The sequence below is a fragment of the Schistocerca serialis genome, chromosome 2, assembly GCF_023864345.2.
Source record: "Schistocerca serialis cubense isolate TAMUIC-IGC-003099 chromosome 2, iqSchSeri2.2, whole genome shotgun sequence".
NCBI classification, from domain to species: Eukaryota; Metazoa; Arthropoda; class Insecta; order Orthoptera; family Acrididae; genus Schistocerca; species Schistocerca serialis.
Window position 1 is genome coordinate 1076695571 of NC_064639.1, and position 72089 is coordinate 1076767659.

Consider the following 72089-nt stretch of genomic DNA (forward strand, 5'->3'; position numbering starts at 1 on the left):
TTAAACTAATGTTTCGGCTCTTATGCCATGTTAGTAAACCGTAAGTTTCGTTGAGTATGTATGCGGAGAACTCTGTCAGTCATGAAAACGACATTATGTGCATTTCTTTTCAGAATAATGCTGTCTTAAGTTAGACGTTGAACTAATGAAGTCAGTGGACTTGTAAACGGCAAGAATGTGGCAGAAGTCGCCGTACAGGTATCCTGATTTAGTTAGCTGCACTTTCCCACATGGATCTTCAGACATCTCGCTTCCTTCCCCAACTTTGATAATAGACTGCAGCGACCTTGCAGTCGACGAAATGTTTGCTAATGAGCATCCTTCAAGTGACACCGATGTTCACAGCTAATAAAAAAAAACCACAACATGTTTTCCTCCACTCCTCTTATTGTCTTCATGTAACTCCTTTTGCTTATAGTACTCATCAGTAACGATCGCCTTTACGTTACCTCACCTGAAGAATCCAGGTCTTTTTTGTTTTTGTTTTTTTGTACAGTCTAGTTTCGAACTTATCCGCATCTTCCATCTTCTATCTCTGAAACTGTCACCTGATCTGTTGGCCTACATCAGAGTACAGTGACCCTCAGTTACTTGCTGGAGAAAGCGTTTGAATATAGACCATTTTATAATGAAATTGGACTCTTATATACTATATAACACAATACTAGAGGCAATATACAACAGAGGTTACGCTCTCCCTCCAACGCAATTACCTATTAAAATAAAATTCCCTCTCCTTCTTCCTTAAGTGACCAATGAAACGAACTGTCTTTTAAAGTTATGACGTAATGGCATGCGCAGTAAATACTAACAACAAAATATAAGTGACACTGCATAGCTAGAACGCGCAAGTAGACCCTGAAGAAGGCCGCTGCAACCGTGGGCGAAACGTTTGTTTTTCTCCAGCAGCAGTAGTTTTATACATAATATGCGGTACCGCCGGCCGGAGTGGCCGAGCGGTTCTAGGCGCTACAGTCTGGAACCGCGTGACCGCTACGGTCGCAGATTCGAATCCTGCCTCGGGCATGGATGTGTGTGATGTTCTTAGGTTAGTTAGGTTTGAGTTGTTCTAAGTTCTAGGGGACTGATGACCTCAGAAGTTAAGTCCCATAGTGCTCAGAGCCATTTGAACCATTTGACGCGATACCATACCCAGGAAGATTTTATGTCGACTGACTCTGGCCGCAGAAGCCTATGCAATTATAAACAAATTTTATTTCGCGTCAGCCAAGTACTTTTTCAATCTATTTTAGTGCTGATGCATCCTACATTAGAGACTAAATACAAACTGTCACGGAAGCTTTTCGTTGACGACGTTGACAGTGATCCGTGTGTAAAGACCTTATTTGCAATTCAATTAGATGAAGATACCATCCATGTAATGAAATGCATAAGTTACACATATGTTTTCAAATATTCTCAATTATTCATAAATCCATTCATTCACCATATTCACACTCATGGAATATGGAGTAGAATGTTATCGGCAACTGGCCGGCCTGTTGTATCAGGGACAGCTGTGTTCCAACAGTGACTATTCTTAGTGTGCACGACTGTATTTCCTCTTCGCTGTCTGACGATTCTGCAGACTGATTAGTTTCGATACCGTCTATCAATGGTGTAGAAGCATCAGCTTAAGAATCACATTCATCAGGAAAGCCGTTTAGCAGGACATCACTTTCACGATTGAGTTCTTCTGGCAATGTTTCCCGTATAGGATCTTCCGTTGGTCAAGCGTCATTTCTAAGTGCCAATTTCACAAAGATGCACTTCACCCTCAGCGACAAAGCAGTTGCACAAAATGTATGCCAGGCCCACAGTGACCCGTCAAAATTATCTGTCACGCTAATTAAACAACTGTCTCACAACTTCGAACGTCTGTCTCCTCCAGGTCTCTCTAAGAGCTGAATTTACTCTTATGGCAGCGGGCTGTGTATGGGCGGTGGCGCATGTACAGAAACAAACAGAAACCCACAATGTCAGACTGATCCTGGTTCATAGTGGAGAGGTACCTTAAGATAATGGCGAAATATTCTTAAAATACAGAAGCATATACAATGAAGTGCCAAAGAAACTGGTACTCTTGCCTAATTTCGTGTAGGGCCCCCGCGAGTACGCAGAAGTAACGCAAAACGACGTAACATGGACTCGACTAATGTCTGAAGTAGTGCTGAAGCGAACTGACACTATGAGTCCTGCAGGGCTGTCCATAAATCCGTAAGAGTACGAGGGGTGGAGATCTCTTCTAAGCAGCACGTTGCAAGGCATCCCAGATATGCTCAATAATGTTCCTGTCGGGGGAGTTTGGTGGCCAGCGGAAGCGTTTAAACTCAGATGAGTGCTTCTGGAGCCATCTGTAACAATTATGGACGTGTAGGGTGTCGCATTGTCCTGCTGGAATTGCCCGAGTCCGTCGGAATGCACAATGGACATGAATGGATGCAGGTGCTGAAGCAGGGCGCTTATGTATGTGTCACCTGTCAGAGTCATATCTAGACGCATCAAGGGTCCCTTATCACTCCACCTGCACACACCCCACCCCACTCCAGGGCCTCCACCAGCTTGAACAGTCCTCTTCTGACCTGCAGGATCCATGGATTCACGAGGTTGTTTCCACACCCGTACACGTAAACCCACTCGATACAATTTGAAACGACACTCGTCCGACCATTCAACTTGTTTCCAGTCATCAACAGTCCAAAGTCGGTGTTGACGGGCCCAGGCGAGGCGTAAGGTTTCGTGTCGTGCAGTCATCATGGGTACACGAGTGCGCCTTCGGCTCCGAAACCCTATATCAATGATGTTTCGTTGAATGGTTCGCACGCTGACATTAGATGATGGCCCAGCACTGAAATCTTCAGCCATTTGCGGAAGGGTTTCACTTTCGTCACGTTGAACGATTCCCTACAGTCGTTGGCCCCGTTCTCGGAGGCTCTTTTTTAGGTCTCCGGGATGTGGGAGATTTGATGTTTTACCGGATTCCTGATATTCGCGGTCCACACGTAAAATGGTGGTACGGGAAATTCCTCAATTCATCGTTACCTCGGAGATGCCGCGTCGCATCGCTCGTGCGCCCACTATAACACCACGTTCAAATGCGCTTAGATCTTGACAACCTGCCATTGTGGCAGCGGTAACTGATCTAACAACTGCGCGAGACACTTGTTGTCTTATATGGACGTTGCCGACCGCAGCGCCGTTTTCTGCCTCTTTACATATCTCTGCATTTGAATACGCATTCCTATATAAGCTACAGTTTACTTAGCTGCAGACGCTCAGAGCAGCGTAGTGGCAAAGCGAGCACTTGACACAGTAAAGAAATAGTAAATATAAGACGAGCAGAGACGAATACAGAAACATTCTAGCTACAATACGGGACCAAAATCAGATATCCAATGACATGCAAGTATGGGAGATGGCAGATGATTGTGGCCCGTCATCTAGAAAATAATGTTCGGAAGCGGGGAAACTAATCAGTATTTCGTGTGCTATTGTCGTAAGCATCTACGGTAAGTCGAAAAATGGTGAATACACGAGTAGGGGACATGATGTTCGACCTCCACGCCTCATCACAAAACCTGCGCTCTTTAAAGCAGGACAGGAGGCGGTGTGCTGCTTACACGCCTTTGACGGCACTTGTATTTCGCAGCTAACAGCATAGCGCACACCGTTGCACATAAGGCTCCGCAGCAGACGACCCGCACGTCTTCTCAATTTGGTCCAACCACAACGTCAGATATGATTGCAGTGGGCACTGGATCATCTAGACTAGACCATAGATCAATAGAAACGTGCCGCATGGAGTGGAAAATCACGTTTATGATTACCCCAGGTCGTTGGTCGTGTCCAGGGGCGCGTTCATCCAGGCGAACAGGTGTTAGAAGTGCACTTGAAGTTAAACAAAAGACGCACCTAGAAGGACTTAACCGAATGGGACGAAAATCGGTAGACGTATTGTAGATGTACAGAGAAATATATGATTACAATTTCAGAAAATAAGCTATTCAAGAAAAAGAGCTTCACAAACCGTGTAAGAAGATAATGCGTTGGTCCCAACTCTGCCCTGGTGCTAGCAGTTATTCGGTTTTGCACTGACTGATAGAGTTGTTGGATGTCCACCAGACGGATATCGTACCAGATTCAGTCAGACTGGTGCCTCAGATCGTCAAAATCTCAAGTTGGTTGGTAAGTCCTGCCCATCATGGTCCAAATGTTCTATAATTGCACACAGATACGGCGGCTGTGGTGGCAAAGGGAGGAAGTGGCAAACACGAAGACAAGCAGTAGAAACTCTGGATTGGCAAGCACGAAGACAAGCAGTAGGAACTCAGGGTTGGCAAGCACGAAGACACGCAGTAGAAAGTCTGGGTTGGCAAGCACGGAGACAGGCAGTAGAAACTCTGAGTTTGCAAGCACGAAGACAAGCAGTAGAAAGTCTGGATTGGGAAGCAAGAAGACATGCAGTAGAAAATCTGGGTTGTGAAACAAGAAGACAAGCAATAGAAACTCTGGATTGGCAAGCACGAAGACGAGCAGTAGGAACTCTGGGTTGGCAAGCACGAAGACAAGCAGTAGGAACACTGGGTTGGCAAGCACGAAGACAAGCAGTAGAAAGTCTGGATTGGGAAGCAAGAAGACAAGCAGTAGAAAGTCTGGATGGGGAAGTAAGAAGACAAGCAGTAGAAAGTCTGGATTGGGAAGCAAGAAGACAAGCAGTAGAAACTCTGGACTGGCAAGCACGAAGACAAGCAGTAGAAAGTCTGGATTGGGAAGCAAGAAGACAAGCAGTAGAAACTCTGGATTGGCAAGCACGAAGACAAGCAGTAGGATCTCTGGGTTGGCAAGCACGAAGACAAGCAGTAGGAACTCTGGGTCGGCAAGCACAAAGACAAGCAGTAGAAAATCTGGATTTGGAAGCAAGAAGACAAGCAATAGAAACTCTGGATTGGCAAGCACGAAGACAAGCAGTAGGAACTCTGGGTTGGCAAGCACGAAGACAAGCAGTAGGAACTCTGGGTTGGCAAGCACGAAGACAAGCAGTAGGAACTCTGGGTTGGCAAGCACGAAGACAAGCAGTAGAAAGTCCAGATTGGGAAGCTCGAAGACAAGCAGTAGGAACTCTGGGTTGGCAAGCACGAAGACAAGCAGTAGAAAGTCTGGATAGGGAAACAAGAAGACAAGCAGTAGAAAGTCTGGATTGGGAAGCAAGAAGACAAGCAGTAGAAACTCTGGATTGGCAAGCACGAAGACAATCAGTAGAAAGTCTGGATTGGGAAGCAGGAAGACAAGCAGTAGAAACTCTGGATTGGCAAGCACGAAGACAAGCAGTAGTAACTCTGGGTTGGCAAGCACGAAGACAAGCAGTAGGAACTCTGGGTTGGCAAGCACGAAGATAAGCAGTAGGAACTCTGGGTTGGCAAGCACGAAGATAAGCAGTAGAAAGTCTGGATTGGAAAGCAAGAAGACAAGCAGGGGAAACTCTGGGTTGGTAAGCATGAAGACAAGCAGTAGAAACTGTCATCCTGTGCTCGCAGGCGTAATCTTGCTGAAATGTAAGCTCACGATGGCTTGCTATAAAGGGCAACTAAACAGCGTAAAATGTCACCGACGCGAATGACAACCAAAGAGGTTCTATTATCAAAATAATAGGCACCCCAGCCACCAGTTCTGGTTGTCGTGCTGTGTGGCAGTCTGCAGTCAGTTTAGTATACCTACCACTGACTGGGACGTCTCCATACATGTCTCCACTGGTCGTCAGGACTTAGTTCAAAGCATAACGCATCACTGAAGAGTTTCGCCCCCACTCAATAAATCACTGATAAGATCCGCTACAGCTGTAAAAATTATTAATTTCTAAAAAGGTTTCACGACATATGTCTCATCTTCAAGTGCATCTTCAGAACTTTAAAGGAAAAATAATATGCAGATATTTAAGATACACAAAGCTGAACAGAACAAACTGAAATTCCTAGAAAACAGATTTCATCAATAACATTAACAGCTGTGGATGCTCGTGAAGAGTAACCCCTCAATGAGGTTCCAAGCTGAAGAATTCCAAGCTGAGGACGTTTTTGGAGACGCACTGGAGAGCGGTGGGATAGCAACCTCACCAGCGCCCGGTAACCAGGAGTTATCGTCTGTGGTGCCACGACGCTTTTGGTTGTAACCTGCGGCATCCTCACAGCACAGTCGTACACAGATGATATTCAGCGCCTCATTTTGTTGCCCTCATGGCAAGCCATCCTGGGCTTACATTCCAGCAAGACAATGCCCGCCTGCACACGGCGAGAGTTTCTGCTGCTTGTCTTCATGCTAGCCAAACACCACCTTGGCCTCCGAGGTCAGACAATCTGCCCCAATTGACAAAGTGTGGGGCGTTATGGACAGGCGTCTCCAAACTCCTCTCGCACTTGGACGAAATTTGTCACGATACACCTTAGATAGGCAGCCAACAGCTCTACCAATCAATGCCAAGCCGAGTGACTGCTTGCGTAATGGCCAGAAGTGAACCAACGCATTATTGGCTTGCTCAATTTGTATTATCGCGGACCGTCTTCAACCCTCCATGCTTCATATCTTCCCTGTGGGATCCTTCCCACTCGTCTCTTTTAGGGGGCCTAGGAAGCTCTTTTCTTGGACAGCTAGGCAACATAGAAGCAAATCGTACTAATGGAGTTTATTGCAGTAATTGAATTGACAATACTTAACTTTCATGTATATAAGGTAGTATCGCAAGCAATTGGCGACATGCAAATAATAAGTGTCCTTTGAAATACACAATTTCCATGCAAGTAAATAATACTGTCCACAAGTCACGGCTCGTCTTCTAGTACGTCTTATCTAGTGCCCAACTTCCAGTGGCTCTCTCCTACTGCGTCTTCAAAAAATGGTTCAAATGGCCCTGAGCACTATGGGACTTAACATCTGAGGTCATCAGTCCCCTAAAACTTAGAACTACTTAAAACTAGCTAACCTAAGGACGTCACACACATCCATGCCCGAGGTAGGATTCGAACCTGCGACCGTAGCAGTCGCGCGGTTCCAGACTGAAGCGCCTAGAACCGCTCGGACACACCGGCCGGCTAGTGGGTCTTCACGTGCCCGACTTCTAGTCTGCGTGTTCTATTGTGGCCGCGGCAACGCAGCGCGTCGCTTTTATTTTCTTCGTGTAGATGCCGCTCCTGTCATGGTGTCCTTCTAATCAGGGTACTACTGGTTGACGTCGTCTCACAAGCCTCTCTGTTCTTGTTTCCTTGATCTTCGTGCCGGCGCTTCTCGTTACGCCGGAACATTTCCCGTCAGTTTGGCGTCTTCCAGGGTAACAGTTCGAGTCACAGGACCAGAATCCTACTACAACGGTCTCAGGAGCATGAGGATGAATTCACTGGGATGACTTGGCCGCTAAATTCGCCTGACATGAAATCCTTCGAGACTTCTGGGGCGCTGTCGAGTCTCATCTGTCCCACAAATCACCGATACATAATTTACAGGAGTCGCGTTATGTGCGTAGACATATGATATCACATACCTTCGGAAAAACCATTACTCGCAGAATCGTAACTGCATTACGTTCCAAAGGTAGACAACATGCTTTTGAGCACGTGGCACTAATGTTTTGATGCATTACCGAGTACACCTTCGGTTGACAATAACTTTTGGTAATGTGACAGTTGAGGCATCAATGGCAATTCTTCGAACATGTCCACCCGATCTGCATACAAGGGGAAAACCGGCGATGTATTGCCTGAAAAACAGAACAACTTCACTAGGTGCTGAATTTAATAGGCATACGGAGCACAAGCAAGTAGCAGTTACAAACATGGGATGAGGCCCAAACGGCGAGGCGCAACTATCGTTTTCTCTCAAATATAAAACAGAGACGAGGAATGACACACCTGAATCCCTCAAGACGCCTGTCATGCTCCTTGACGGTTCACTGGCATTACCCCAAGTGTTGACACCGAATATTTCGGGATTTCCAGAAGGCTTTTGACACTGTACCACACAATCGGCTCGTACTGAAATTGCGTGCTTATGGAATATCATCTCAGTTATGTGACTGGATTTGCGATTTCCTGTCAGAGAGGTCACAGTTCGTAGTCATTGACGGGAAGTCACCGAGTAAAACAGAAGTGATTTCTGGCGTTCCCCAAGGTAGTGTTATAGGCCCTTTGCTGCTCCTTATCTATATAAATGATTTGGGAGACAATCTGAGCACCCGTCTTCGGTTGTTTGTAGATGACGCTGTCGTTTATCGACTAATAAAGTCATCAGAAGATCAAAACAAACTATTTAGAAAGAAATATCTGAATGTTGCGAAAAGTGGAAGTTGACCCTGAATAACGAAAAGTGTGAGGTCGTCCACATTAATGCCAAGAGGAACTCGTTACTTCGGTTACACGATAAATCAGTCTAATCTAAAAGCCGTAAATTCAATAAAATACCTAGGTATTACGATTATGAACAACTTAAATTGGAAGGAACACATAGAAAACGTTGTGGGGAAGGCTAACCAAAAACTGCGTTTTGTTGGCAGGACACTTAGAAACTGTAACAGACCTCTGCTAGAATACTGCTGCGAGGTGTGGGATCTTTACCAGATAGGACTGACGGAGTACATCGAAAAAGTTAAAAGAAAATATAGTGTAACGACGTAAGTTTTGTATAAACGATTTTCTTTTGACATATGACCATGTGCAGAATTCGTCACCAACGTCAGTTACAAAACACTTCAAAATTATTTAAAATCTTTTTAAAGTTGTCGCTGAATGGTTCTTGAACGAAACTGTAATTGAAACATCATCATTTGAGTCGTATACGCAGAATTACGTCACTCAGTCCAATTGGTATGCGCAAACTTTCTTCAATTTAGATGTCGTTTGTTTCTTCTCAGAAATTATATTAATGCAAGTAATCTGCTTTAATAAATATTAAAACCACATTGAATAAACTATCAAGACTCAAACTCGCGGTGAACGTTTTCAAAAATTAATAATCTTGTCAAATAAATTAGTAATACTTCTTCCTTAACATAATTCTTTATAAATAAATTCTCGGAACACGTATTGAAACTTTTGTAGTGTACACTAGTTTATTATTTTCCTATATACTACATATAGACGTGAACCTGAGCCTTGACAAGATAGGACTGAACATTTACAACATTATTAAACTTTCTATGAGGTCATTGTTGTAGAAACATTACAAATTCTTATTTCTTCAGTTTTTAGAAGCACGACGCAACAACTCGGTTTCAGGATCGTCTGTTGCTCTTTGGCTGTCGACCCGCGACGTATAGTGGCCAGCAATTTTCTCTCTGGTCTCGGCAGTGAAGAAGCTGTCTCCGCTCGTTGCGCCGCCCTCTCCGTACATGAAACATAAAAATAAATACAAAACTTTAGATAATTCACAACCATTACAAGTATTACAAAATAGATAAACAAAACACTAAATTAAACTTATATTCACCTGCAAACTGGGCTGACACTGGTGGATGGGTGACGCTTCAATTTCGCGTCTCACTACACACCCCACCCACAAGCTCAGTTTGTCAAGTTTTAACCGAAAATAAAACTTCTTCTATATACAATATTTAACTGTTAATATTATACATTTTTCTCACATTTTCCGTAATCTAAAGTCCTTGCTCTTAGATAGATTCAATCCTTTTATGACGATATTGCTGTGACTATTTGTCATTTACATTTAATTGTGCTATTATGGTAATTCATAACCGAATATATGGAGATTACTCCTTCTCATTTAATAGTTGCTAGTAAATAATAATTTAGTACGTTCTTTAACGTTGTTACATTAGGACAGAGCGTTCGAATTGTGATAGGTTAGTTTCAGTTTTATTCATTTACTAGAGTTATTCTTTCCAAAATATATATTACTAATAAGTTTCTCACAATAACTAATAGTACCATTTACTTTACGTCGTTCTTTTCCCTAATGCTTTATTTATGCCTGAGGTCAAGAAGACATCAAGCAAAACTTTCTTTAGAATATTGGCACGGCTCTCTTTACCTTCGGGCACTTTATTGGGTTATGGCACTTTATTTAGGAGAAACAAGCGAGAGAGCCCCGTTTGGTGTGTTCTATATAAACACTATTACAAATCCCTATTAAAGGCACTCTGCTATGTTCTCGTGAGCCATATAGCTCTGGACGCCCATGGTCCCTAAAATTATTAACCATCCCCTTTGGTTCCTACTATCCGAGTAAATATAAAATATACAAATTCTTTCTGACCCAATAACAAAAATTTCTTCCATATAAATCCCCTTTTAGTTATCTTTCCCTTTTTGAAGTACCCGTAGATTATTGTAGAACACTTGTTTAAACTTCCTGTAATATCTTTAAAATAACACGTAACTATCACGAAAAACTTCACATGAATAAACTATGAACGCTCGTCCATATGTAACATATACTAAATATTAACTTATTTAGGAATGAGGGGTTTAATTTGATCGACACTATATAATCCTTTAATTACACCTGATGAAGGTTCCATAAGAAGTAACGCTTTGGGATGTACAATCTTATGAACAACATATGGACCTTCAAAGATAAAGAAGAATTTTCTACATTCCTTACTGATCTTCGAACTTTTAGGATGTGATAGTACTAATACAACGTCTCCTACCTGAAATGAGGGTTCTATGGCATGTTGATGATAACTTTTAATTCTCTGTTCAGCATTTTTAACAATCTGTTCGCGAATTTTTTCGTTTGGAATGCATTGTCGGATCTCATTTACTGGTGGCCAAGGTAGAGCAGCTAGTAAAGGCTCACCTATAATTCGTTTGCCTAAAATTTCTATAGGTGACAATCCCGTCGTTAGATGAGGCAATTCATTTAATATCTTTTCGAATTCAGGCATTAGTTTGGCCCACTGAGTATGTTTATATGCACAATAAGTTCAACATAATCGTCCTAATTCTTTCATGACTCTTTCTACTAAATTACTTTGAGGGTGATATTTCGAAATGAAGATATGTTTGATTCCATATTGTTTTATCATATCTTGAAACTTTTGACTGATAAAAGCACTACCGTTGTCAGACATAAGTCGTTTAGGAATGCCCCAGTCAACAAAGTAATTTCGAGTAAGACAGCGTATAACGCTTGCTGTATTCGCTCGTTTCAAAGTATATAGTTTCACATGTTTGGACCAACATTCCATTACAACAAACACATAAGTAAATCCTCCTGAACTACGAGGCAGAGGGCCGAAAAAATCTAATGACAGTAGATCCTACAGACCTCGGGGAATTACAGCATATTATTTATAGCGCTTAGATTTGTTATTAAGTTTAACCTTTTGACAGGTTTCACAAGTCCTAATAATATTTCTCGCAATACGGGACATATTTTTGAAATAATAATACTTCATTAGATGTTTAATACATTTATGAATTCCAGAATGCCCGTAATCTCCATGAACATAAGTAATTAATTCGTACACAACAGTTTTCGGAATGCAGATTTTCCATCTCTGATGTTCCCTCTGTGCTTTCCAATACAACAAGTCGTTGAAATATAACCACGTATCCCGGGTGTTAACTGTTTCAAATGGCTCTGAGCACTATGGGACTTAACATCTGTGGTCATCAGTCCCCTAGAACTTAGAACTACTTAAACCTATCTAACCTAAGGGCATCACACACATCCATGCCCGAGGCAGGATTCGAACCTGCGACCGCAGCAGTCGCGCGGTTCCGGACTGAGCGCCTAGAACCGCTCGGCCACCGTGGCCGGCTGTTAACGGTTTCGTCCCCATTATTAAGGTTTTGTGTAAGTTCCCTATATTGATCGTCATTTCTTTGATTGCATCTGATAGCAGTTACTATCCGTTTAACCTTACGTTCGTTCTCCTGAGTTAAAAGGAAATAAACATGGTAATTTGTTCCTGGTTCTTCCGCAACGTTAATATTCTCCATTCCTACTGGAAGTCTCGACAAAGCATCCGAAACTTCATTTTGAGATCCTTTTATATACCTAATGTCGTACTAACATTTTTGCAAGCATAACACCCAACGTAATAATCTACGGTGAAGTAACCGACAATTGTTCAAAAAGGTTAAAGCCTGATGATCGGTATATACAATTGTTTTTCTTACAATTAATAATCCTCTAAATCTTTGAAAACCCCATACCACTGCGAGAGCTTCCTTCTCGGTTACAAAACAATTACTTTCATGTTTATTTAAAGTTCTACTAGCGAATTCAATAGGCTGATATAATCCCTTTTCATTGGTCAGATCACCTTGGAATATTACGCAAGACACACCGTAATAAGAGGCATCCGTACACATACAAAAGTCCTGATTGAAATCTGGATGGTATAACATTTTAGCTTCTGTTAACGCTCCTTTTTATCTTATTAAAAACTTCCTCTTCCTCTTTTCTCCAGAGCCATACTGATTTCTCTTTTAATAAATCCAGTAATTTAGGATTAACAATATCCTGCCCTGCAAGAAATCTTCTCAGATATCCTACCATTTCTAAGAATGATTTCAGTTGTTTCCGATTTCTAGGACTCGGGCATCGAGCAATAGCTTCAATACGTGCTGGGTCTGGCCTAATACCTTTACTGTCGACTATATGCCCCAAAAACCTCACTTCCTCCTTTCCGAAGTAAGACTTCGATAATTATGCAGTCAAACAATTATCGTAATATCGTTACGTGTTCTTCCCACGTTTTAGTGGTTACCAAATATCATCTACATATAAAATAATCTTTTGTAATAATTGCTGACCCAAAGCAGAATCTAATGCCCTAATGAAAGTTGACACTGATATATTAAGTCCAAAACGTAAAACTTGGAACTGATATGATCTGCCTTCAAAAAGAAAAGTCGTATATTGCCGTGAATCTGGGTGTAATATTACTTGATGGTAACCAGCAGTTAAATCCACTGTACTCACATAACGAGAACCAGGAATCTTAAGAAGTACCTCCTCCATAGGAATAGGTCTGTCTCTTTCCATCTCTATAATTTTGTTTAATTCACGAGCATCCAGAACCAGTCGTACCATACCAGTAGCTTTCTTAACTACTCACAAAAGACTGTTAAAAGCACTACATGATCGTTCGATAATGTTTTGTTCTAGCATCTTACTTACTTCTCTACTAACCGGTTCTTTGAATTGTTCTGGAATAGGATAAGGTTTCTTAAAGAATGGTTTTTGATCTTTAATCTTAAGTTTACAAACGTAATCTTTGATTCTCCCGGTTCATCTGAGAAGACGGCTCTAAATTCTAACAATAAAGATTCCAACTCTTCCTTTTCTTGTTCGGATAGACAATTCGTAGAATAACATTTTTCTTTCACTTCGGTTTCGATACTATTACTAGCCTCACATTGGTATACTCCATATTCAAGATCACTAGAATCTATTAATAGGTTCATGGTCTGTGTGAACTTAATCTGTAAGGATTCGTAGAAATTTTCAGGTACTTGATTATTAGAAAACCTCACTTTAAAAGCACATGCCTCCTTATGGATGGTTAAGGAAGAGTCTTTAAAATCTAATATAGCTTTATATTTACACAACCAATCTATACCTGAAATTATGGCTACATTTAAGTTGGCTACGACAAGTACAGAGTGAGATATTTATCGTTTAGAAATTGCAAAAGTTAAATAAACTTCATCAGTAATATTTTGACTTCTTTTACCAGTAACTCCTATAATTTTCACCCCAGTTACAGGTAAGGTTGGGAAATTCCAATACTTCTTTTAAGTTGAAATAATTCTTTAGATAAAATACTTACTTCGCTACCCGAATCGATTATAATATTTACTTCGGTATCTTTAATATAACCTTTAATAACGGGTTTATAAGTTATATTCTCCCTTATCTGATTGTCTTCCTGAAGTAAATCTTGTTGCCAATCACCTTCCTTTTGGCAGCTTAATGATAAATTGCAATTGGGTCTTGTACAATTTTGAGTAACAGTTCCCTTTAGTCGACCCGTACTAAAGGACTTTACTAGTTTTCCGAACTTTCTATGATAACGTCACCTACAACTTGACCTTCATTAATTACTTGAGGATGATTTATCTCATTATCGTTATTGTGTAATTTCCGCATTTTAGAGTTATTACCTAGATTTTGTTGGCTCTCTTTATCTTTAGATTGACGTTTTATATAACAAAACTGGCTATGATTGTTGTTGTTAAATTTTCGTGGTTCTGAATTATTATTATTTCGAGAATTGTCATTTCTACCTAATCTAAATTTCTCGTTGTCCCGTTCTCTATTAAGTATATCTAACTGTTCTAAATTTCCTAATAATTCGCAAGGTTGTGACCATTCCCTTTCTATCATTCTTTCCTTTACATAATACGGTAACCTACTAATTAGGACTCGTATTAGATGACTTTCAATAATTGCTACTTCAATTAATGTAGCACGGTTTAAATGCCATTCGAAATAATTCCTATAATCTCCCCACCGTTTAGAATAAGGAGGAGGGTCTAACAACTCTAAAGTTAAGTGTTGTTGTTTTCTTTTTGACCAATAATTTTGTTTAAACTGCTTAACAAAATCATCCCAGTCCCTAAATTCAGTTCTGTGCAGTACTGCCCATTCCGCAGCTTCTGCTTCTAAATGTCCTATTACAAATTGAATCCGTTTTTCATTACTCCATTTAGGAGAAAATTAACAGTTCTGTTTGCATAGAAAATTCATCTCGTAACTTATCGTTATTTTTCCCTATTTCATTTACAACTAAGACATTGAAATTATCTAGTCTCTTGGTTAAGTCAGTAATATCATTTCGCATGCGAGCTTTTTCCTCACGCGATTCCTGGATATGTTCTTCTAACCTTTACAATTATCAGCAATCTTATTACTAAGTCCTACTAGTTTTTCCTGCGTTTCAACTTTAGAAGCCTCTACTTTATCACTTAATTCTCGACTGGTTTCATTAAGATGTTACTGTAATCTGTCTGTAGATTTTGTTAGCTCACTTAATTCTCGACTGGTTTCATTAAAACGTTCCTCTAACCTGTCTGTAGATTTTGTTAACTCCCCTTTAAGTTTCTCTTTTAATCTAGCCGTAGATTCTTCGTTAGATTGTTTTAATTTAGCGATCGCCCTTAAAAGGGATCTCATGCTCCAGTCGGACGCAGATTGCTCTTCGTCTGACATTTCACATCCCGACATTATTGTAAGATATTAACTAGTTACACACGCAGACTTGTAATCAACAATCCTATTAAAAGCACATTCCCTATGTACAACACTCCACTTCCAACTTAAAACAGGCTCACCGGACACCAATATTGTAGTTTGTAGTTCTCGGTGATCAGTGTGCTGCTACGGGCTGCAGAAGTAACGGCACTTATGCAGTTTAGCAGGTACGGAAAAAATTTATCAATATTTTTCAAAATTTGATCCATTATAGTCAAATTTGATACGCTGATTACGAATACGATATTTATTTTCGCCTCAGTCAATTATTTACAACAAAAAAATTGTTTTAAATTTTTTTGCGCGGCGCTGCCGATGACGCAACATTGCATTATACACTAACTAATCAGTATTTTCAAATCATAGGCGGCCGCTGCCGCAGCCGCATTCCAAATAAAAAACTCCCAAACTAACCTCAAGTGGGCTACGCTACAGATCACTTTATTTATGAAAATACAAAGTACAATCACCAACAAACTTTACATATTCACCCACAAAGCTCTCCAAGCCAGATACATTTGGAATGAAAAATTTTTTCCATACCTGCTAAACTGCATAAATTGATCTGTAGCGTAGCCCACTTGAGGTTAGGTTGGGAGTTTTTTTTTTTTTGGAATGCGGCCGCGGCAGCGGCCGCCTATGATTTGAAAATACTGATTAGTTAGTGTATTACGCAATGTTGCGTCATCGGCAGCGCCGCGCTTATCGGGCAGAAGATATCGCCGACGGTCAAGGGAAAATGAAAATGGATGTTATATTCGAAATCAGCGCATCAGAATTCACTATATCGACAAAATATTGAAAAATAAAAAAATTTTAAAAAAATTTAAAACAATTTTTTTGATGTAAATAATTGACTGGGGCGAAAATAATTATCGTATTCGTAATCAGCGTATCAAATTTGACTATAATCGATCAAATTTAGAAAAAAAATGAAAAATTTTTTCCGTACCTGCTAAACTGCATAAGTGCCGAAGTGTAACAGCCGTCATGGCAGCCGCTGAGATGCTGCGACTCCGCTTCCGCAACCGGCAGGACGCTGGGTCAAACACCGGAGACGTCACTGGCTGCAACCGCGCCCGGCCGCACCGTAGACAGGCGAAGCCCTCAGCAACACCTCTAATACCAGCCGGAGGACCGCCCCCCCCCCCCCCCCCCCCAGCTGACGTACTGGGCCTGTTAGTTTAGGGAGGAAAAGGTTGTCGGGGTTTGCAGCGTTCAGCTGCTGCCCAACAGATGCGCCTTCTCGTGGAATAACTACGTGACCGTACTGCTTGGCTGCGCTCCGTCAGATGCCCACACCCGCGAAGTAGCCGCTGGCTGATGAAGGCTCCACGAAGACTCGCGTTGACTTCCGAAGGACTCTTAATGTTTTAATTCTTTCGTACCTGTGTGAATTTGTTGCACACAAATCCTGTTTATAAGGTCGCCACGGTGAAGTGTAACGACGTAAGTTTTGTGTAAATGATTTTCTTTTGACATATGACCATGTGCAGAATTCGTCACCAACGTCAGTTACAAAACACTTCCAAATTATTTAAACTGTTTTTAAAGTTGTCGCTGAATGGTTCTTGAACGAAACTGTAATTAAAATATCATCATTTGAGTCGTATGTGCAGAATTACGTCACTCAGTCCAATTGGTTTGCGCAAACATTCTTCAATTTAGATGTCGTTTGTTTCTTCTCAGAAATTGTATTAATGCAAGTTATCTACTTTAATAAATATTAAAACACATTGAATAAACTTGCAAGACTCAAACTCGCGATGAACGTTGTCAAAAATTAATAATCTTGCCAAATAAATTAGTAATACTTCTTCCTTAACATAATTCTTTATAAATAAATTCTCGGAACACGTATTGAAACTTTTGTAGTGTACACTAGTTTATTATTTTCCTATATACTACATATAGACGTGAACCTGAGCCTTGACAAGATAGGACTGAACATTTACAACATTATTAAACTTTCTATGAGGTCATTGTTGTAGAAACATTACAAATTCTTATTTCTTCAGTTTTTAGAAGCACGACGCAACAACTCGGTTTCAGGATCGTCTGTTGCTCTTTGGCTGTCGACCCGCGACGTATAGTGGCCAGCAATTTTCTCTCTGGTCTCGGCAGTGAAGAAGCTGTCTCCGCTCGTTGCGCCGCCCTCTCCGTACATGAAACTTAAAAATAAATACAAAACTTTAGACAATTCACAACCATTACAAGTATTACAAAATACATAAACAAAACACTAAATTAAACTTATATTCACTTGCAAACTGGGCTGACACTGGTGGACGGATGACGCTTCAATTTCGCGTCCCACTACAAAAGGCTGCGAGTTTTGTATCATCGCTAAGTATGGGAGAAAGTGTCACAGAAATGATACAGGATTTGGGCTGGAAATCATGAAAAGAAAGGCTTTTTTCTTTGCCACGGAATCTTCTCACGAAATTCCTATCACCAACTTTCTCCTCCGAATGCGAAAACATTTTGTTGAGACCGACCAACATAGGGAGTAACTATCGCCACGATGAAATAGGGAAAATCAGAGCTCGTACGGAAAGAAATAGGTGTTCATTCTTTCCACGCGCTATACGAGACTGGAATAATAGAGAATTGTGAAAGTGGTTCGATGAACCCTCTGCCAGGCACTTAAATGTAATTTGCAGAGTATCCATTTCGATGTACATGTAGATGAAAAATCTCTGAATGCGGCTGTGGTGAACAAAGCACTCCAGGAGATACTATCTGAGGATGTTCGGCCTATACCGATGCTGCTGATACTGACAGGCAGCAGCTGAGTCGGCTCGGAAGACAGGATGTCGAGGAGATACTGTGCTCTGACGCAGGATGGCTGGTCGTGGACAATAATGTCCATGCTGTCTCGAGAAAGGCTTGAGTTACGCATTAGCTCGTGAATCAACAGCCCCTATCACCCTGCGGGAGATTTTGCAGCGATGACATCTGAGATTAAGTGGTGCGGCAGACCAACAGCCCATGGTTGTAGTAGTATCAGCTCGACAGAGGAAGCGATGCGCAGCCGTGTGCCGTATATCACCAGTTACGGAACTACAGTTGGGTTAGCGTAAGTCGATTCCTGACGGTTATGGATGCGGTAGTTTCGCGCAGCTACCTCAGCTAGTGACGTAACGCGATTTTGCGAACGTATTGACGGCAATGCCTTACTGTTGTCAACGACTACTGTTTTCGCCTACTGCTTAGCGGTTGAAAGGTCGTAACAGCGTTACGAGCTGTCAGGAAAATTCTTACCGCGTCTCGACCTTAGAGCCATGACGCCTCGGCGCACTCTTCACCGGCGCCACTTATCGGCCACGATCACAGTGGCCATCACCTGGATCTACATCCGTCCTTCAGCAGTAGGGAGTCACTTATACACGAGCCAATTGCTCGGCCACCATTGACCAGATGTTTTCAATTGGTGAGAGATCTGGAGAATGTGCTAGCCAGGGCAGCAGTCGAACATTTTCTGTATCCAGAAAGGCCCGTACAGGACCTGCAACACGCAGTCGTGCATTATCCTGCTGAAATGTAGGGTTTCGCAGGGATCGAATGAAGGGTAGAACCACGGGTCGTAACACATCAGAAATGTAACGTCCACTGTTCAGATTGCCGTCAATGAGAACAAGTGGTGATCGAGACGTGTAACCAATGGCACCCATACCATCAAGCCGGGTGATACGCCAGTATGGCAATGATGAATACACGCTTCCAATGTGCGTTCACCGCGATGTCGCCAGAGACGGATGCCACCATCATCAGCTGTAAACAGAACGTGGATTCATCCGAAAAAATGACGTTTTGCCATTCGTACACCCAGGTTCGTCGTTGAATACACCATCGCAGGCGCTCCTGTCTCTGATGCAGCGTCAAGGGTAACCGCAGCCATGGTCTACGAGCTGCAAGTCCACGCTGCTGCAAACGTCGTGGAACTGTTCGTGCAGACGTTTGTTGTCTCGCAAACGGCCCCATCTGTTGACTCAGGGATCGAGACGTGGCTGCACGATCCGTTACAGCCATGCGGATAAGATGCCTGTCATCTCGACTGCTAGTGATACGAGGCCGTTGGTTTCCAGGACGGCGTTCCGTAACACCCTCCTGAACCCACTGATTCCATATTCTGCTAACAGTCATTGCATCCCGACCACCGCGACCAGCAATGTCGCGATACGATAAAGCGCAATCCCGATAGGCTATAATCCGACCTGTATCAAAGTCGGAAACGTGATGGTACGCATTTCTCCTCCTTACACGAGGCACCACAACAACACTTCACCAGGAAACGCCGACCAACTGCTGTTTGTGTATGAGAAATCGGTTGGAAACTTTCCTCATGTCAGCACGTTGTAGGTGTCGCCATCGGCGCCAACCTTGTGTGAATGCTCTGAAAAGCTAATCATTTGCTTATCACAGCATCTTCTTCCTGTCGGTTAAATTTAGCGTCTGTAGCACGTCATCTTCGAGGTGTAGCAATTTTAATGGGCAGTAGTGTATTTTGAAGTTACGTCATAATTTTAAACGTTCGTTGTTAGTCTTGGTCTCTTAGGTGGAAGGAGCGGGTACTTTATAATTACAGGCTGCTACGGTGGAGTGAATATGGATCTGCCGTTAGCTATTGCTTCTTGATTGTTATGACTGGTGGTCAGCGACGAATGAGGCATGGGCTTCTGTTTTCCTCTTGCCGGACGGAGGCCGCGCGGCAGCAGTTACTCGCCGGTAGCTCTCGTGGCACGTGTTGTTGGTACGGCCGGTTGCAAAGTCTGGAAGCAAGGATGGGACAAGCTTGTACGCACCTTCTGTGTTCATGTTGTCAGGGTGTTTTATTATGTCTCTGGCTTCTCTGCTCATGTGCCTCGTCAAATCTGGCTTCTTGCTGCATGGCCAGTACACAGGTATTATTAAATTTGATTTCCTTGCAGCAGTCTTACTGGTGTTCGGTCACTGCAGATTTGTTTTGTGGTCCTGTACGAAAGCAGAACTCGTGGTTCCGCATGTGAATTGCGTTTGGCCTGCCGGTCTCACCCATGTTCACTTCTCCATACTGATATTCCGCCTTGTACACAACTGCAGAATTGAAAGCATCCTGTTGTAATATCCACGAGATAAAATTTAGCTACAGTGCGACGAGAGGAAATTATGCCGCTAACAGCTATAAAAATTATCTATCCGACATATGAAAAAACAGTGAAATAAATATTAATTATTCATATAATATTTAATGATGTAATCGGACATATCGATGTGTATCATACAAAGACAATGATAACTGTAAATTCCTTTTATGATCTGCGTTTGTCTTCCTTTGTTTTTACCTTTTGTTGGTTGGCTTTTGTAGGTTGCGGACGCAAGAAGCATATCAAACTGAGGTCTGTTAAGAAATTGTAATTATTTGTTAGTTATTACTTGTGAATAGAGTTCATTATTATTATAAACATGAGTGAATAATTATTTGTAACTTTAATTCCTCTCTCAGTAAGCATTATCTGTGTTGATTATTTCTTTCCGCTACTCCCAGGTAGATGCTATTTTTCTTGACTTTCGGAAGGCGTTCGATACTGTTCCGCACTGTCGCCTACAAAGTAAGAGCCTACGGAATATCAGACCAGCTGTGTGGCTGGATTGAAGAGTTTTTAGCAAACAGAACACAGCATGTTGTTATCAATGGAGAGACGTCTACAGACGTTAAAGTAACCTCTGGCATGCCACAGGGGAGTGTTATGGGACCACTGCTTTTCACAATATATATAAATGACCTAGTAGATAGTGTCGGAAGTCCCATGCGGCTTTTCGCGGATGATGCTGTAGTATACAGAGAAGTCGCAGCATTAGAAAATTGTAGCGAAATGCAGGAAGATCTGCAGCGGATAGGCACTTGGTGCAGGGAGTGGCAACTGACCCTTAACATAGACAAATGTAATGTATTGCGAATACATAGAAAGAAGGATCCTTTATTGTATGATTATATGATAGCGGAACAAACACTGGTAGCAGTTACTTCTGTAAAATATCTGGGAGTATGCTTGCGGAACGATTTGAAGTGGAATGATCATATAAAAATAATTGTTGGTGAGGTGGGTACCAGGTTGAGATTCATTGGGAGAGTCCTTAGAAAATGAAGTCCATCAACAAAGGAGGTGGCTTACAAAACACTCGTTCGACCTATATTTGAGTATTGCTCATCAGTGTGGGATCCGTACCAGATCGGGTTGACGGAGGAGATAGAGAAGGTACAAAGAAGAGCGGCGCGTTTCGTCACAGGGTTATTTGGTAACCGTGATAACGTTACGGAGATGTTTAACAAACTCAAGTGGCAGACTCTGCAAGAGAGGCGCTCTGCATCGCGTTGTAGCTTGCTCGCCAGGTTTCGAGAGGGTGCGTTTCTGGATGAGGTATCGAATATATTGCTTCCCCCTACTTATACCTCCCGAGGAGATCACGAATGTAAAATTAGAGAGATTGGAGCTCGCACGGAGGCTTTCAGACGGTCGTTCTTCCCGCGAACCATACGCGACTGGAACAGGAAAGTGAGGTAATGGCAGTGGCACGTAAATATGAAAGTAAAGTTTAATAAGCATTTGAAATACTTGTTCTGTAAACAAGAAAATTTCCTCAAACAATAGAAAGTCTCTATCAATTGTCTGCCGCCATCTTAACTATTATCTCAGCGGCAAATTCAAATTACGCAACTCTGCAGACATAAATGCCGAAGGTAATAAAAATGTGTGAAAATAAATGTGCACAGGTGGTCCCGAACTCATTTTAATGAAAATAGTTTGGTTCTTTAAAAGCAGTGCTGAAGCACGATCCATATAACAAACTTTTCCTTGATGAGGTATGGAGCTAAAATTAATTACGCACGAGTTGCGAAGAATATTGTTTCAGCTAACATACGTCAGTGTTGTGCGCGGCTGATATTCGGTGGTTTTAATGATCATTTGGCTGAAGATAACTGTTTCCATTATAATCAATATTTGTATAGAATCTGTTGTATGAACTGTGATTTAGTGACACACTGACACACAGCTTACAGACAACACTTTAACACAACGTTAACTTGGATTTCTTTAGCAACTTGACCTAATCTTTAGCCGGGAAAGCATTATTTAGTAACTACTCAATGTAATGAAATAAGATCATCATTTTAATTTACAAATTAGCTAAATACCAAACCACTGAATAACGCAGCGAACGCCACACCGTCTTGCCGTTGGCAGAGCCTTGCATATCCCGGATCTTGCGGCTGGACACCACCCCGAGGAAGGTGCTTAGTGCTTACCCCGCTGGTCAGTGACGTTTTTTAATAGCCAGTAGCAACGCGCAAATGGGAGTCAGTTATTACATATAGTGCATACTAGTCACAGATATGAGGAAACAGGGTGTAAAAAATATATAAATACCTATATTTATGCCGGCCGAAGTGGCCGTGCGGTTAAAGGCGCTACAGTCTGGAACCGCAAGACCGCTACGGTCGCAGGTTCGAATCCTGCCTCGGGCATGGATGTTTGTGATGTCCTTAGGTTAGTTAGGTTTAACTAGTTCTAAGTTCTACGGGACTAATGACCTCAGCAGTTGAGTCCCATAGTGCTCAGAGCCATTTTGCCACCTATATTTATGTACCGGGTGATCAAAAAGTCAGTATAAATTTGAAAACGTAATAAACCACGGAATAATGTATATAGAGATATAAAAATTGACACACATGCTTGGAATGACATGGGGTTTTACTAGATCCAAAGAAATACAAATTTCACAAAATGTCCGGCAGATGTCGCTGGACAGCAAAACGTCAGTGACTGCTACCGTGACGGGCGAGAGGTAAGCGGATATGTTACAGAATCGCATCATCCCCAGTCTGGCTGATAAACACTTGCTGGAACGTACGATGTTTATGCAGGATGGCGCTCCACCCCATACTGCTAGACGCGTGAAAGATCTCTTGCGCGCGTCGTTTGTTGATGATAGTGTGCTCAGCCGCCACTTTCGTCATGCTTGGCCTCCCAGGTCCCCAGACCTTAGTCAGTGCGATTAGTGGCTTTCGGTTTACCTGAAGTCGGAAGTGTATCGTGATCGACCGACGTCTCTAGGGATGCCGAAATACAACATCCGACGCCAATACCTCACCATAACTCCGGACATGGTTCACAGTGCTGATCACAACATTATTCCTCGACTACAGCTATTGTTGAGGAATGATGGTGGACATATTGAGCATTTCCTGTAAAGAACATCATCTTTGCTTTGTCTTACTTTGTTATACTAATTATTGCTATTCTGATCAGATGAAGCGCTATCTGTCGGACATTTTTTGAACTTTTGTATTTTTTCGGTTCTAATAAAACACCATGTCATTTCAAGCAAGTGTGTCAATTTGTACCTCTCTATCTACATTATTCCGTGATTTATTCAGTTTTCAAATTTATACCTACTTTTTGATCACCCAGTACTTGCTACACTGAAATCTGTTACCCATCATTTAAATACTGGCTGCATTCATCATTACACAGATTATCAATATCAACAGCAATTTTTTTCTTATACATTGCAAACTAATGAAGAAACCACGTTCTTATATCCTACACAATACTATTTTCCATCAATAGAACTATTCCTACTAGTAACAAAACACCTGCTTCCATCTATATACATTATGCTATTTTCCATGACCAGAGCTATTCCTAATAGTAACAAAACAACACTAACTTCCAGATCTATGATTTTCTATGACTGTTGATATGGGAGTACGGGTTGTTTTGTTACTAGTAGGAATAGTTCTGGCCATAGAAAATAGTACTGTATACGATATAATAACGCGCAATTCTTCATTGGATTCCGATGTATAAGAAAAAAATTTGCGGTTGGTGTTGATAATCTGTATAATAGTGAATATAGCCTGCATTGAAATGATAGGTAACAGACTTCAATGCAGTACGTAAATAAATATAAATATTTATATTTTTTTAAACATGCGCCATCCTTCGAAGAATTTATATGTTCACCGGTTGTGTTCTTTGGGAACCTCTGACGAAATTTATTTGGGTATCAAATCAAATATCTTTATTTTTTTCTACATAAAATACAATATTTTAAGTATACAGAAACTTAATTCCATATTCTCGATTTAATTACATTTTTGAAAAGTATTTTCTATCGATTTGCCTTCAACTGGACGTCTTACCGTCTACAACGTTCATTGATTTTCCTTCTAGTGCGGCAACCTTGAGACCATGACACACTGGGTCCCATGCATTTCGTGATAGTTAAGTGCAAGAATATTTTTATGAATCTATGAATCTTTAATTGTAAACTACGTTCCACTAACAAATCTGGGCTAAATGTAATCTTGTCTAAATACACAGGACTGTGGACACCCGACACCATCAGCCCTGCAAAACAAACTCTTCACTCAGAGGCTTCAATCCATTAACAGAATTTCTTAAGATGCAGATATTTGTCTGAGAATTGAAAAAGCAAGTGTGCAGGTAGCAGGAAAGCGAACGCTTCGGTTGCGGTTAAAGTTAAGCTCGTTCTTCTGTAGATTGTGTAGCTCTTACAGTATTGTGGCTTGGAATAATACTGAACGGAACCCGTGACCGCGCGAGAAGAAATATGGCACCAGATTCTTTTTTCTATTGAGTCAACAGTCTTCTGACTGGTTTGATGCGGCCCCGCCACGAATTTCTTTCCTGTTTCGACCTCTTCTACTCAGAGTAACACTTGCAACCTACTTCCTCAATTATTTGCTGAATGTATTCCAATTTCTGTCTTCCTCTGCAATTTTTGACATCTACTGCTCTCTCTGCTGCATGTCTTAACAGATGTCTTATCATTCTGTCACTTCTCCTTGTCACTGTTTCCCACACATTCCTTTACTCCCTGTTCTGCACATAACTTCCTCATTCCTTACCTTATTAGTCCACCTAACTTTAAAAATTCTTATATAGCACCATCTCTCAAATACTTAAATTCTCTTCTCTTTCTGGCTTCCCACAGTCCACGTTTCACTACCATACAATGCTATGCTCCCAACATCCATTCCCAGATATTTCTTCCTCCAATTAACGCCTATGTTTGATATTAGGAGACTTCTCTTGGCTAGGAATGAACTCTTTTTACAGTGCTAGTGTGCTTCTGATGTCCTCCTTGCTCCGTCCGTCATTGGTTATTTTGCTGCCTAGGTAGCAGAATTCCGTAACTTGATTTACTACGGGACTAACAAACCTGATGTTAAGTTTCTCTCTGTTTTCATTTCTGCTACTTCTCGTTACTTTCGTCTTTCTTCGGTTAACCCTCAATAAATATTCTGTACTTATTGGACTGCTAATTTCATTCAGCAGCAGCAGATCATATAATTCTTCTTCACTTTCACTCAGGATAGCAATGCCATCAGCGAGTCGTACCATTGATATCATTTCACCTTGACTTTTAATTACACTCCTGAACCTTTCTTTTATGTCCATTATTGTTTCTTCGATGTACTAATTGAATAGTAGGGCGAAAGACGACATCCCTATCTTACACTTTTTTAATCCCAGCACTTCGTTCTTGGTCGTTCACTCTTGTCACTCCATCTTGTACATACAGTACACTACCCGTCACTCCCTATAGCTTACATCTATTTTTCTCAGAATTTTGAAAATATTGCACCATTTTAAACTGTCGAACCCTTTTTGCAGATCAATAAATCCTATGGACGTCTCTTGATATTTCTTTAGTCTTATTTGCATTGTCACCCGCAACGTAAGAATGGCTGTCTGGTGCGTTTTATCTTTCATAAAGCCAAACTGATCGTCCTCTAACATATCCTCAAATTTCTTTCCCATTTCCCGTATATTATTTTTCTCAGAAACCTGGATGCATGGGCTGTTAAGGTGACTCTGCGATGATTGTCGCACTTGTCAGCTCTTGCAGTGTTCAGAATTGTGTGGATGATATTTTTCCTAGAGTCAAAGGTATGTCGCCAGATTCATACATTCTACACACCAACGTGAACAGCCGTTTTCTTGCCTTTTCCCCCCTGTGATTTTAGAAAAGGAAATGATGGAATGTTATCTATGCCTTCTTTCTTATTTGATCTTAAATTATTCAAAGCCCTTTCAATTCAGATTCTTATACTGGATTCCCTATCTCTTCTATATCGATTTCTGTTTCCTCTTCTATCACGTCAGTAGACAAGTCTCCATCCTCATAGAGGCCGTCAATGAACGTACTCCTTTCACCCATCTGCTCTCTCTCTCTCTCTCTCTCTCTCTCTCCTCTGCATTTAACATTGGGATGGATTCCCATTGTATTCTTATTGTTACCAACCTTGTTTACGATATTGACATGTACCGCGCAGTTTCAGATTTCAGCAAGGGGGGGGGGGGGGGGGGTTGCGTTGATGAGGGGAGGGGAGGGGATCGTCCGTGTGTGGCACCATCAAACTTAGCGGGCTGACGTAAAGATCACGCGAAGGTAATTGGCGAAGAAGGCACGGCAGCGTAGTTGGTGCTCGATTTCATTGTCTGTAAGTATTGCCAGAAGTCAAGGCGTGCTTTATCGTCATCATTATATAGCTAATGATCATCCACCCCTTGATCCATAAAATCGCACTACTTGCGGTGGCGGGAAAATATGTATCCTCAGGATGGATAAAAGTCCATGGGTCAATCGAATCCTGCGGAACGCGGAGGGAGGACGGAACGAACTGTCAACCGAGTTCCCAGACGTCACTGGTGACAGCACAAGTCAGGTGGTGGGCAGCGTCATCCACGAGGTGGAAAATTTAACAAAGCTGTATGTCTGACAGTCCGACTGCGTGAAGACGTTGATTTGTGGCGAATTTTCCACCTGCGACGTGGTATCATGTTGCACGACCGTTGTAGGGAAGGAAACGCTGGTGGACATGAAGCCTAGCCGTGGACCACCGCGTCAAATGGCTCTGAGCACTATTGGACTTAACATCTGAGGTCATCAGCCCCCTAGAACGTAGAACTACTTAAACCTAACCAACCTAAGAACATCACACACATCCATGCCCGAGGCAGGATTCGAACCTGCGACCGTAAGAGTCGCACACTTCCAGACTGAAGCGCCAAGAACCGCTCGGCCACAGGGCCGGCACCACCGCGTCGATGGATGTTTGAGTTCGACGTTGTAGCTGGACATCTAAGGACGCAGTGGGGTGTACAGATCTTTGGTTCGAGGAAATGTGCATCGGATGGTGTGTAGTATGGCCGACGGCCACTGGCGGCGATGTGGTCGCGGGCATTAGAATATCCAGCAAGCTGCGCATAAGGGAGGCGTTCCCATTCCACTGATTGTGCCTGGTGGACAAGTACAAACACGTCGCTCGGATCGCATATTGATAAGACTGGTAGCCTCGCTAGCAGGGGGCGGGTGAGCGTTTCATAACGTACCTTAAAGAGTGTACCGGCCGTAAGACAGTATCCCAACGCGGCCTGGAAGCTGCGGCCAGTATTTGATGGCAGTGTGAGCACCTGCGCGACGTGGAGTATTCAGGACACCGCATGTTGAAATAGGTATTTGACACGATGTAACGAATCGAGTCGGCAGAGCAGATTTTGTCGCACTGCCGTGCGAATAATTTGGAGAGTACGCCGAAAACTTATGACAGCGGAGCGGTGCACGCTGGAGATAAAAACGATACCAATGTGCCATAGTATCTGTACGCACGGGAGAGATGATAAGTCGTCGTGTGAGAGGCCGCCTGCATTGGACAACGTCGAGGATTTAGCCGCGTTCGTGTTCAAATGGCTCTGAGCACTATGGGACTTAACGACTGTGGTCATCAGTCCCCTAGAACTTAGAACTACTTAAACCTAACTAACCTAAGGACATCACACACATCCATGCCCGAGGCAGGATTCGAACCTGCGACCGTAGCAGTCGCGCGGTTCCGGACTGCGCGCCTAGAACCGCGAGACGACCGCTGCCGGCCAGCGTTCGTATTACTGTCTGCTGCAGTTCCGTACGTTGTTGTCAAACCACGAACCGTTTGTGCTTCATTCCGTGAGTGGACTAAGACGAGAACGTCGTCCGCATACGCACGACACCGAAAAGTGTGCTGTCGCAAAGTGAGAGCAGGATGGTGGGTCGTCAGTTACCTGGTAAGTGGCTGCAGGGTTATGGCATAAAGTAGTATCCAAAGTGGGTAACCCCGCGTTATGGAGCGCTGGATGATCACAGGTCCCGCCACAAGGCCACTGACCTGAATCATCATTTCGGCGCTGCCGCACAGGCGCCGGGTGACATTGATAAAGAAGGGTGGAAAACCCATTTGACTCATTAATGATAACGGGATACGACGTCGCGCATTGTCGAATGCGCTGTCAAAATCAATGGCAAACACCGCGGCGCGAAGTCTGCACGCCGCTGCCAGTGCAATTAAATCGCAACATTCTCCTGTGGTCGTTTGTATGTTAACTGAGCCACACAGAGTTCTCTCTTCTGGTGATAGAGTGAGTATCTTGCTGCAGCATGTCGTTAGGAGACGTGCAAAAATTTTATAGTCTACGTTAAGCAGAGTTAGGGGATGGTAATGTCGTGTCGTCACTCCCAGTGTCGGTTTGTGGATGGGTATAATAATTCCCGTGACAAAGAACGGCGGTACTCCGTTCCTCATCGTCATGAAACATTGTCCTCCACCGCGACTCCATTAGCGCATGGAAAGCGCGATAAAATTCTTTCGGTAATCCGTCAACGCCAGGTGACTTATTCAAAACACCTTTGTTGATTGCATCCTGGAATTCGTCGCACGTAACCGGCTCCCTCAGCTAGTTCGCCTTGTCGACGGCGGGGGAGCGAATGACGTGTGGTAAGACAAGCTCCTCCGCTCGGTTGTTGGTAGTCTTCGCTTGGTATACTGTGCGGTAGTGGTCTACAAATGCACTGCGACTTCGGCCTGGCAAGTGACGTGCTGGGCGCGTCAGATGTAGATCTCAGTGATGCGTCGTTGCCGGTGCTTCCTACAGGAAGCGTGTTCCTGTTCCTCAGAATCTTGGCGTCGAGTCCGCACTATAGCACCCTGCAGTCTGTGGCGTGTCAACATTATAATTTGTTCCGTAATCCTGCTGCTTTCCCTCTGGGTTTTAGGGGTGGGCGGCTGGGTGTCCAGGTATCAGACAACGGCGTAGAAATAGCCGGCAGCGTGCAGGCACCACGTAGCTCCTTCCTTGACATACTGAATGAAGGACACTGAATGGCAGGTCTGACACATTCGAGCCACCAAGTCAAGGTTGTGCAGTACTTAGAAAAGCGACGTTCACTGGTGGTCTATGTCTTGGCAGCGCGTCGAAGACGTTCGGGGTCGTGAAGGTGGGAGGTGTTTAGTTCCCACGGTGCACGACTGCGCCAGACCACTTGTTGCGGAAGGAGAATGTTGCAGATGCAGGCACAGTGGTCCGAAACGGCCAAGGGCCAATGTTCTGCACCGTGGTGTGAGATGTGAGTTCCCGAGAGACGTAAATCCTGTCAAGGCGGCTCGCGGAGTGATACGCCTGGTAAGTATGTCCAGGTGAGTCGCCGTGCCGAACTTCTAAAGTGTCGCGGAGCATCAGATCACAGACAACAAGGCCCAGTTCTTCACAGATGTTGTAGTGGAGCATTTGATCATTAGGATGCAGGACATTACCCACAAGCAAGAATTAATGAATAGAAGAGTGGTCTATCCCGTCTGCTGGTGAAGCCTGACGATATGCGATCCCATGGCTCTGTCGGACGGAATGTGTGTGATATCAGTCACCGGTATGCCCGCTTGGTGGTTGGTGACTGCGCCACGTCCCAGGTGGTCACCAGGAGAAGGATAAGTGTTATACCCCTCGAAGTCCGAAAGTCTGGCCAAGAGTATATCCTGTAGTAGCGCGATGCTGACATCCGATGCCCATATCATCTATCGCATCTGGTGAATTTTCACATGGACGCTAATGTTGTTAGTGTTCATCGTTGCTATTCGGTACGTTTGAGTCGTGTCCGGTCGTGAGGGATATCTCCATCAGCGGAGGATGAAGAAAGTCGAGGCTGCGGCGAGCCATGGCGTACACCATCTGATGGCGTTATTGGCGGCGTATCTAGGTCTCTGTCTGCGGTAACTCCGTCACCAGCGTTTGGTGCGAGGCATTGTCAACGTCGTCACTCCACGCCATCAGGGGAGCTGCCGTTGTAGCGTTCTTATGTTCTTCCTCGTCCGTAAGAGTGAGGGACGTCTCGACGGCAGTCCCAACGGTAGAGTCCATTGCTTCAGGTACACCTGGGCGAGTCGGGAAAGTAGGTGCCGGCACAGCCAGAGGCACCGTTGGGTTGTCATTCTTGTCGTCGTGCATATTCTCCGAGGCTTCTGGAACCTCGGTGGAGGTGAGCTGTCTCGTACCGAGACAGCTTGCGCCTTTTAGGTGAACGTTGTTTGCGTGTGTGACCCTCTGTATCGGAAGACGGGGGGAGTTGTGGCGGTCTGGGAGGAAGGCCGTCGCGTGGACAATAAGTGGAGGGACGTTAATATCATCGGCCGGGTGGGGATCAGTAGTCGTTGCCGTTCGTAGTGGCGTGGGAGCAGCTTCAGACTGTGAGCGTGATGCGTCGACCCTGTTGGTATCTGCAGCATCTGAAGACACTCAGATCTCAGTTGCCCTTCTTTGCCGTGCCCGGCGCGGGTCTTATGTTGGTCGTCGTACAAGATGACCGCGCAGCACCTACTGATTTGCAGGTAAGATGGAATGGCAACGAAAATCGATGATGATCTGTCGTAAACTGTTAAGATGGTTCAAATGGCTCTGAGCACCTTGAGACTTCAACATCTGAGGTCATCAGTCCCCTGGAACCTAGAACTACTTAAACCTAAGGACATCACACACATCCATGCGCGAAACAGAATCGAACCTGTGACCTTAGCGGTCTCGCGGTTCCAGACTGAAGCGCCTAGAACCGCTCGGCCACATAGGCCGGCACACTGTTAAGAACGCGGTACGTTTGAAACTGTGCCCAGCACTCGGTTGTGTGGCTATGTACGCTGCATAGGGGCGGAAAGCCGCGATAACGTCTTCCTCCGGGAGCTCGAATGGTAGTTCGGAAAATCGTATGGTGCGCATGCTCAAGCCGACAGCAACCGCACAGACGTTGCTGTGGGCGTGGCAAAAGCGTAGTCCTTGTTTGGTGTCACGAAGTATTCTTTCACACACTGCTTCATTGACGACATTGTCCTACGCCGTGCTGCTTAAGATGGACAAATGGATGCCCAAAATGTCGGAAGCTGGGATCTTAGCTACATCGCGTAGGAATCGATTCACTTCCAAGGCCTTTGGTCGGCTGTAGTCATTGCAGAAGGTGAATCGCAGTGTGGATTTGCGAAAACGGTTGGCCATCGGTCTACGTAGTACACGTTAGCGACACATAAGTGACGGCCATTGAAAGTAAACAACAGCGAGCGCGCGCGCTCCGCAGGCGTAAACAACAGCACGTCTGCACTGTACGGCTGTGAAAGCCGGATTTGCCTTAGTGTCTGCTGCAAGACATGACGCAGAACACCGTACCGCACACATGTACACAGCCGATGTGGACGAGCCACGCCCGGTGAATCAGCGGGTGGTGAGTAACACGCTGGGCCAAGGCTTCAACGCTACGAACACCTCTGGAAGCCGAAGGCGAACAAACAGACATATAATTAATTCGACACTGAGCATATAAATAAGCAAATTCTTAAGTCCCGACAGAAGAATACAAAACGCAAACCTCGCTCCAGACACCGAATACAATCTATGAGTTACAACGCATAGTGAAAACAACTGTCAATAAGCAGTGAATCGAGTAACAGTGTTGATCAAGCATAACAATTAATTTGATTAAGCAGCCAACTGTTGACAAGACCCCCAAAAAACAAATTTACTTAATCAGACTACCCTCCATTCAGAGGCTGTTGCAAGCAGCGACCGTTATTTTGATTTGTAAATACACTACTTACCATTAAAATCGCTACACTAAGAAGAAATGCACATGATAAACGGGTATTCATTTGACAAATATATTATACTAGAACTGACATATGATTACATTTTCACGCAATTTGGGTGCATAGATCCTGAGAAATCAGTACCCAAAACAATCACCCCTGCCTATAATAACGGCATTTATGCGCCTTGGCATTGAGTCAAACACAGCTTGGATGGCGTGTACAGGCACAGCTGCCCACGCAGCTTCAACACGGTACCCCAGTTCATCAAGAGTAGTGACTGGCGTATTGTGACGAGCCAGTTGCTCGCCCACCATTGACCAGACGTTTCCAATTGCTGAGAGATATGGAGAATGTGCTGGCCAGGGCAGCAGTCGAACATTTTCTGTATCCAGAAAGGAACGTACAGGACCTGCAAAATGCGGTCGTGCATTATCTTGCTGAAATGTAGGGTTTCGCAGGTATCGAATGAAGGGTAGAACCATGGGTCGTAACACATCTGAAATGTTCAAAGTGCCATCAATGCAAACAAGTGGTGACTGAGACGTGTAACCAATGGCACCCCATACCATCACGCCGGGTGATACGCCAATATGGCGATGACGAATACGCTTCCAATGTGCGTTTGCGAGGTGCCGGGGCTAGCAGTGTATTTAACACTAAAATCTTCTCGAATCTTCATATGGAAATGATGCTCTAAGCCCCCTCCTTTTCTATCTCCTACTTTTGCTGTTGCACGTGGATTAAGAAGAAACGTGAACTGACTGTAATCGACCCTGCAAGTGGAGTAGAAAAGAGTTTGGCACATGCAATAATTTAATTTGATAGACATTAATTAAATAAAGGAAAGTTTCAGTAACGTAGTGAGAAATGAAAGGGTTGCTCTACCGATTAACAGAATTAAAGTTCTGTCCAAAATAACAATTTGATTTATTATGACTCAACTCAAAATCATAAACAAAACACATGAAACATTTACAGTACATCAAAGTGGATCAAATTGGATACTCAAATAAATGCTGTGAAGGTGAAGTTGTCCATAAACTAGATTGTGACATTTATGACGAAGTGGTATGTGGAGCCAATCCCTTGCAACTCAGATCTTAAGAGAAACACACGACCAACCCAATATTAATTGCTGCTACAGTAGTGAGAACTCAGACAATGAACACCCAAGACAGAACAAAGTTCGAAAAAGACGAACAGGCCCGCTCTGCTGAGCTCTGATTATCACAGTGCAAATTCCCTAATCTGCCAGTGCTGCGGACATACATTACCAAGCTGTCGTCTTAACTGCAAGGACACGATCTGGCGTACCAGAAGCGATGGCTGGTTGCTTCGACGTCCCATCGTGGTGATGATAATGTCGTGAGTATAGCCTGAAACAATTTGTCCTGATCTGGTTGTTCCAGACTAAAGACTTCCTACCAATACAAATGCGCATCTGAGGGAGAAGAAGAAGGCTCGCCACACAATAACTGACAGTACAGTGATTGATTTTAACAAGCGAAGTCACACAGTAACTCTGATACAGTCAACTTTAGCCAAAACTGCCCAAGACAGACAACATAGGCCGCTTGTATGCAGAACGCTCAATTGACAACTGTGCTCGGAAAGTTACGTCGAAGTCGAAACTTCAGCAACTTCGTTAAACAGTTACAACCAAATAAAAGTATATTAGACAGCCAACAGAAGGCAGGCTGTCCAGAGCAGCGAGAGCTCAGTCTTGTAACCTACTCCGACCGAAATGCGAGAGACGACTACCACAAGAGCACCCGTACAAACCGCACACAGAACATTCTCGACCCCACGACAGTGGCCGTGGTTAAACGTTCCAATCAGCAACTCGAAAACCGGCGGAAAATTCCACTCTATTGCCGAAGCACTACCATTCCACCAATGGAGATTCTTGGCGCCAATTTCTGCACCGATTTTGCTACGTCACGGAGCTATGCCCTGAGCGAGCCAATCGCAGTTACGATTTTGTAGAAAACGCGGGAATTTGCCCGCCAAGACTGTCTGGGTACAAAAGTCATTCCCACGCCTCGCTGGTAGCCCGCCAGAAAGTGTTTTCACTAAGTTTCTTTGAAGTAACGAAACCTCTAGCCCAGCCGCTCCTTCAGGCCCCTCTGGGCGTGTCGCTGCCGCACTTATGGCAATGTCAGCGTCTGGAAAGCATTAACTCGACTCCCTCACAGCCGTCGGCTTAACGCTTTCAAGATCAGCGGGGCCCGCCTGTCACCGGACCACCCAGGTGACGAGAGACGCTGCGTAGGAAGTCCGCGTGTGAAGGAATAGCAACTTTTCACCGCATGCAATTAGAGAGGAAAATCGAATTACTCAGAGTAAGATAGAAATATGAGAGGGGGCTTCTGCCACCTCTCACATTCACCGCGATGTCGCCAAACACGGAAACATCCGAAAAAATGACCTTTTGCCATTCGTGCCCTCAGGTTCGTCGCTGAGTACACCATCTCACGCGCTCCTGTCTGTGATGCAGCCTCAAGGGTAACAGCAGCCATGGTCTCCGAGCTGCAAACGTCGTCGAACTGTTCGTGCAGATGGTTGTTGTCTTGCAATTATCCCCATCTGTTGGCTCGGGGATCGAGACATGGCTGCACGATCCGTTGCAGCCATGCGGATAAAATGCCTGTCATCTCGACTGCTAGTGATACGAGGCCGTTGGGATCCAGCAAGGCGTTCCGTATTATCCTCCGGAACCCATCGATTCCATATTGTGCTAACAATCATTGGATCTCGACCAAAGTGAGCAGCAACATCGCGATACCATAAACCGCAATCGCGATAGGCTACAATTCGACCTTTATCAAAGTCGGAAACGTGATGGTATGCATTTCACTTCCTTACAAGAGACATCACATCAACGTTTCACCAGGCAATGACGGTCAACTGCAGTTTGTGTATGAGAAAGTGGTTGGAAACTTTCCTCATGTCAGCACGTTGTAGGTGCCACCTGCGGCGCCAACCCTGTGTGAATACTCTGAAAAGCTCATCATTTGCATATCACAGCATCTTCTTCCTGTGGGTTAAATTACGCGTCTGTGGCACGTCATCTTCGTGGTGTAGCAATTTTAAAGGGCAGTAGTGTAATAGATTTCAGCTATCAGTCGTCCTTTGGAATTTTTATTGGCAGATCTAGATTCCAGCTAGAAACTAGCCATTCTCAATGCACTATCATGACTAATAGTATTAGTATTCAATGAACTGTGTACAAAGCCTGACCAACAGGGATTACATACATTGACCAAAAAAAAAGGGTAGTGCATTGAAAATGGGTAGTTTGTACCAGGAATCTAGATCTGCCAATAAAAATTCCAAAGGACGACTGATAGCTGAAATCTGTTATTTACAAATTTACTAAAGTAAACTTAAGAAGTAGCAATACTTGCTTGAGCGCTATTACCTAAGCACTACATCACTATAGTAATAAAATATACAAAGTAACCAATGAATTCCTTCATTTAGGAGAAGTGCTTGATCTCACCAAGACGTTCCAACATGACTACATAAGCGATCCACATTCATCGGGCCGCTGGCGTTACGTATCATGACCACGCCCGCTGTTACAAATCATGCACAAGTCTGGCAAGTGAAAACTTGCCACCTTAAAAGTGGCGCTCGATTTTTGATCTCGGTGGTAATTAATACATGTGATGACCTAGAACATATTACAACTACATTAATTTCACACCGAAGCAATAATAACCAAGATCATCGAAATGCCGAACAAACTGCAATATATAGGGAAACTAAATACACTTATAAATATCATCCATTAAGGGAGTTGACACAGAGAGGACGGAGAATTTCGTAGCGCGAGTACGGAGTGACGGAGAACTGCAGGCAAACCACCCTAACGGGAGCAAGTCCAGCACCGGAGCCCATGGGCCAAAATCTGTAAACAGAAGTACCTTACTGAAAAATAATGTAGGCAGTTACCAGAGAAAATCCACGTGATCACGACGCCCACATCAGCAGACGGTAACCCCAAATCTGCCGAAGTGGCCGTGCGGTTAAAGGCGCTGCAGTCTGGAACCGCAAGACCGCTACGGTCGCAGGTTCGAATCCTGCCTCGGGCATGGATGTTTGTGATGTCCTTAGGTTAGTTCGGTTTAACTAGTTCTAAGTTCTACGGGACTAATGACCTCAGCAGTTGAGTCCCATAGTACTCAGAGCCATTTGAACCATTTAACCCCAAATCTAGATAGTCAATCGGGCGCAGCACACCAATACGGCTCTGTACAAGAAGCCGGCCACTTGGACCAGCAATCGCAGACCAGACCGCCATAACATTCTCACCGTTCATCAGACGTTCCTCTCTCTCACTGGCCCACCGTCCGTCAAAACAAGCAGCCTGCGAATCTTCCTAAACAAATATCCAGCCGGCTGCTGTGGTCGAGCGGTTCTAGGGGCTTCAGTCTGGAACCGCGTGACTACTACCGTCGCAGGTTCGAATCCTGCCTCGGGCATGGATGTGTGTGATGTCCTTAGGTTGGTTAGCTTTAAGTAGTTCTATGTTCTAGGGGACTGATGACCTCAGATGTTAAGTTGCATAGTGCTCTGAGCCATTTGAACGAAAAAGCCAACTACAAGAAGACCGAAACGCCACTCGGTGGCGTGACAGGAAAACGGATCGCGCCCCTAAGCGAAGAGTAAGCAGCTCGGAAAACGAGCCGACACGGCTCACATATACACTACTGGCCATTAAAATTGCTACACCTCGAAGATGACGTGCTACGGACGCGCAATTTAACCAACAGGAAGAAGATGCTGTGATATGCAAATGATTAGCTTTTCAGAGCATTCACGCGAGGTTGGCCCCGGTGGCGACACCTACAACGCGCTGACATGAGGAAAGTTTACAACCGATTTCTCACACACAAACAGCAATTGACCGGCGTTGCCTGGTGAAACGTTGTTGTGATGCCTCGTGTAAGGAGGACAAATGCATACCATCACGTTCCCGACTTTGATAAAGGTCGGATTGTAGCCCATCGCGATTGTCGTTTATGATATCGCGACATTGCTGCTCGCGTTGGACGGGATCCAATGACTGTTAGCAGAATATGGAATCGGTGGGTTCAGGAGGGTAATACGTAACGCCGTTCTGGATCCCAATGACTTCGTATCATTAGCAGTCGAGATTACAGGCATCTTATCCGCATGGCTGTAACGGATCGTGCAGCCACGTGTCGATCCCTGAGTCAACAGATGGGGACGTTTGCAAGACAACAACAATCTGCACGAACAGTTCGACGACGTTTGCAGCAGCATGGCCTATCAGCTCGGAGACCATGGCTGCGGTTACCCTTGACGCTGCACCAGAGACAGGAGCGCCTGAGATGGTGTACTCAACGACGAACCTGGGCGTACGAATGACAAAACGTCATTTTCTCGGATGAATCCAGGTTCTGTTTACCGCATCATGATGGTCACATCCTTGTTTGGCGACATCGCGATGAACGCACATTGGAAGCGTGTATTCGTCATCGTCATACTGGCGTATCACCCGGCGTGATGGTATGAGGTTCCAATGGTTACGCGTCTCGGTCACCTCTTGTTCGCATTGACGGCACTTTGAACAGTGGACGTTACATTTGAGATGTGCTACGACCCGTGGCTCTACTCTTTATTCGATCCCTGCGGAACCCTACATTTCAGCAGGATAATGCACGACCGCATGTTGCAGGTCTTGTACAGGCCTTTCTGGATACAGAAAATGTTCGAATGCTGCCCCGGCCATGTCAGTGGGCCACTCTTGTTAGCGAATGGTTCGAAGAACATTCTGGGCAATTCGAGCGAATGATTAGACCACCAAGATCGCGAGACATGAATAACATATGAGACATAATCGAGAGGTCAGTTCGTGCCCAAAATCCTGCACCGGCAACTCTGTCACAGCTAACGACGGCTATAGAGGCAGCATGGCTGAATAGTTCTGTAGGGGCCTTCCAACGATTTGTTGAGTCCATGTCACTTCGAGTCGATGCACTACGAAGGGCAAACGGCGACCTGACACGATATTAGGAGGTACCCCATGACTTTGTCACCTCAGTTTGTATATTCACAAATAACATTCACATTGACGAGACATAAGAATATGAATGCCGCCTAGAATTCATTATTAATGAATTTCTGAACAGGTAGTGGCTGCAGAGTGGCAGACAACGTACCGTAACTCCACAAGCTGAACTTAACTTCTACACTGTAGATATCGTCGGAGGAAAGTTTCCTTTATAGATCAGAGAGGTCACTACATTCCTGTCGAGGAGACGATGGGGAGAGGGGTTAGTTGCCATATTTCTTACAACATGAGGATGCCGAAAATAGTTTTACTACATCCAGCCATCTCCTACAGCGCCTCTACTGTAAGCAGTTGCTCACTTCATTTTAGAGCGGTGGCGCTCTATCTCAGATTCCATTCCGTGTTTCTGTCCAAGTCAGTAACATCAAAACTGTAATAAGACTTGGGAGGTTACAGTATGAAGACCTGAATTTTGTTTTGAGCTGAACTGTAATTATAGTGTGGAGAACGAGGTTCGAGGAACTGCTGAGTGTGGGTTTCCATTTGTTATAGATTTCCGGTGAGGAACTCTGAATACAGAGCAATTAAGAGAACCAATTTTAAGTTGGGAACTCACAACCCAACTTATAAAACTTTGATGGCTGTTTCTTTATAAATAATGCTGGACAGGATTGCTCTGTTTGCAAAATGGACCAACGTATTTCCAGTTCGGAAAGGTGAAACGGGTGCTGTTGTACAGAACTCCCTCTGGTGTGTTACTTAGAGTGGCCGAGATACTGAACGGCTGAAGCAAGTACACGCGCAGCTTACGCGCGCAGCTTAACCGCAGTGCTCCATGAGGCTTAAGCACCAGGCACTGACCGTTATCACTGGAGTACAGATGGATCTCTCACCACATGCTACTAAAGAGGAAATTACATGAACCACAGCACGCAAAAGTAGATTACATTATTATTTCTATACTTTCACATCCGTGCCTAATATTAAAAATTTGAAGATTATACATGTTTCGGGTAAACAAAAGAATATTCACATTAACATATACTTCATAAAATTAGTTTTAAACGTATAGTGTTCGATGGTATTTCTATTCCCATTTCACTACTAAACTCTTTTTAATAATGTTGGTAAATTGTTCCAAAAGTTGTGTTAAACTGTAACGTAATGCATGTCAGCAGGCCAGAATCATATGACAGGGAAGAGACTATAGCGCTAGCCAAAACGAAAATGAGCTAAGAGGATTACTGTGGTTAACACGTGGTCAGCTAGTCTTCGGTATCAAGCTTGGGACAGCAGCTTGTATTTAGACTAGAAAGGGTGAGGATCTCTGTCTCCACGAAGTATGTCCATAAAGTTTGTGTGATTTTATTTCAGGGCCTTAGGGTCGATGCTGTGTGAGTGCCGGGATTTTGATTATTTGGCGACTCCAGATCACATCATGACTTAGCGTTTTATTGTGGGTGAGGTAATGAGCCGTAAAGGATTTTTGCAGATTTCATAGGGAAATACATTGACACACATTGCGCAATTAATAGTTTTGTCAATTATTCGCAAAATGCGAGGGGCCCTTTGAGTCTGCTGTTTGTGATCCTGGCCTGAGTTGCTTCCGCAGCCACCAGCCCACCAGTGTAAATATCGCTACATTGCCAACAACAGGGCTTTTGAGTGGTTGTTTATTTCCCTTGAGCATGAAGTTCTGTGTTATGGCAACTAAGAAGAAGTGTGTCGTGATTCCATGCGCTAGTAAATTACTTCTATGAAAGAAGTTGGAAAAGGAAGTTACTGATAGCTGTTGCGGCTAACTACGGAGTTGATGTTTCTACCCTTTGAGAGGGTTTTAAAAAAAAGCATCCGATTTTGAGGACAAGCTCTTTCTCCTTGGTGCACCCAACAAGAAAAAGGTAAGCTTTTAACCGTCCCGACATTGCCACTTCCCCCCGTGATATCAGAAATTCCGATGGAATGTTGTCTATCCCTTCTGTCTTATTTCATGTTAAGTCTTCCAAAGATTTCTTAAATTCTTATTATAATACCGTATTCATTGTCTCTTCCCTATCGACTTCCGTTTCTTCTTCTATATATTCCCTATCTCCTCCCTATCGGCTACTGTTTCTTCTATCACGTCAGCATACAAGGCCTTCCCGTTATACCGTCATTCAGTCTACTCCATCCTCCCATTCTCTCTGTCCTCGGCATTTAACGGTAGAAATCCCACTGCACTCTTAATGTTACCGCCTTTGTTTTTAATTTAACAGAACGTTGTTTTGGCTTTTCCATGCGCTGAGTCAGTCCTCCCGACAATAATTTTTTTCTATTTCTTCACATTTTTCATGCAGCCATTTCATCTTAGCTTCCCCGCACTGCCAGTTTATTTCATTTCTAAGTGACTTATATTATTTTTTATTCCTGAACTTTCCTGAATATTTTTCTACTTCCCTCTTTCTCCTATCAACACATATGTCTCCTCTTTCACTTATGATTGCGTCACAGCTACCTTCTTTGTACCTACGTTTTTCTTTCCAACTTCTGTGACTGCCAATAAAAAAAGAAAAAAAAGTGATGTCCATTCGTCTTAAGACGAACTCCCTACAGAGGTGTTCATTATCGCAGATTCTATACTTCACACAACTTCAAGCGTACCTCTTCATTCCTTGGTGCTTCCGAATCCCATTTATTTGCTCGAGGATTCTTCTTGGCTAGCCTCTTTAACTTCAGCTTACTCTTCATCACTAATAGATTGTGACCTAAGTCTGTTTCTGCTCCTTTGTATACCTTAAAATCCAATGCATGATTCTGAAATCTGTGCCTGACCATGATGTAAAAGCCTTCCCGCATATCTCCCCCTTTTCCAAATACGTCTTCTCCTCGTGTGGTTCTTGAACAGAACACTCGCTATAAGTTGCTGAAATTAATTTCAGAACTCAATTAATCTTTCTCCTCTCTCATACCTACTGCCAGCCTCAAATTCTCCCGTGACTCTTTCTTCTACTCCTTTCCCTGCTACTGCATTGCAGTCCCCCGCCACTATTGGTTTTCACCTCCGTTTACTTATTGAATGACCCGTTCTGTATCCTCACATACTTTCCCTGAAGACGGCATCCTCCTGACAAGGGAACCTCCCCATCGCATCCACTCAGATTTAGTTATAAGTTGGCACAGTGGATAGGCTTTGAAAAACTGAACACAGATCAATTGAGAAAACAGGAAGAAGTTGTGTGGAACTGTGAAAAAATAAGCAAAATATACAAACTGAGTAGTTTATGGGAATATATGCAACATCAAGGACAATAGGCTCGCAGAAGCGCCCTGGTCTCGTGGTAATGTTAGCAGCTGCGGAACGAAAGGTCCTTCGTTCAAATCTTCCATTGGGTGAAAATTTTTATTTTTTATTTTCAGTTTATGTGACAAACTCTTATGTTCTCAACACTTTTTTGGGAGTGATTATCACATCCACAAGAGAACCTAAATCGGGCAAGGTAGAAGAATCGCCAAGTGTACAAGTTAGGTGGGTCGACAACATATTCCTGTCATGTTATGTTCTCAACGCTTTTTTGGGAGTGATTATCACATCCACAAGAGAACCTAAATCGGGCAAGGTAGAAGAATCGCCAAGTGTACAAGTTAGGTGGGTCGACAACATATTCCTGTCATGTGGTGCACATGCCGTTACCAGTGTCGTGTAGAATATATCAGATGTGTTTTCCTGTGGAGGAATCGGTTGACCTATGACCTTTCGATCAAATGTTTTCGGTTCCCATTGGAGAGGCACGTCCTTTCGTCTACTAATCGCACGGTTTTGCGGTGCGGTCGCAAAACACAGACACTAAACTTATTACAGTGAACAGAGACGTCAATGAACGAACGGACAGATAATAACTATGCAAAAATAAATAAAGTAAAATTTTCACTCCAGGGAAGTCTTGAACCAAGGACATCTCGTTCCGCAGCTGCTCACTCTACCACGGGACCACAGTGCTCCTGAGCTCATATTGTGCATGATGTTACCTATGTTGCCCATGGACTACTCAGTTTGTATATTTTGCTTATTTTTTCACAGTTCCACATAACTTCTTCCTGTTTTCTCAATTGATCTGTGTTCAGCTTACCAAGGCCTATCCACTGTGCCAACTTATAACTAAATCTGAGGGGGGTGCGATGGGGAGGTTCCCTTGTGAGTAGTCTCCGTCCAGGGATACGAATGGGGTACTAGAGATTAGGGTAGTTACACAGGATTATAAGTACAAGGGGCATTCAATAAGTAATGCAACACATTTTTGTTTCCCGGCCAATTAGGATCAAGAAAATATGAAATTTGTTGTGGAACATCGCAGAATGTTCCCACCGCAGTCCCTAAAGTTTCATGACGCTCAGGTCGGTGGCGGCACTACACGTATCCTTCAAAATGGCGCTGTAACGGCAGTGCGTTCCAGGCAGAGTGTTGTCATTGAGATTCTTTTGGCGGAAAACTAGAGTATCGCAGATATCAGCAGATGTTTGAAAAATGTCTGCGGCGACCTGGTAGTAGACGAAAGCACTGTGAGTCGTTGTGCAAGGCGTCAGTCAACATCGCTACTGGATCACGCAAACCTGTCAGGTCTCCTGCAAGCCAGCCAGCCGCACTCAGCGTTGACTGCTGAAGTTTTCGAACGTGCGGACACCCTCATTCGAGGTGACCGAGCCTCACAATCGAACATCTCGTTACTGAGCTGGACGTCTCTGTTAGTAGTGCTGACACATTCGTCCATCAGTTGGGGTACTGAAAGGCGTGTACCAGCTGGGTTCATCGCTGCCTAACACAAGACCACAAAGAGTAACGAAGACCCATCTGTGCGGTATTGCTTGCGCATTACGACGGTGATCGTGACAATCTTTTGTCGATCATCGTCACAGGCGACAGGACATGGGTTCGTCACTTTCCTCCGAAGAAAAAGTTCAAAGCCCCTCGCCTCGCGGGGTAGCCACGCGGTCTGAGACGTCTTGTCACGGTCCACGTGGCTCCCCCCGTCGGAGGTACGAGTCCTCCCTCGGTCACTGGTGTGTGTGTGTGTGTGTGCGTGTGTGTGTGTGTGTGTGTGTGTGTGTGTGTGTGTGTGTGTGTGTGTGCGTGTGTGTTGTCCTTAGCGTAAGTTAGTTTAAATTAGATTAAGTAGTGTGTAAGCTTAGGGAATGACGTCCGCAGCAGTTGTTCCCATAAAGTCTTACCACAAATTTCCAAATTTCAAAGCCGCGTCCTTAGCCGGTAATGTTATAGCGACGGTCTTCTGAGTGTCTGAAGCGACCGTTCTGTTTGATATACTGCCTCATGGTGCAACGATCAACTTTGAATAGCACTGTGCTCAAATGAAATGTCGTGTGACCAGGCCCTACCGTCGGGTAGACCGTTCGCCTGGTGCAAGTCTTTCGATTTGACGCCACTTCGGTGACCTGCGCGTCGATGGGGATGAAATAATGATGATGATGATGATTAGGACAACACAACATCCAGTCCCTGAGCGGAGAAAATCTCCGATCCAGCCGGAAATCGAACCAGGGCCCTTAAGATTGACATTCTGTCAGGCTGACCACTCAGCTACCGGGAGCGGACAGCATTGTGCTACATTCGGGAAATTGAAGAAACGACTTCAGCGTGTTTGTTGTCACAAAAAGGTAAACATACTTCTTTTCCATAACAACGAAAGACTTCACACAAGTATGTGCACCTAAGAGGAACTCCAAAAACTTCACTGGAGTATTCTCCCTTGTCCACCTTACCGCCAGGATCTCGCACATTACGACTTCCATCTGTTTGGATTACATCGCGGGAAGCAGTATGTCAGTGAAGAGGAGGCTATTGATGTAGCAGGAAGTCTGCTCCGAACATACAGGCATATGGGTAATCCCAGTAATGTGACATAAGCCCATCTCATTGGACGGAGATTATGTTAAGAAGTAGGGTTTTGTAGGCAAAAGAGTGGAGAATAATATAGTTTATTGGAATCCTAAATGAAACCAACATGCTTCCGGAAAAAAAGTGTTTCATTACTAGAAATCTCCTCGTAAACAGAACTGAATGTAATGAAAACGTCGCAGGTAAGGGATGATAAATAGTTGCATCTGCCAGATGACAGTCCCAAAAAATTCTTTAATGAATGTTTGCAAAGAATAGTGAGGTGCACCCAGTGTAATTTAAAATAAGAAAAATGGAATGCTACTACAAAAGTTCTGTGGTGAAAGGCATATCAAATAATGTTTCACATTTCAGCTTTATATTTAGTTCTGATTATTATTGTAGTATATCACTTTGGCAGACGTAGGCAACGGATAACGGCTGGCCGCTGTGACCGAGCGATTCTAGGCGCTTCAGTGCGGCACCGCGCTGCTGCTACTATCGCAGGTTCGAATCCTCCCTCGGGCATGGATGTGTGTGATGTCCTTACGTTAGTTAGGTTTAAATATTTCTAAGTCTAGGGGACTGATGACCCCAGATGTTAAGTCCCACGGCGCTTAGAGCCATTTGAGCAACGGATAACTTGGGAATAATTGTATAATCCATGCCTTTGAAGATTTGGCCAGCATATTACTTTCTGCCCCCAACGTTTCACAAAGTGACCACTACGAGATAATCAGAGAAATTAAACGTCCTCCGGAGCTGAAATAGCTCGGTGGCTGAGTGATAAACTGCCAGAGTACATGCTCAAAGGTCTCTCTTTCGATACCCAGTCACTCGTAGGATTTTTATGTGCCACTTGTCACTTCTTTCACCCCTGGCAATGATTGTTCAAAATGGTTCAAATGCCTCCGAGCACTATGGGACTTAACATCTGAGGTCATCAGTCCCCTAGAAGTCAGAACTACTTAAACCTAACTAACCTAAGGACATCACACACATCTATGCCCGAGGCAGGATTCGAACCTGCGACCGTAGCGGTCACGCGGTTCGAGACTGCAGCGCCTAGAACCGCTCGGCCACAACTGCCGGCCAATGTTTGTTGATTTGGAAAATGTTGAGTAGCACTGTGGTTCCGAATCCCCATAAAAATGTAGGGCCCTCTATAAGTGAATAGGTAAGTCAGTTTACAGGTCATAAGAAGGTAACGCCATGCCACTTCAACAGGATCGTGCCTAGTTAAACACTGTGATGGCCAATACAATCTCCGCATTGATGACTGTTGTACGCCGCGTGGGATTAGCCGACCGGTCTAGAGCGCTGCAGTCATGGACAGTGCGGCTGACCCCGGCGGAGGTTCGAGTCCTCCCTCGGGCATGGATGTGTGTGTTTGTCCGTAGGATAACTTAAGTAGTGTGTAAGCTTACGGACTGTTGACCTTAGCAGTTAAGTCCCATAATATTTCACACACATATGAACCTTTCTTTCTGTTGTACGAGGGTGAGTCAAATGAAAATATTTTTTAAATATTATTTATTGTGCAGAAATGGTACACAGCTGTATCACTTTTCAACATAATCTCCCCCATGCTCAATGCAAATCCTCCAGCGCTTACAAAGTGCATAAATTCGTTTAGAAAAAAATTCTTTTCATAGTCTGCGCAAACACTCATGCACCGCGTGGCGTACCTCTTCATCAGTACGGGACTTCTTTCCTCCCATTGCATATGGAAATCACTTTTGTGTTGAGGAATGGCCACATTCCTTGCTCGCTCTCTTCGTTTCCGCTTGGTGGAAGTGAACCCAGGTTTCGTCCCCAGTAACGATTCTTGATGAGGAATGGCGCCATTCCTTGCTCGCTCTCTTCGTTTCCGCTTGGTGGAAGTGAACCCAGGTTTCGGCCCCAGTAACGATTCTTGCCAGGAAGCCATCACCTTCTCGTTCAAAGCGCCGAAGAAGTTCTTCACAACCATAAACACGTCGTTCTCTCATTTCAGGAGTCAACTGCCGTGGCACCCATCTTGCAGACACTTTGTGAAACTGGAGCACATCATGCACAATGTGGTGTGCTGACCCATGACTAATCTGTAAACATGCTGCAATGTCATTCAGTGTCACTCGACTGTTTTCCTTCACAATGGCTTCAACTGCTGCAGCCGGCCGGGGTGGCCGAGCGGTTCTAGACGCTACAGTCTGGAACCGTGCGACCGCTACGGTCGCAGGTTCGAATCCTGCCTCGGGCATGGCTGTGAGTGATGTCCTTAGGTTAGTAAGGTTTAAATAGTTCTAGGCGACTGATGACCTCAGAAGTTAAGTCCCATAGTGCTCAGACCCATTTGAACCAACTGCTGCAATGTTCTGTGGAGTCACAACTCGTTTTGCGTGACCTGGACGAGGAGCATCTTCCACTGAAGTCACACCATTTGCGAATTTCCTACTCCATTCGTAGACTTGCTACTGTGACAAACATGCATCACCGTACTGAACCTTCATTCGCCGATGAATTTCAATAGGTTTCACACCTTCACTACGCAAAAACCGAATAACAGAACGCTGTTCTTCCCTGGTGCAAGTCGCAAGTGGGGCGGCCATCTTCATACTGATACTGTGACGGTATGTGTGCATCTGTACTATGCTGGTACCTACAGGCCATTCTGCACGCTGTGTGTAGCAGTCTTACCAACTTACAGGACAACGGCGCGAAATTTCGATTTGTCTTTACAAATTTCAGGTTTTCATTTGACTTACCCTCGTAATTACTTTTTTACAGAGGTTTACCAATAATCATAGTTCCCACACATGTAACAACGACGGGGGAAAAAGACGGAAAAGACGGAGGTACCGAAAGTATCTTCGGCCATGCACTGTGCAGTGATTTTCGCAGTGTGCCTGTAGACGCACATTTTGCCACTGCTTTAGAGTGGACGGGGAAGAGTGAGAGGTGCAGCGTCCCTTGGACAGCCCTGTTGGCGAGCTGTTGCACGTAGCGCGAGGATGAGGCAGCGTATTGGGTTTGAGGGTCTGACTGCGTCGTAAAAGCGGCCGCCGGCGCTGGCTGTGTGGCGGCACGTCGCTCCACATCCGGCCGGTTGTAAATCAGTCTGCCCTGCCCGCGGCGTCCCCAGTCCCCAGCCCGCGCTATGCGGCTCGTTAATAACGCAGACGCCTGCGACCTGCGTGCCATCTACGCAGCCAGGAACTGCCCGCCGTCTCGCCTACCGCCCAGCGAATGCAATGCTGGATGTCGACCGAGCAGCCGTCCAAACGCAGTCTTGGGCGGCAGCTCATCTTCAGTGCATAGATTAAGTATTGTGTTAGGTGCTGCGATTATACTCAAATTCAACTGGGTATAAATGCTATATTTATACACCCATCAATTTAATTGATGAAAGGAGAAAATATAAAAATGCAGTAAATGAATCAGGCAAAAAGGAATACAAACGTCTCAAAAATGAGATCGACAGGAAGTGCAAAATGGCTAAGCAGGGATGGCTAGAGTACAAATGTAAGGATGTAGAGGTTTATCTCACTAAGCGTAAAATAGATACTGCATACAGGAAAATTAAAGAGAGCTTTGGAGAGAAGAGAACCACTTGTAAGAATATCAATAGCTCAGGTGGAAACCTAGTTCTAAGCAAAGAAAGGAAAGCTGAGAAAGGTGGAAGGAGTATATAGAGGGTCTGTACAAGGGTGATGTACTTGAGGACAATATGATGGAAATGGAAGAGGATGTTGATGAACATGAAATGGGAGATATGATACTGCGTGAAGAGCACTGAAAGACCTAAGCCGAAACAAGACCCCGGGAGTAGACAACATTCCATTAGAACTACTGACGGCCTTGGGAGAGCCAGTGATGACAAAACTGTACCATCTGGTGAGCAAGATGTATGAGACTGGCGAAATAGAGTACTGGGAGATGAAGAAGCTTGCACAGCATAGAGTAGCATGGAGAGCTGCATCAAACCTGTCTCAGGACTGAAGGCCACAACAACAACAACACACCCATCAAGTTACTGTAAAGGAACACAGCTGAGTGTATGTGGTGTTAGACATTACTACTAGCTGAGCCGCGACGAAATGTCACGGTTGGTTCTCTGCGTTCCCTCCTGTCTGTAGCGTGTTCATTTTGAAATTCCCTCTTCGCGCTCTGCTGCTTCCTTACCCTAGTCAGAGGGCGCTGTGGCGTTGCTGCGGCCGGCTGCCTGCCGTGTTTGGAAGAGAGCATCGGTCTGGAGGAGGAACTCTAATTTGCGGACGTCTGAGAGCCTACAGGAGGCCACGCCGTTTTGTGATGTTTGGCATCACTCGTGTCAGGTGTGATGCATCCTTAAGACCATGACAGCAGCCAGTGTTACCGCCTTGGTCGCAGGTGTCTCAAAGGGGATGAGGTTTGGTTGGCCATCGAACCTCCTATCCTACGGTTGTCGTCGGACGTTTAGACGATTATTACGCGCAATTTGCAAGCAGCTGGGGATTCCGGCGACTGCAGTAATTCGGCGAAGATAATTTGTTTCGTCGGTGTGTAAATGACTGAACAAAGAGCAGTTTATTTACTGTTCACCTTATGCTCGCGTTGTGCGTGTGCTGTTTGCGAGTGTAACCTTGACTCTCACCTCTGTCTGTTGATCTTGAGCGCATCGTAAAATGCTGAATCGAAATAGTGACTTTCAGTTAATTAGCTGGATTCTTCATTTTCCTCTTCACTATGCGTGTTAAATGGCAGAGTAGAATTGTAGACCTTAACTTGATACCTCATTTGCGTGGCTTCAATGACAGAGCCTAACCTGTTAACTAATTAAGGCATGTGGTAAACAAAGGTATTTAAGTATGTTGTTTAGGGATATTATCTGAAATGTGTCAATGATTTATGCTGCGCTAGTTGATTCTGGGGTATGAACAGATGTGGTGGCACGTCTGCCATGTAAGCGAATCCTGTCAGTTTTGATTACCTTCTGACCAGGGACCTTGGTCGACGTTTGTCTTTAAATACACCGCTAACCTGGTTAGCGTATGTTGTGGCTGTTTTAAATTAATCACTGTTCAATAGCCCAACACAGTTTTTTGGCCGTCAGATGCCGTGTATGTGTTGTTTTTTACTTTATTCTAGTCAATCTATAAGCATGCGATTCTTAAATTGTTACTCCTGGTAGCCATTAAGTTGCCATTTTTGTGGGATATAGATGAAATGCGGCTCCTCTGAGTACACAGGGTGTTACAAAAAGGTACTGCCAAACTTTCAGGAAACATTCCTCACACACAAATAAAGAAAAGATGTTACGTGGACATGTGTCCGGAAACGCTTAATTTCCATATTAGAGCTTTTTTTAGTTTCGTCAGTATGTACTGTACTTCCTCGATTCACTGCCAGTTGGTCCAATTGAAGCAAGGTAATGTTGACTTCGGTGCTTGTGTTGACATGCGACTCATTGCTCTACAGTACTAGCATCAAGCACATCAGTACATAGCGTCAGCATGTTAGTGTTCATCACGAACGTGGCTTTGCAGTCAGTGCAGTGTTTACAAATGCCCAGTTGGCAGATGCCCATTTGATGTGTAGATTAGCACGGGGCACTAGCCGTGGCGCGGTACGTTTGTATCGAGACAGGTTTCCAGAACGAAGGTGTCCCGATAGGAAGACGTTCGAAGCAATTGATCGGCGTCTTAGGGAGCACGGAACATTCCATCCTATGACTCGCGACTGGGGACGACTCAGAACGACGAGGACACCTGCAATGGACGAGGCAATTGTTCGTGCAGTTGACGATAACCCTAATGTCAGCGTCAGAGAAGTTGCTGCTGTACAAGGTAACGTTGACCACGTCACTGTATGGAGGGTGCTACGTGAGAATCAGTTGTTTCCGTACCATGTACAGCGTGTGCAGGCACTTTCAGCAGCTGATAGGCCTCCACGGGTACACTTCTGCGAATGGTTCATCCAACAATGTTTCAATCTTCATTTCAGTGCAAATGCTCTCTTTACGGATGAGGCTTCATTCCAACGTGATCAAATTATAAATGCCGGCCGCGGTGGTCTAGCGGTTAAGGCGCTCGGTCCGGAACCGCGCGACTGCTACGGTCGCAGGTTCGAATCCTGCCTCGGGCATGGATGTGTGTGATGTCCTTAGGTTAGTTAGGTTTAAGTAGTTCTAAGTTCTAGGGGACTGATGACCACAGATGTTAAGTCCCATAGTGCTCAGAGCCATTTGAAATTATAAATTTTCACAATCAACATGTGTGGGCTGACGAGAATCCGCACGCAATTGTGCAATCACGTCATCAACACAGATTTTCTGTGAACGTTTGGGCAGGCATTGTTGGTGATGTCTTGATTGGGCCCCATGTTCTTCCACCTACGCTCAATGGAGCACGTTATCATGGTTTCATACGGGATACTCTACCTGTCCTGCTAGAACATGTGCCTTTACAAGTACGACACAACACGTGGTTCATCCACGATGGAGCTCCTGCACATTTCAGTCGAAGTGTTCGTACGCTTCTCAACAACAGATTCGGTGACCGATGCATTGGTAGAGGCGGACCGATTCCATGGCCTCCACGCTCTCCTGACCTCAACCCTCTTGACTTTCATTTATGGGGGCATTTGAAAGCTCTTGTCTACGCAACCCCTATACCAAATGTAGAGACTCTTCGTGCTCGTATTGTGGACGGCTGTATACAATACGCCATTCTGCAGGGCTGCATCAGCGCTTCAGAGATTCCATGCGACGGAGGGTGGATGCATGTATCCTCGATAACGGAGGACAACATTTCCTGTAACAAAGTGTTTGAAGTCACGATGGTACGTTCTGTTGCTGAGTGTTTCCATTCCATGATTAATGTGATTTAAAGAGAAGTAATACAATGAGCTCTAACATGGAAAGTAAGCGTTTCCGGACACATGTCCACATAACATATTTTCTTCCTTTGTGTGTGTGGAATATTTCCTGAAAGGATGGCCGTACGTTTTTGTAGCACCCTGTATATTTGTCAATTTCCAATTTATTGTTTCTCCACCATTGTTAATTGTGCTTATGGCGTTTGCACAGACAATTCGGACATGGGTGGAATCTAAATCTTTAATTACTGTTGAGCTGTACTTTACGTCATATTGTAAAGAAAGGGCCGGCCAAAGTGGCCGTGCGGTTAAAGGCGCTGCAGTCTGGAACCGCAAGACCGCTACGGTCGCAGGTTCGAATCCTGCCTCGGGCATGGATGTTTGTGATGTCCTTAGGTTAGTTAGGTTTAACTAGTTCTAAGTTCTAGGGGACTAATGACCTCAGCAGTTGAGTCCCATAGTGCTCAGAGCCATTTGAACCATTTTGTAAAGAAAGGAACTTATTGGAGGTTAACTGTCGCCGTAAGGTGTTGTGGACGGTGCAGTTCCTGATATTCATATTAATGTTCTAGTCAATGTGTAAACTTGCTAATTATATTCTCTTTTCATGGAGTGTGGCAGCCTTGATGTTATAAGTGACATTTTCATAACCAGTTCTTTAGCGAGCCCATGCGCATATTTATATTTATGGGAGAACTTAAAGTGTGTTCCCCTGTTGAACTTTAACTAAAGTGCAGAGAACTGAATCATGTGTTTATTATTGTTCCAGCGCTATTATCTGTCAAGTGTAACACGCGACATTTTCTTGGTCTGTTATCAAGTGTTGCAACAAATGCAAATTGCAGTGAAGCGATGCGCTATTTCAGTTGTTCCCGTGATTTCCTATCTCCGCATCTGTTAATCAAAACTCATAATATTTAATTGTTTAAATACTGGAGGGAGGTGCGTGCGTCCCACTAGTAGCTTACATAGGGCGTAGCAACAGTGGTGGATTGTATGTTCAGGATCAGCAACCTCAGCATTCCTTGAATTGATGACATCAAGATCGGCATTCCCAAAAGTGCGAACTTCAGCAATCGTTGCTCACGCAGTTGTAGTTGTATTTGACTGACATGAGCACCAGAATTACGGAATTCCCACCCGGAGACCACATGCCCTCGTCGACGACATCATGCTGTTTGCCAATTGTGCACTGGCCCAGACCCACACCATATGACAAATTATAATTTGTATAATGTGATTGACTGAGTACAGTGATGCCCGCATTGTCTATATGTATATATAGGTCTCATTTGTTCAAATGATGAGATTCTTGCACTGAGAAAAGAAAACTTTAACAGGTCTATTTGTTATGAACGACTAAACGAGAGATGTGCTCAATGCTTTCTGCATCAAGAATGTAAAGTCATGAAGAGAGGAGCGTGTGACTGCAGACCAGAGGACTACTGTCCGACAAATAATGGAAATTCAACTGAATGGCAAGAAGATGCATTACCTCTTTGTGTCTGCCAACGTAACATGCTGGAACTGCCATATGCTTTCTAAAATGTCTGTCCAATTTCCTACACAAGAAGTAGACATGAGCTGCGCTGGAAATACCTTCCACTAAGTAAAACTGAAATGAGCGTATGACATTGTTGGCTGGCAGTCCCAAATCCGGGGATGTTCGGCCGCCAAGTGCAAGGCTTATTTCAGTCGACGCCACAATGGGCGACTTGCGTGCCGGTGATGATGATGAAATGATAATGAGGACCACACAACACTCAGCCCCCGAGCGGTGAAAATTCCAACCCGGTCGGGAATCGATCCCAGGCCCGCTAGTATGGAAGGCGAGCACGTTACCACCCAGCTAAGTAGGCAGACTTCTGATAAGTATTTGGTCCATCTCTAAATATTATTATTATCATTATTGAAACTTCATGGTACTTTAAAACTGTGTGCCAGACCGAGTCTCAAACTCAGGATCGAGTTTGAGTTTTGGTCCCACGAACAGTTTTAATCTGCCAGAATGTTTCATTTCAGCACACACTCTGCTGCAGAGTGAAAATTTGATTCTGGATTATTATTATTACTGTACTATCATTATCGTTATACTTAGATCCTTTTTAACTATTACTCTGCTAGAAAAGCTACCAGCTACTGAACCATCACGTCACCCTTCTACATCAAGTTTATTTTCACTGTCGAGAAACTGAGAGGGGAGTAGCATGTCAAAGATTGGCTTTTGCTATCAACAGCCAGATGTAAATAAATATATCTCACAATAATTATTGTATTTTCAACTATATCAACCAATAACAACACATATTTGCTGTTTATAAAGTGCTAGCAAGTGAACTTGCATTGGCAGAGTATTATAACTGTCTGCTGCATCACAGGATGTGTCCACCCTCATACACGTGTGCACAACGCCATAGGTTTCAACTTCCTAAGACAAAAAGATAGAATTCACACAATAGTTGTTTCCGTAGTCGATCTACATACGAGTACTGTAAGATATGAAGCAAGAGTTAATGTGATGTATCCACTTGGTGAAAGACAATATCATGTTGTAACGTAGCAAATTATTACCAGATAACATTCCGTACAGTGTAACAAGCAGACGTGTGTCACGGTGACGGCAGGAAGAGAAGCCTCAGCTATGAATCAGGAGCAGCGGACGCTTGCGTCCGTGGAAACGATCGCAAGTAACGCCTAGTAGGAACGTAAATTCATGTCCCCTACGAATCTAAATAAAATACCATAATTTTAACCGATTTTGTTCAAACTTGGTACACCATCTTTTGTTATTCGGTAAAGGTTCATGTCAAAATTGTACCTATTATAGTTTCGGAGACTGAGAAAATTACTTAAAAGTCAGAAAACCGAAACTTAGGTCTGAAAACTCAGTTAGGAACAGTAACAGTTTGTCTTTTGTTATCATTTAAAGTCGTTCAGAGTTCTCAATGTATAAAAATAATTTAATTGGAATTTTTCTTTGCAAAACTTTAATTACTCTGATTTTCGTAGTGTAAAAACCATTCAAAATTATTATCCGTTTGTTATTTTGTTGTGTGTATAAATGGGAATGACTGAGAGAGTGTATGTGAGAGATACGAAAAATTTAATATTATTATCTAAAAAACATTACGAAATTGGACCGTGGAAAAGCTGTATGGCAACCACGATACTGATGACTTACGTCAAGGTGTTTATGCTTTTGTACGAAAGCAGCCAGAATAGCAGTCTAAAATGTAATAAGTTTCTAAATTAATTTCAAAATTAGTTTTCATTTCGGTAATTTTTATTAAACAATATATTAGTATTTGCATTTGGAATGACGTCAATGACTTTCTGTTTAGTGATTGGCTAAGGCAAGTATTGCCGCGAGAATGATCTAGAAGGATCATTCTGATTGGTCAGTCAGACTTATTAGCCAATTAGAATTAAGCTGTTCCCGCGAGCAGAAACTTAGATAATGCAGAGAGTGGAGTAGTATCGAGATAGGCGATCGCGAGGTAGCGGACGCGAAGGGTCATGGTAAATGTCACGATGCTCATTATGTATAAAATGAAGAAATATTGAGTTATCGCGTTTAGTACGATTCATGACTAAAGCTGTCGCAGTTACGAACATTTTGATGAAAGTTTGAGGTTTCTAGATTGATTTGTGGAAAAGTTACTAGCGTGTGAACTTCCGGACTTAGTGAAAATTCCGCGTGGCATATTCTGTATTCATTTACGGAGTATTTGGTGAGGGCGTCTTTTATGCAAGACCACTGAATGAGACCGAATGTAGAACTCACAAATAGTGGCGAATCAAAGACTGTGAGATCGCAATCATGGACGGGTCGGACTTACATAGATTTCTGGTTGCTTCGTGTGTGAAATTTGTTGTTTGACTGGGAACTGAGAACGATAGAATAGTACCTCACTAAATGTGGACTTGATAGCCACAAAAGTGTGTTATTAAGCAATAAACAGTACTGGTCTTGAAATTTTAGGACGCTTATTTCAGTCAAAAATACACCGTATCACAACACGAAATCCTGATAAATAGGAACTTTCAGGAACTGTTTCCACCACTAGAGTTACGCGGACACTGCTGGGTAGGTATTAGAAGACATTTTCTTCAACGCTGCCTTATCGCCGTCTAGTAAGTACCTACGACTGCAAAGTGAAGGGACGTCGAGCGGAAGCCGTAGTGAGGTAGGTCGACATTTAATATGAACAGTATGACGAATGTTCGAGATAAATATTTTAACCCGCCCCGCTGCAATGTGTATATTGAAAATGCTGGATGTATAATCTGGTCAGTCTAGTTTTGAGAGGCAAGCACTCCTGTGACCAGAGTGTCTTCAAAGAATGTACTTTCTGTTGTGGCGTAACAAGACAGCTACGCCACACTGAAGTAGCCGAAAGGCACGCGTTAATCGCACGTATGCTAGAGAGAGGTCTGAGACAGGATACGTAATGAATGGTAGCAAGAAAAGTACGTAGCTGCTATAATACTTAACTTTTAATTCCTCATTGGTATACAGCATTCCTTGATGATACAAGTGAGACTCTATCTTAATGGTTAATGGCGCCTTGCTACGTCGTAGCCATGAACTTAGCTGAAGGCTATTCTAACTATCTCTCGGCAAATGAGAGAAAGGCTTCGTCAGTGTAGTCGCTAGCAAAGTCGTCGTACAACTGGGGCGAGTGCTAGTCAGTATCTCGAGACCTGCCTTGTGGTGGCGCTCGGTCTGCGATCACACAGTGGCGACACGCGGGTCCGACATGTACTAATGGACCGCGGCCGATTTAAAGGCTACCACCTAGCAAGTGTGGTGTCTGGCGGTGACACCACACTTTCACTAATGGACTTTCTAACTCCAAAGCGACACTGCGTCATTGTAACATCATACGTACGCCTCAATTACGCCATACATACCTCACACTTACGCCACAAATTTTGCAATGACACCATACATATACTGAACACACAATTCACCACATAAGATGCGGGTGCGTTGCTCTCTATTTTACCTCTGAGACACAAAGACTGTTGCCGGGGTGCAATAACCACACACCGTTTCCAGCCAAGTGATGCACTTCTCACTAAAAGCGAGCACACAACTGATGACTTCACTGGATCATAAATCAGTATGTGGCCACAGCACTTTACAGCGTGCACAGGTCACCTAGAACACTCGAAACTTGGAATCTGTAACATCGATCAAGCTACGTAATTTTCTATAACAAAGTTTTAAGTAATCCAGCAAACTATCATTGCTAATTGAAGAAGGAACACTGTATTTAGTGTCAAAAGTAGTAGCATTATTCTCTATTCATCACTTACAGCTGCCGATAAACTTGTTCAACCAGTCGTTTGAGAATTCTCAAATGGCGAACATATCATAGTGTATATTGGTAAGATAGTCATCACGTAGGCACTGGTAGCAGCGATGAATAAAAAAATGATTGTCAGGCACTCTGATTGTGGGATGACTAACCTTATTCCATCGCAGTTAACATATCCTGAGGTGATTCACTTTGAGAATGTATATATATGGTGATTCCCATTTCATATTGCAGGCTTCTTGGTGCTGTAGAGGGGCTTAAGAGAGGAAGTTTTGATATGGAACACGTGTCTATAAATCTACCATTTGCCTGTAAAATAGGTTTGAAGACCAGAGCACTTTCAAATCTCCCGCTGCACGTTATGCACACAAGCTGAGAAAAGGGCGCTATCGTTAGTACAGGGTGTTTCAAAAATGACCGGTATATTTGAAACGGCAATAAAAACTAAACGAGCAGCGATAGAAATACACCGTTTGTTGCAATATGCTTGGGATAACAGTACATTTTCAGGCAGACAAACTTTCGTAATTACTGTAATTACAATTTTCAACAACAGATGGCGCTGCGGTCTGGGAAACTCTATAGTACGATATTTTCCACATATCCACCATGCGTAGCAATAATATGGCGTAGTCTCTGAATGAAATTACCCGAAACCTTTGACAACGTGTCTGGCGGAATGGCTTCACATGCAGATGAGATATACTGCTTCAGCTGTTCAATTGTTTCTGGATTCTGGCGGTACACCTGGTCTTTCAAGTGTCCCCACAGAAAGAAGTCACAGGGGTTCATGTCTGGCGAATAGGGAGGCCAATCCACGCCGCCTCCTGTATGTTTCGGATAGCCCAAAGCAATCACACGATCATCGAAATATTCATTCAGGAAATTAAAGACGTCGGCCGTGCGATGTGGCCGGGCACCATCTTGCATAAACCACGAGGTGTTCGCAGTGTCGTCTAAGGCAGTTTGTACCGCCACACATTCACAAAGAATGTCCAGATAGCGTGATGCAGTAATCGTTTCGGATCTGAAAAATGGGTCAATGATTCCTTTGGAAGAAATGGCGGCCCAGACCAGTACTTTTTGAGGATGCAGGGACGATGGGACTGCAACATGGGGCTTTTCGGTTCCCCATATGCGCCAGTTCTGTTTATTGACGAAGCCGTCCAGGTAAAAATAAGCTTCGCCAGTAAACCAAATGCTGCCCACATGCATATCGCTGTCATCAATCCTGTGCACTATATCGTTAGCGAATGTCTCTCGTGCAGCAATGGTAGCGGCGCTGAGGGGTTGCCGCGTTTGAATTTTATATGGATAGAGGTGTAAACCCTGGCGCATGAGACGATACGTGGATATTGGCGTCATTTGGTCCGCAGCTGCAACACGGCGAACGGAAACCCGAGGCCGCTGTTGGATCACCTGCTGCACTAGCTGTGCGTTGCCCTCTGTGGTTGCCATACGCGGTTGCCCTACCTTTCCAGCACGTTCATCCGTCATGTTCCCAGTCCGTTGAAATTTTTCAAACAGATCCTTTATTGTATCGCTTTTCGGTCCTTTGGTTACATTAAACCTCCGTTGAAAACTTCGTCTTGTTGCAACAGCACTGTGTTCTAGGCAGTGGAATTCCAACACCAGAAAAATCCTCTGTTCTAAGGAATAAACCATGTTGTCTACAGCACACTTGCACGTTGTGAACAGCACACGCTTACAGCAGAAAGACGACGTACAGAATGGCGCACCCACAGACTGCGTTGTCTTCTATATCTTTCACATCACTTGCAGCGCCATCTGTTGTTGAAAATTGTAACTACTGTAATTTCGAAAGTTTGTCCGCCTGATAATGTACAGTTGTCCCAAGCATATTGCAACAAACGGTGTATTTCTATCGCTGCTCGTTTAGTTTTTATTGCTGTTTCAAATATACCGGTCATTTTTGAAACACCCTGTATATGTTGTAATTATGACCTCACATAACACCTTCTTCTGGTTGCAATAACATCTGCGAAAAACTGGTACTTTCAAAACTAGAACGTTGGCTGTGGTGCTCCATATACGCGCTGTACTCTGGACTTTGATGAGGATTTCATTCATCACATAGAAGAGAACACAAGGACAAGAAATCGAAACACTGCTTGAGCCATGTGCTCCTACAGCACGTGGGTCATAGTTAAATGTCTGCATTGTGTGCATACCAAAAGGCAGGAGATTTGAAAGTGATCCAATCTCCAAACTTATTTTACATCCAAATGGTGCACGTCCAGACGTAGGTACTTTGAAAAACTTCATCTAGTAAGTCCCCTCTACAATCCCAGGAAGTCTGTGATAAGAAGTTAGAATCGCCCTGCGTATTTTCTAGATTGGAGAGAAGACATGGAATGTGTTGTGGGGAAAACAAACCCAAGACTGCGTTTTACAGGCAGAACACTACTAAAAAGACTGCCTACACTACACATGTCCGTCTTCTTTTGGAGTACCGCTGCATAGTGAGGGATCGTTACTAGATGGGGTTAATGTAGTACATCGAGAAAGTTCAAAGGAGGGCAGCAAGTTTTGTATTATCGATGTACAGGGGACAGGATACCGGATTTGTGGTGGACATCACTGAAGCAAAGGCGTTTCTCGTTATGGCGTGATCTCCCAAAATTTCAGTCGTCAGATTTCTCCTCCGAATGAGAGAATATTTTGTTTACGCCGTGCTACACAGGGTGAAACAACCATCATAACATATCAAGGGAAATCAGAGCTCACATGGAAAGATATAGGTGTTCCTTTTTTCCGCGTGCTGTTCAAGAATGGAATAACAGAGAATTATTGAACACTCTGCCAGTCATTTAACTGTGATTTGACGAGTAACCACGTAGATCAGGATGTAGATGAAATTTGGCCTGGAAATTGTGGTGTCACCGCCAGACACAACACTTGCTAGGTGGTAGCCTTTAAATCGGCCGCGGTCCGCTAGTATACGTCGGACCCGCGTGTCGCCACTATCAGTGATTGCAGACCGAGCGCCGCCACACGGTAGGTCTAGAGAGACTCCCTAGCATTCGCCGCAGTTGTACAGGCGAATTTGCTAGCGATTGTTCACTGACTACATACGCTCTCATTTGCAGAGACGATAGTTAACATAGCCTTCAGCTACGTCAATTGCTACGACCTAGCAAGGCGCCATATTCTTCAAGAATATATTCTGAACTGATAATATTGTGAATCATGTACCGTCAAGAGCGACGTTCATCATTAATGGATTACAGTTAAGTATCAAACTAATTACGCCCACTTTCTGAATTCTAATTCCTTGTCATGTTACAGACTTCACGTCAGTATAGTTCTTCCCTCCTCACGCCAGCCTGCATGAGCAAAAACGCGTGCATTTCGGCCTCCATTCGTAACACGGTGTTGGCTCCTCTGCCATCACAACACTGGCGACGAGTTGTAAAAACGGTGTTTTTGACTATACTCCCCTGATTTAATTGTGTAATGGCTTCGCCACAATCTTTAGATGTACTGTCCGAATTTTTCGCTTACAGAATTAGCAGACGCAGGCATTACTGGATGCCCTTGGACAGCTCGTCCGGGGTCAACGTGCAATGCAAAACGATGCGGCAGCCGCCGCTCCACCGCTAACACAGCCACAAAACGCAGTTGCACCGCCCTTCAGACCTCTTGATGCTGCACTGGGAAGCTGGACAGAGTGGTCACGCCAATTTGGATTTCATCTCGCCGCCTACAGAATTCAAGGTAACGAGCGGCAGCCTTTTCTTTTGTCGTCCGTCAGTGTGCAAACCTACCGTGTGATAGACAAATTACTTCCCTGACGGGACGTAGCAACTCTCATCTACGAAGAAGTTTTATCTGCATTAGAATCATATTTCAAACAATCAGTCAATGTAGTTGCGAAATGGTATATCTTCTTTCGTACAAAACGTACGACAGATCAGACTAATCGGGAGTGGGTTGCAACCTTCCAAGGCCTTAATAGGGATTGTGCTTTTGAGTGTCAATGTGGACTCCCATATTCAGATACTGTGGTATGTATCGCAACTGCACAGAACGTTTTTGATATTCGTATGAGGGAACAGATTTTGAAACTAGTCAATCCCTCCCTTCAACAAGTGATGGACGTATTGGATCGCCAGGACACACTTGACTTTGCTCAGGAATCTTTTGAAACATCGCCAGCTGTGTGTCGGGTTAACTGGCCGGCCGGGCGAGCTGCACGGAGCAGTAAACAGCCCTCGCGCCCTATGGCGCTGCTGCCGCCAGGCTCTCAGCCACATATGCCGCACCAGCAAGCAAATGCAGTGCTTAAATCATGCCCGCGTTGTGCTACTAAACATTCGCGTGAGAACTGCCCGTCACGCCTAGCTATTTGCTTTTACTGTATAAAGAAGTACATGTTCAGCGTGTTTGCCAGAAAAAGCTCAGATCGGAAACTCAAAAGCATTCCAGGCTCTTTGCTTCGCTCCAGAATCGAACCAAGGATACTCAGGCTCGTGACACTTCGCCCATGGAAATTCATGTAGTTCATTCCTCTCCGCCCAGTGCCACTCTCTCTAACAGTGATTGTGTTCGTCCCACAAAAAGTGTGCATTGACATCGCCGGAACTCCCGTTAAGTCGCAAGTGATTCTGTACCAGTCTCAGTTCACGTTGCACGAGACAGTCGCTCTTTTCGTCAGCAGGACAATAAACTCTTTGTAGACTTGGACATTAACGGCAAAGTGATACCGTTCCAGCTTGATACCGGAGCTGCAGTTTCACTGATCAATCAAGACACATACAAACAGCTGGGCACACCTCCGTTGCGTGCCGCAAATGTTAAGCTAACTGCATATTCAGGTCACGGGCTCCCTGTGTTAGGACAGTGCAGCCTTCTTGCAACATACAAGGGACAAACAAAACTTGTGTCATTGTACGTCCTTCGTTCTTCTTCTGCAGTGAACTTGTTTGGTTTAGATTTATTTCAGTAGTTTAACTTGTCTATAGTCAATCAGGTTCTATCAGTGAACCAGACTGTGCCTTTAGACAGTGTTACACGTCTATGTGAAGAGTTTGCAGACATTTTTACACCGGGCCTCGGTTGCGCTAAGAACTATAAAGCACATTTGGAACTGAATGTAAACGCGCAACAGAAATTTTTCAGAGCGCGTAACAATCCCCACGCATTGCGTGATGAGGTTGCAAAAACATTACACGATTTGGTATCACAAGGTGTATTTGAACGTGTGCAGGCTTCTCTCTGGGCATCACCCTTAGTAATTTTGCCAAAACCTTCGGGAAAATTGAGACTTTGTGTGGACTTCAAGGCAACAGTGAATCCACAACTAGTGATTGCAACTTTTCCTTTACCCCACCTGGAAGATCTTTTCCACAAACTGTGCCTGGGCAAATATTTTTCGAAGTTGGACCTAGCAGATTCGTACTTGCAAATACCGGTGGACGAAGAATCCCAGCGCGTTTTGGTGGTTAACATGCATCTTGGTTTGTATCAATCCAAACGACTGCCGTTTGGGTGTGTATCCACCCCGGCATTGTTTCAGCGATATCTTCAAACTGTTTGTTCGTCGGTCCCTACTGCAGCGATCTATCTGGATGATACTGTAATCGCCGGAAAGACGGAAGAAGAACATTTAGCCAATCTCATTATTTCAGGTCTTACAACAAAATGGTCTTTGCTTACGGAAGGACAAATGTGTGTTTTTTGCTAGTGACTTGCCATACCTAGGACATGTACTCAATGCCCAAGGCATACATCCCAGTCCCACGCACCTCCATGCCATACAAGACTTGCCTTCGCCGCAGAATTTGAAGCAGCTACAGAGTGTGCTGGGAAAAATCAACTATTACCCCAGATATGTACAGCATGACTCTTCCATTTCAGCTCCACTTCATTGCTTACGCCGTAAAGGTGTTCTGTTCGTCTGGACGACGGAATGCGAACGCGCCTTTCGCCGTTTGAAATCGGCGTTGCTTTCCAATACTTGCCTTACGCCATTCGATCCCCAGAAGCCCCTTTTGTTGACGGTGGATGCATCGGATTTCGGGATCGGTGCTGTGCTTGCACACAAAGGTGGCTCGCACGATCGCCCTGTTGCCTTTGCGTCCAAATTGCTCTCGTCTGCGCAAAGAAATTATTCCCAGATCGAGAAAGAAGCATTGGCTCTCGTATTTGGTGTTACACAGTTTCATGACTTCTTGTATGGTCGTCACTTTACCATAATCACAGACCACAAACCTTTGACATCGCTTTTTCATCGGAATAAGCCTATACCTCCACGTACAGCGCAGAAATTCATTCGCTGGTGTATTTTCCTCTCGCAGTACCGCTACGATATCTTGTATCGGTCCACTGCTAAGCACGGAAACGCCGATGCGTTGTCCCGTTTGCCTGTTGCTGAGGATAGAGCATTCGATTCCTCCGAACTTGCTTGCATGTTTATTGATTCGGAAACCGATGACGTGATTGAATCGATTCCGATCGGGGACCCGTTGGTTCGCCGATTTTTTACTCACAAAGAGAGACTTTTTGTTCGACGTGGTGTTTTGCTGCTGTATTCTGATAATGATCAATCCAGGGTCGTGGTACCACGTTCGTTACAGTCCTCTGTCTTAAAGCTTCTCCACCAAGGACATTGTGGTATAGTGAGAAAAAAAGCACTTGCTCATCAGCACTGTACTTGGTTCGGAATCGATGCCGTGTTTACGATTATGCGTTCTTCTTGCATGGTGTGTGCCGAACAACAATCAGCACCTCCGCGGAACTTCTTTGCATGGCCAAAGGCCACTTTCCATTCGCAACGCTTACATACGGATTTTGCTGGTCCATTCTGGAATGCTCGATGGTTGGTTCTGATAGATTTATTCAGTAATTTTCCTTTTGTTGTCCGGATGTCTTCCACGGCATCATCTGCCACCATCCAAACGTTATCTACTATCTTTTGCATTGAAGGTCTTGCACAGACAATTGTTTCCGACAATGGCCCACAATTCATGTCTGCAGAATTTCAGTCATTCTGCAAGGCCAATGGTATTCAATATCTGACGTCCGCGCCGTTTTCGCCACAGTCCAACGGTGCCGCTGAACGATTGGTCAGGACTTCCAAGTCACAGATGCTGAAGTTGAAAGCGTCGCATTCTCGGGAGGACGCGTTATTGCTCTTTTTGTCCTCGTATCGCTCCCAGCCCCGAGATGGTCGCTCGCCGGCTGAGTTGCTCCACGGTCGCCATCATCAAACCTTGATATCTTTGCTACATCCGCCGCATCAGGTTCCTGTGCAGCGACAGACACCTGCTTCTGCCCCAGGCGACGTTGTCTACTACCGCCACTATCGAGGTTCACGGCGTTGGCTCGCAGGGCGCATTCTTCGCTGCTTCGGACGCACTACGTATCTGGTTTTGGGGGCCTCTGGTGAGGTGCGCCGGCATCTCAACCAGCTCCGCCTCTGTCATCGCACGGGATCTGCCGCTCGCCGTCTGCTTTCAGCGACGGTGCCTTCCGGTCGGCGCCCCGGGGACCCATCTACTGGCTCGCCTCAGCCCCAGGAGTTACCGACGCTGCGTTCCATTTTGCCCCATGGGGACACGCCGCCGCCGCCGCCTGTTATCCCGCAGGCGACGCCCGCAGTGGACGCGTCGCTGCAGCCGCCGGGCGAATCAACCCCCCCCCCCCCCCCCCCCCCCGGGTCACGCGCCGCCGATCGCTCTCCGTGACCAGTTGTCCTTCGACATGGAACTCTCGCCCGCTCCGGACCATACGTCGTCTTCGCCCGTCAGGTGCCCCGGCCCGTTTAAGGTCGACCCTTCTGCCCCTCATGTCTCTCTGCGGGCGCATACACCGGATGTAGGCGTGCGCCCTGGAGCAGGTTTTCAGGCGTTCCCTAGCTCACCGCGGTCCGAATGGCAGGGTGCGCGTGACACAGCCTCGCCTGTTGTTAGGCCCCACACCTCGCCGCATACGTCAACATGGGGTTCTCCCCACGGAGGACGGAGGCCTTATCCCACAACCCGCCGCCAATTTGCGGGGGAGGAATGTGGTGTCACCGCCAGACACCACACTTGCTAGGTGGTAGCCTTTAAATCGGCCGCGGTCCGTTAGTATACGCCGGACCCGCGTGTCGCCACTATCAGTTATGGCAGATCGAGCGCCGCCACACGGCAGGTCTAGAGATACTCCCTAGCACTCGCCGCAGTTGTACAGCCGAATTTGCTAGCGATGGTTCACTGACTACATACGCTCTCTTCTGCAGAGACGACAGTTTAGCATAGCCTTCCGCTACGTCATTTGCTACGACCTAGTAAGGAGCCATATTCTTCAAGAATGTATTCTGAACTGATAATATTGTGAATCATGTAATGTCAAGAGTGACGCTCATCATTAATGGATTAAAGTTAAGTATCAAACTAATTACGTCCGCTTTCTGAATTCTAATTCCTTGTCATGTTCCAGACCTCACGTCAGTATAGTTCTACCCTCCTCACGCCAGCCTGCGTGAGCTAAAACGCGTGCATTTCAGCCTCCATCCGTAACAGGGTGTTGGCGCTTCTGACAACACAACAGAAATGATGGAGCAACCTACTAGACATTCAGTGAAAGCGGTGATATTCTACTGCCTGAGAAAGTCAAACCAAACAGTGTATTGATATTTGAGGACTTTGTAGTGGAAAACCACATGCAAATAATTTTGTTTCGGCTTTCATCTGAAATCCGATGCTTCTGTTTGAGCAAGAGATATTGAAGCACTCCAAAGCATTGAGTAAGTGATGATGTGAACCGTACTGATAAGAGGATACATCGGCGCCTCATAAAACGCCCATAAAGGACTAAGTGGAAGAACCGGACCTTGGGGGAGGGAGAACATTATTCACCTTTGGTTACACACAAAGTTTAACTCACGTAAACAGTTAATTCAGATAACAATTACAATGAAAAGGTTTGCGAAATATGTGGCTATCAGATACCTACACAGGCACAAGTTTGCCCTGTAGACAATAATTCTGATACAGGTGCAATCAGTAAATGCAACAAACTATGATTAAATAACAATTCCCTAATAGCTTGTCGTTATAGTGATTACTAGTTACACATCAGATGACAGTAGCCGATTTACGCTAATGCAATTTTCATGAAGTCATTAACAGTAGAGTGATAGGAATCAATCTTTACAGATGAAACGGCAGAAGCCAGTATACGTTAATGCAAACTTCATAGGGTGACAGTAATACGATTACAATAAAATGCTTTCGTTGTTAAGTGTCTCGAGGACTAAACTGAAGACAAACGGAGCAGCGACAAAATTGATTTACGAACAGTAAATGACACGCTTGGCAAATTCTTTCACAACTAAATAAATATCATAAGCAACTTTAAACCTGCCAGTCTTTCATCTGAAATACATCTTAGCCGGCGCCTGGAAAGGACAGGAAATGGTTGCATATACAGAAATTCTTTGTAAGTTTATGATTCTTGACCAGTAAATGACACTTACTTCACAAGTATATCTGAGCTCCAGGCGCCAACCAGGTGCTGTCACGAACGCCGTACACAACTGGCAGAGTGGACGACCGCCAGTTGTCCCGTTGACTACCAATTGTCGTCCCGAACAATAGTGCGAGGTATACTAGTCTCTGACCGACTGTTTCACATATACTCCCTCAAACAGTATGAACTTGAAGACAGTCAACTGTTATTGAATGTATCTGTAGCATAAACGGAACGTTACAGTCTGCTAAATAACAATGACACGCAAGAGGCCGAAGGCGTAAGTCAAACCCGCAACCCAGTTTCCGAGATACAACAAATCGTAGTAAATTATGATCCAATGATAACGAACACTCTACAACTTAAACTCCTTTAAAAGATAACCTTACACTATAAAACCCAAGGCAATGCACTTAAAAATATCAAACAAAACAACAATATAATAGTAACTGCCTCCAAGCAGCAAACACTAACCAAATCACATGCTACTCCCAGGCGTTTTAAACAGGTAATTCACATCTCTCTAACGCAAGGTTACCTCAAGGCTTCACAGAAAGATCTGGCGGAATGACCGTTCATCAGTGCATCGATCTGTTCAGTGCTTGCTGAAACAGACTAAACACTAAGAGTAAGAAATAATACATATTAAGGCGCAAGTTTTAAGCAGTAAACCAGAGTATCGACGCAATCATATACCAAGACGATTTACTGCAGTCAGAATGTCGCAACAAGTTTCATAGGTGCGAACTACAAGACGAACTGTGCACAGAGTTTCGTGATTAAGAATCAACCAGTACGGTGTCTCAGGTTCGCCAGACTTGCAACACGGAAGCAGAAAAAAGTCTCCAACGAATGACGTTAATAGAACGATATCACCTTATTACGTCTGTTGAAGTCCGTGTCCAGCAGCACCGGAAATGTAGGTCATGAGTCAGGACCGCCAACAATTTACAGGGTGGTCCATGATACCGAGCTGCATGCATAGCACACGCCCGTTGGGCATTTTGATCACAATGGCCATACATCAACACGATATCGACCTTTTCCGCAATTGCTAAACGGTCCATTTTAACACGGGTAATGTATCACGAAGCAAATACCGTCCACACTAGCGGAATGATACGTGATACCTCGTACTTATACGTTTGTGAATTGTACAGCGCCATCACCACAAAGCGAAAAAAGTGGTCCAACTAAGACCTTCATGTAAATTTTCAAATTTTCCCGGCGAATTGACTGTTCAAACAAATTTCGGGCTTGCAGCCGGTCGTCGTTCAATACTTCACACGATATTTCGACTGGAAACCGGCCAGTCATCTACAGGTGAGCCGTCGCAGACTGGCGAAAACGTCCTCCGTTCCGCAATATATAGCGAACTGTAACTATTCTGCGCATGCGTCGATAACTTGATAGTTGAACCACACTGCCCCCGGCAGCGCCCTCGCTGGTGGAATAGCGGAACTCAGTCGCCCTCTGCGTTGCTGTTTGCCACGGCCGTCGACGCACTCTGTCGTCTTCAATTTGAGCAAATCGTGGAGATGATGGGATTCCATGCACTATCCAGCTGGTAGCCGCTGTCACGGTTTAACAGATTTTCCGCCAGTCGTATTTCTACAGATTCTTTAATAATGGAGTCCCAGAAAGGCGTTGCTGTGGACAAAATCATTGTTTTTTCACACTCCATTGTATGTCCAGTAGAAATACAATGTTCTGCAATAGCAGACTGGCTTGGCTGCAAAAGACGGGTGTAACGTTGATGTTCAGTGCAGTGTTCTTTCACGGCGCGTGTGGTTTGACCTATGTAAGCCATACCACATTGGGGCGGTATCTTGTAAATTCCGGCCTTTCGTAGTAACAGATTGTCCTTAACTGATCCCACAAGGTCCGCAATCTTCGATGGTGGGCGGAAAACCACTTTTACCTGAAATTTTCGGAGGATTATTGCTATTTTAAACGAAGTGTTACCAACGAAAGGAAGAAAAGCTAAAGATTGTTCTAGCATGTTCTCCTTGTGGTGTCACCGCCAGACACCACACTTGCTAGGTGGTAGCCTTTAAATCGGCCGCGGTCCGTTAGTATACGTCGGACCCGCGTGTCGCCACTATCAGTGATTGCAGACCGAGCGCCACCACACGGCAGGTCTAGAGAGATTTCCTAGCACTCGCCCCAGTTGTACAGCCGACTTTGCTAGCGATGGTTCACTGACAAATTACGGTCTCATTTGCCGAGACGATTGTTAGCATAGCCTTCAGCTACGTCAATTGCTACGACCTAGCAAGGCGCCATTATCATTTGCTATATATCTTGTGATGCATGTACCGTCAGACCGATGTTTACCAATAATGGATTAAAGTTAAGTATTCGAGAAGCTACGTACTTTTTTTACTAGACTCAACTCCTTTAACTGTTCCAGACCTCACGCCAGCCTGCGTGAGATTAAACACGTGCATTTCGGCTTCCTCTCATTGTGGGTTGGCGCTCTGGCCAATCCACAACACTCGTCTTTATTCACTTCCTGCTTCTTAGTTTTAACTGTTAGTGCCCTGTTAATCTGCCCGATGGACCGTCGCATGCTCAGAATAGTTACAGTACGCTATATATTGCGGAAGGGTGGACGTTTTCGGCATCTGCGACGGCTCACCTGAAGATGACTGGCAGGTGCCCAGTTGAAATATCGTGCGAAGTATTGAACCACGACCGGCTGCTAGCCCGAAATTTGTTTGAATAACACCTTCAAATTTCCTTACGTACTACACGAATACGTAATAAAAAATGAGGGTTCCTATTTAAAAAAATGCAGTGGCTATCCATTTGACCTATGGCAGCGCCATCTAGCGGGCCAACCATAGCGCCATCTGGTTTCCCCCTTCAAGCTAGACAAGTTTCGTTCTTTGTGGTTTTTTCGTTTGACGCTTATTTCGTGAGATATTTGGCCCGGTCACGATCAATGGATCACCTTGTATAACCGGCTGACGAGCACCAAACTCTTTCGCTACGCAGTCCCTGCCAAAACGCGCCAATACAACCGGCACCGACACGAATGGACGTTTTCATAGCGACAGTACCCACAGACAAGTTTGCTTCCCGTGTTCACTATCAACCACATGCCGTTGCTAACTGTTTCCCACTCCGCACGTTCCCCCGGCCGATCTCTCGTGGGCGCCACCTCGCGACCGCATCATGAGCGCCGAGAGGGTACGATCTCAGGAGGAGAATCAATAGAACGTAAGCCGGCACGGGTAACTTATTATCACTTATCAAAAGGACATTATAAATTTAGAACATATTGATTAAGCACGTGTCGGAAGCGACAGAACATTCAATGAATTTGTAAGCACATGTACTGACTGCTGGAATCACGCCCAGTATGGTTTTCTGGTGATTGGCAAAATGCGGAACTTGAATTTTGGTCGACATAAACGAACCTTCCAGGAACTCCCTGGCAGTTTAAAACTGTGTGTCGCACCGAGACTCAAACTCGGGACCTTTGCCTTTCGCAGGCAAGTGCTCTCCAGCTCAGCTACCTAAGCACGACTCACGCCACTTTCAGGAGTCTTAGTTCCGCAAGGTTCGCAGAAGAGCTTCTGTGAAGTTTGGAAGGTAGGAGACGAGGTATTGGCAGAAGTAAAGCTGTGAGGACGGGCCGTGAGTCGTGCTTGTTTAGCTCAGTTGGTAGAGCACTTGCCGCGGAAGGCAAAGGTCCCGAGTTCGACTCTCGGTCCAGCACACAGTTTTAACCTGCCAGGAAGTTTCCTATCATCGCACACTCTGCTGCAGATTGAAAATCTCATTCTGGAACCTTCCAGGAGTTCCTACTTAAAAGATAGTGCACCAGTACGGAATTGTATTAGTATACAATGGACAAAACTGTGCATATGTCTTACACTCTTTCCGAGGTTGCGGAGTGCCTTCATTTACATGTAGACAGAGAAATCTAGACAATTTACACGACAATAATGGAACTGAAAAGTCTTATTGAAGCAATAGCTATAAAACATGAAATACTGACTGACAGAATTGAAGAAGTCAACGGTAGGCTAACGGATATGCTCAGCTTTTGCCCAAACAATATCTATAGAAGATGTTCCCATCACCACCAGTCAGTTCTTTTTCTTCTGTAATATTCCAGATGAATTCACTATTCTGTCGAATATTAATTCAAAAGGGATATACCCTATACTGCTATGTTGTGTAATATTTAAACTAAAGTGCGATATGGAAACCACTTGCGCCAAATGCTGTCATCTTCATTTATAAAATGCCTCAAATACTCAACTAGCATCAAATGTGTCCTTTAAAATGCTCCAATTGTCTCCAGATGGAAGGTGGTTGTTTGTATCTCCTTTATTCTTAATAATCTCTGTGCTGGCGTAAGCTGGTGCCAGCACTCTGGGCGGCAAAGAGGTTGCGAGAAGATCGATGAGGCCAAAGACAAATTCACAAGAAACGTGCCGCCAACGCCCTCTTGTCCACCAGTATTTAGATCGCCGCCGCGGACCAGAGGACCTGTCAGGTATCCAGTGAGTCAACGAGTCGAGTCATCAGTCGCAGCCCAGTGGGAGTCTCAGTCGCAGTTAGCTCTGCCTCTAGCTCAGAGTCAGTCAGTACCTGGCGACCAGAGTAGTGTACATAGCGGGACCTTGTACTTCACTGGCAGTGAGGCTAATATGGACTATTGTGAAAGACCTTATACCACAACACCTGGACTATCTTAAGTAACTTCTTGTTCTTATGAATAAAGAACCCTGTTAATACATGCATGCAGTTTGTGTTATAGAAAGAGGATACCAGCCACCAAACAACATCCTCTCCTTGCATCCCATGGAAAGCCTTCAGTGACAAGGAGACGACACAAAAAACTAGATATTCTCTACAACACTTGACTTAGAAAATTTGAACCTTGACCTGTCAACACTATTAAAAGAATACCATACTTTAATACAACTTTTTCAATGAACTTTTCTGCTATATCCATATGATATCATTTGTCAAATACGGTTCGTGCTGCCTCTGTAGTAACTAATGGTTTCTTGGTTCTTGGTGTTCCTATGAGCAAATTCAATTCGCTGATATTTATAACATGTTCTGATGTGTTTCTCGACAGCTCTTTTCATTCGCTACTGCTAACTGTATCTCTTTAAATGATCCAGGGCTCTGTGAATCCATTGACGTTCACACAATGGATTGTCGTGTACTTCCTTCTTCGTTTCGTCCTTCCACTTCTGAGCTCTCTCATGTCTTCATCCAACTCATTGGTCTTGATTATCCTTCTCATTGTCTCTCTGTTTTCCATTACCAGTGCCTATTCTTTACTTTCACACTTTCTGCTTAATGCATATCCAATGACATTCAGTCGTCCTGGCTTGTATAGGCCTATAATCTCACACGAATATTCTTCTAGTTTCAGCCTCCACTTTAATCAACGTGATAATGGGTCCTTCACACTAAAAAACCAGATTAATGGCTTTTGGTCTATTACTGTTTTGGTTTTTCTTCTGTACACGTATGGTGGAAATTGTTTCGTTACCCATTGTAATGCTAAAGACTCCAGATTGGTGGCTTAATAGTTCTTCTTTGCTTTATTTAATTATATAGGGGACCAACTGTTGTTTTATTTGCTTCCGTCATAATAATGGAAGGTTTCCCGAAGTCGGGATATTGTCATATGGGAAGACTGATTAACTTTTCTTTTAATTCTTTGAATACTTCCTGCTACTGTCTTTCTCCTTCACACTATTCGTTGTCATTTAGTAATTCATGTAAATGAGCTGCAATTCCATCTAAATCTTCTATAAATTTTCGATAGTATCCTGATAGATCTAGGTATCCTTGTCTAGATCCAAGAAAAAAACAAATTAATAATGATATTATTAAGCAATACTTGTCAGATAAAATGAGTGGAGGACAATTTTCACTTTATGAAGTTAGAAGCCTCCGAGTTTAAACATTGAGAAACCCCAGTGGAGGATATTTGTGAAGGGGAGAGAGAGAAGATGCATACGACTGAGAAACCCTAGTGGAGTATATCTGTGAAGGGGAAAGAGTGAAGACGCATACGATCAAAACACGCACATTAGCCGGCCTGGGTGGCCGAGCGGTTATAGGCGCTTCAGTCTGGAACCGCTCAACTACTACGGTCGCAGGTTCGAATCCTGCCTCGGGCATGGATGTGTGTGATGTCATTAGGTTGGTTAGGTTTAAATAGTTCTACGTTCTAGGGGACTGATGACCTCAGATGTTAAGTGCCATAGTGCTCAGAACCATCTGGACTATTTGATCCAAGCTCCGTCTAGTATCATGGAAGTTGTTCCCCGACGTCTTAACAGATGCTGTATAATCCTGTTCCATCTTCTTGTCAGTGTTTTCCATAGATTACTTTCC